The sequence below is a fragment of the Pelecanus crispus genome, chromosome 10 (genome assembly GCF_030463565.1).
Source record: "Pelecanus crispus isolate bPelCri1 chromosome 10, bPelCri1.pri, whole genome shotgun sequence".
NCBI classification, from domain to species: domain Eukaryota; kingdom Metazoa; phylum Chordata; class Aves; order Pelecaniformes; family Pelecanidae; genus Pelecanus; species Pelecanus crispus.
Genome location: NC_134652.1, coordinates 19208277 through 19280365, shown reverse-complemented (window position 1 = coordinate 19280365; position 72089 = coordinate 19208277). Strand labels below are relative to the sequence as shown.

General features: G+C 37.7%; 2 protein-coding genes and 1 non-coding gene across 5 annotated transcripts; 1 reads left to right on the top strand and 2 right to left on the bottom strand.

The window, feature by feature from the left end:
* The first annotated feature begins 12145 nt into the window (after nucleotides 1-12145).
* On the top strand, nucleotides 12146-41252 carry LOC104023884 (protein FRA10AC1). 2 transcript variants are annotated; one of them, XM_075717410.1, is made up of 14 exons: nucleotides 12146-12178; nucleotides 17241-17317; nucleotides 19318-19410; nucleotides 19494-19539; nucleotides 21470-21546; nucleotides 22230-22313; nucleotides 22804-22888; nucleotides 29327-29372; nucleotides 34005-34118; nucleotides 35128-35170; nucleotides 36699-36823; nucleotides 37430-37468; nucleotides 38808-38892; nucleotides 39362-41252. In XM_075717410.1, exons 1-14 carry the CDS (start codon nucleotides 12146-12148, stop codon nucleotides 39402-39404), a joined length of 990 nt encoding a protein of 329 aa, XP_075573525.1. In that variant the 3' UTR covers nucleotides 39405-41252. The 2 variants fall into 2 exon arrangements, with proteins under 2 accessions (XP_075573525.1, XP_075573524.1); XM_075717409.1 differs by lacking the exon at nucleotides 12146-12178 and adding an exon at nucleotides 12631-12747.
* On the bottom strand, nucleotides 30732-30805 carry TRNAI-AAU (transfer RNA isoleucine (anticodon AAU)). Its single transcript has one exon. It is a non-coding gene; the product is annotated as a tRNA-Ile (tRNA).
* Nucleotides 41253-42530: 1278 nt separating the features above from the next.
* PDE6C (phosphodiesterase 6C) lies at nucleotides 42531-71549 on the bottom strand. Of its 2 annotated transcripts, none has more exons than XM_009485271.2 (22): nucleotides 71070-71549; nucleotides 61376-61528; nucleotides 61173-61262; nucleotides 60806-60946; nucleotides 60153-60227; nucleotides 59999-60063; nucleotides 59821-59887; nucleotides 59028-59075; nucleotides 58677-58826; nucleotides 57859-58002; nucleotides 57707-57775; nucleotides 54451-54597; nucleotides 53959-54066; nucleotides 53742-53851; nucleotides 51589-51676; nucleotides 49785-49885; nucleotides 47997-48104; nucleotides 47654-47717; nucleotides 46874-46948; nucleotides 46649-46732; nucleotides 45439-45595; nucleotides 42531-42601 (listed from the first exon to the last, which is right to left on the bottom strand). In XM_009485271.2, the coding sequence occupies exons 1-22, from the start codon at nucleotides 71547-71549 to the stop codon at nucleotides 42531-42533; spliced, it is 2595 nt and encodes an 864-aa protein (XP_009483546.1). The 2 variants fall into 2 exon arrangements, with proteins under 2 accessions (XP_009483546.1, XP_075573708.1); XM_075717593.1 differs by having other exon boundaries at nucleotides 42531-42589.
* Between the last annotated feature and the right edge of the window lie 540 nt (nucleotides 71550-72089).

Below are 72089 nucleotides of genomic sequence, written 5' to 3'. Positions count from 1 at the left end.
TCACTCTGCCAGCCCCTTGCACTATTTATTAATTTAGTAGTTGTTCACAGCAGGTATCCTTCATGCCTACAGTAAAAATACAGAGGGATAGAAAATCCAGTCCAGTAAGAACCCTGTATCCGAAACAAAATGTCCCAGATTTTCTAGCATAAGCAAGTGCTTTCTACAGACCCAAAACAACATACCACTGTCACTGTAGCTAAATGCCATTTAATTGGCAGCTAGAAAAGTCTGTAATACATTTCTTCATGGAAAAATGTTTGAGCTCTTCCAGTTTGCCAAGATGCTAATTAAAAACAGACGGCATGTTATAAAATCCTTTCCTTGACCTGTGCTATCTTACATTGCCCTTCTGTACTTTTTTCATGGCATTGGCTCCCTGCAGAATTATTCTAATCTTTATAAACTTGTATTTAATTTTCCTTGTCATTTTGTGGACAGAAAAAAATAACTAAATGTTATTTATTTAAATGTACATAGGAAATTTATTTGTTACGTGGCAGAGATAACAGGCTTTTGAGGAGAGAATCTTTACTTATTAAAAACAGAAGGTTTCTACGTCCTGAATAATTCACAGTGAGAGAAACCTTAGTGCCACTGAAGTCACTGAAATAGTTCAAGTAAAAGGCTCGCTGGAGTGCCACTGACATAATGAGTTGCACAATGAGAAGGATGTGCCTCATCAAACGCATATTATTGTTTCATTATTGCTAATCAAAATGCTTTACAAAGCTGGGATTTAGCTCAGCACTGAAACATTTTAAGGGGTCGTTGGTGATAGCTCCACAAATGTATTTTACTGACATTTTTACTGTTCTTAATTTAAGAAATTTGGAAAAATACGTTATTTTGGTAAGAGTTAATCCCTTTTACCTCAAGCAAATACTAGTTCTGCCTGACACCCCGCCCTATGGTGGGCACATGGCCACTGCACAAAGGCTGGGTAAGATACCACACCAAGCTGAACTCCCTGGTCCCTTTCCCGTACAGACAACACCCCCCTGCAGAGGAGACTTCGGAGGGCTGAAGAAGTCCATCACATCTGTTTGCTCGTACGCCAACATGCTATTTACTCAGTACAGCTTTAAGAAAGGATTTGCTCTTTTGGCTGTTGGCTCTCTCCCTCTGCAGTGGGAGAGCAAAACCAACACAACATCGTTATCAAAGAACTGGCTGTAGTTTTAAATGTAATTTTCGTAGCAACAGCGAGATACATGTTTTAGTTATGATTGCTCAGCAGCGAAAGGATTTTGCCTACCTTGAGTATGATAACATTCACATTTTGAGCTTACAATGCTTCCTGTAGATCACTTTTCTAAGACAACAATCCAAATTCCATACAGCTGACTTTCTTTTAGACACCAATCACTTTTAGGCATCTGCAAGTTTCCACTGTTGCTGCCCTTGCGATTCAGGCAAAGAATCATTAAAACTGGAGGGCCTAATTCCCAGCCTCAATATAATACATCAGTAGGAAGCAATAAGCTCCTTTATGAAGCAATATAGCTCCCCAGCTAAATAAATGGCACACACTACTGATTAAACAAAGGCACATGTACCTTTTTTTCCTAAGCATTTTTTGAAGCAAACAGATGAATATATAAACGAGAAGGACAAGAAACCAGGAGCGGGAACTCAGAGAGTAGTAGGGACATCACAGAAACTGAGATCTTGGACCCCAGGCATTGGAAAGGGAGACCTGAGAAATGTCCCTGGAGAACTTCTTGGAGCAAGTATTGGCTGAAAAGTGCTTGGAGCTGCAAATAGTCTCCTGCTGTTCAATTTGCTCTTCACTCAGAGAAATGAATGCTATACGTTCTTTGCAAATAAAGACTGAATCAAAATTACCTGATTCCATTAACAATTTATTTTCCTAAACAGAATAATCTGAAGCAATGACTTTTTTGATAACTGCTCAGGTCAGAAGTAGTAATAATGCTCAACTCTGTTTCTGACACCTCTGCCTCCCCTCAGGAAGGCAGATCTCCCTTCATATACACATTATATATATTAAGATCTCTCTCTCTCAAAATCTATATATAGCTGCTATTCACAGGCAAGCACCACAACCACTTAATCATTCTTTTCATGCTTTACCTGCTGTTTTCAAGGCTGCCCTGATGCTAAAAATAGCTTCGCATATTAGAGGAGGGTTGCTATAGATTCAGCATGAATGATGTTAGGAAGACAGCTAAATCCCTCTTTGCTGAGGACATGGAGAATCTGCGTGGATGTGGCTGTTACCTGTGACCTGGGCTGTGGTACCCTTTCATAGACTCTCAGGCTCCAGCGTCGGGGTATTTGTGGTGTTCTAAGACTGCACTGAACTGCAAATCAATACAAATCATGAATGTCACCATAAGTTTAAGGCTTTGGTTTTCATACTGTAGTGTTAGATCACAGTACAACAGTACCTTCATATATTAATAGCACATTAGCTTCTTTTTAACTGGGAAAACAATTTAATATTCTGCTATATGGGCATATTTTTCTGCAGGCATTGATGTCTCCAAGTAAGGAAGTATCAAAATGCTTCGCTAGTTGTTCTTACTACAGAGTTGAAAGGATGACAATTCATCATCCATTTGATTACCTTCAAGACAGCAATGAAACCACATTAAAAAATGGTACTACATACCATTGTTTTGAACTTCTGGCAGAGTGTCCTCTGACAATGCTGACAAAGCTAATGCTAATTTTGGAAGTTACCTCCCCGTCTACAATTTAATGGATAGTGCAAATGAAAAACTGCTTATACATAACTTTCCAACTCATATACTGCATAAAACAGTGAAGTGTGCTATAGATAAGTGCCATTTGATTGTTAAGGTTACGAAACCTACATTTTCAAAATCTGTCTGAACAAAAAGTTTTGGAATTATAGGAAATACTTTATTTTGTCAAGCTTGAACATGTAAAATTTTGAGGATTGTCTTTAGAACATAGTTATCTCTATACTCTGCAATTAAAAGCATCTTAAAGAATTTTCCAGCTCTTAGAAATCACTTTTCGACATTAGGAGAATGTAACTGGTTGCATCCTTTCAGGATGATGAAGATCAGATTAATGGAGATAAGAAAGAGTCTGAATAAGACTTACTTTTCATTCATAATGTAGTAAAATCCTTCCAAGTGGTAACAAGTGATCTTGAATTTGAAGGCAAGATACATGAGATAAAGGGCAAGTTACAAGAAAGAATGGATGGCAAAATATTGGTCATTAAAGGAACTCCTACCTAGAAACATGGGAGTTTTATTCCACAGTATACATTAGCTCCCAAACATGTAACAAAACAGGTTTGTTTCTGTATACAGAATACCTTAAGCTTACTCAGCTACTTTAACTTTCTCCAAAATTAGGTGACTTTAGAAAATTACAATGAAAAGTTGAAGCTTGACAGAAAATTGTTTGTATGAGAAAGATTATGCTTCATGAGTCCTGTATTAGGAACTGAATTTAATGTTTCATGTCCAAATACAAATTTTCCTAGTTCTTAAAAGTTGTGGCTGGATTATGACCACATCTAAGATAAATGAGGTAGTCAGAAAAATATTTTCCTTTTGTTAACAGACTCAGATTATAGAAACCTGCCAGATACTGACTCTGTTAAGGCTGAGGTTCAAATAAAAGCTAGTTGTACAGTGAAAGAGTGACATGGATTGACTAAAACAAGATTATTAAAATATATTAAAACAGATTGTAATATAACTTTACATAATACAATCCATCTTTTAAGAACTATATATTTGAGGACAGTGTAATGCAAACTTGAGAGAAAATTACATGATATGCTGAAGGAAATGTTTTTTCACTCAAACCTCACTTCACTTCCTGACTCTTACCTTTCATGTGGTTAGATCTTATTTCCATTCAAGAAGGCAGTCATCTAGACGCGTAACTTAACATTTTAACGTATCGCTTGCAAATTGAATGTGGTTTCAGCAAGTAGCAGGAACTCCCCCAAGGTACAAGCTGGAACATTTCTTTTTACTTGTTGTAGATACTTTCCTCAGCAGTTTTTTGAGTCTGCTATTTTTACTGCTAAGAGTTGTAGATATTGCACAGCTCAGTGTTGCTGGCTATAAGTAACATAACTTACGCATGGCAAACTTTATATTTGAAACTAAGGTAGGCTAATTGTTCCTATTGAGGATAGTTATCCTTCCCATTCCACTTAGGTGCCATGGAATGAATAGTATCCTGGCAGTACGTTCAATAGGTGGATGTACTTTATGTCTGAATGATATTGGTGATTAAGTAACACAAAAATGTGTTTAATTTGAAATATAACCCCTATGATTTCCCAAATCTGGCAATCAGTCGTATACTTTTACCAATGAAAGGTCAGTTCTAGCAGAATGGCTAATGGTATTGTTAATTAAATGAGGTCTCACAGTAGTACTCTATAAGCGTGTTCATAAAAAAAGTGAAATAGGAATTTTTACTGATTCATCCTACTTCACTGCTCAGAGCAGCCTCTTTATATCTCTGTATCCTTCAGTTTCCACTGAATGATCCGCTTGATCACCTCAACCCAGACGCTATCAGCCTCTACATGCAGTTACTGTACCACTTTACTACGTTAAGTAATCCCACTGAAATCATAAGGTAGAACGAGGGTTGATTCTGTCATCATTATGCCCTATTATGCTCTTACACCTTCTTTTTTAAAATCTATCTGTGAGATGCCAAACACTTGACTATACCACTCTATATTGCAAATAATCTCTGCTATGAAATATTTTCTTAGCTTTAGGACAACCAGTGGAAAACACTGATGAACACGCCTGACCAGCTGCACAGTACAGTTTGCAGGACTGACCTTCTTGATTCCTGGATTAAGATCTCAACTTTTGGTTAAGCAACACATCTCTAAAACCAGAGGTGTTTTCTGGAATGTGCATGCAGAAATAAGACCTTATTTTTCTACTACATTATATCTTAGACTCTTAAACTCACCTTTCTCTTCCAGGTTTTCTATGCCAGGTACATAAGCAGTGCTTAACTGCTTCTATGACTCAAGACAGTGACTTGTCACTCACTTTTTAAATAAAAGACTTTAGATTCTGTACATTCAACTGTAAACGATTTGTACCTTGCCTCAATTCTCATCATAAGTGAATTATGATGAATATATATACATGGTAGACATTATGCACAAAAATGCATATCAGGAAACAAGGGAATGCATATCTTTTCCACTATGATTTAAAAGTGCAATGGACTATAATTTTGCTCACATATTCTTTTTATTTTCACAAAACAAATCCAGCGGGAAACAATATAATTTAAAGAAAACCAGTACATTGCTTGTCTGTTGGTTGGTTGGGTTTTTTTATTTCCACTTTACTGTATTTTCCTTGTCTCTTGCTTATTATTTTCTTTTATTTTTCCCTCATATAATAATTCTGATATGGAACTGGAAAAAACAGATTTCCTTTTTTCTTGGATTTATGTATTTGAATACCATCAGTCGCTTTTCACCATAACAGATCTAGACATAAAAGTAGGATTAAGCATTCTTTCCTCTCTTAGGAAAATGTTCATACTTTGGGGAATTTAAGCATAATGCGCTTCTAAAATCTCCTCAAATGAAAATTGGAACACACTGAAGGAGTTAGTTTCTGTATTCCATTTATTTCAATGCAGGTTGATAAAACTAAGTAGTATTTTGTGCATATTGATAATTACTTTTTAATTAAATTCTTGATAGTCTGAAGTCACTATACTTGTTTATGCATGCCTACATGCATGTGTAATCTTTTAGTAAGCTTTGTTCTCAGCAGAGCTGCCAGACTGTAAGCTCTGGAGACCAAAATTACCAGCCACACAACACAGATGACACTAGCAGTGACAATTAAAGGACAATAGACAGGAGTCTACATAATATATCTCTAGGGGATTTATTAGGTAAAATTCTTTACTTTTTGTCAAAAAAAAACCCCAAAATCCCCAACTGTAGATATAATATGGAAGATTGCTTCCATAAATTATTTTCTGATGCAAGTCTGCTTTATTATTTCCATAACTGAATTGGGTAGTCTTTATAGGGTCATACTGGCTTTATTTACAATACACATATTAACAAGGGCTTGCAGCTTAGTTTATTTTAATGATATTTTTTGAAGTTCACAGAAATTTTAGGAACAAAGTTGTCGCTATGAGTGTTCCCTTAATTGTAACAGAATGAATGAATGAAATAATAAACAATCTGGTTTTCAAGATATTATGGTAAGATTCTTACATAACTCTGTATTCATAGTCAAGAAAACTAAAATAGATGTTAGAAACTGAACAGTTATAAGTCTTCATTTATCTGTGATTCATTAGCATGTTAAGAGTGTAAGTGATATTACTATCAAATAAAGTGTTGAGCGTGACTTAAACTAGCTCAGTCCATGATAATGAAGCAATTTCCTCATATTTTTCTTCTTGGAGATTTTCACATCAACTGAAAGCTTCAACTCCATTTTTAATAAAATCTTTTTTTTTTTTTTTTTTTTAAACTTGGAATTTGAGATGTGTACCGTCCTCCTCTTGAGCTTTGGATTAGTGTTTATAAAACTAATTCCCAAACTTTGGTCTTAAAGTGCTAAGTAGATGGCCAACAGAACCACTGCCTTCAGACAAAAGTCTGACACTGCATTAAGCAATAAGTAGCTGTGGAGGTTTGGAGTGATTTGTTCACCCTAGAAGTAGAGCAGCCTAGAATAAGAAAGGTCCATGTGTCAAATTCTACTTCACGTGGCCTTCTAAAATTCCATCATCTGTCAGCTCTGCCTTTAGTTATACAGAATCAGGGCCAAATTTTCAAAAGAACCAAGTTTTCCAAATTGTTTATCATACTGGAAGCCTTAGTGTTCTAGAAATTCTGTCCCTACACAGTGTATTTGACATTGATTTCCAATGGTGTTAAACAGGAATAATTAAGAGGAAAAATTCCACCGATAATTGGAGTTTAGGAAATTCTATACTCTTATAATAGGATTAGATATCATATTATTATCTCTATTTTATCTTATTAACAAATACAATGCAATACAATGATTGCAGTTACTTATACATCTGGGATTTTGGAACACGGGAGGAAACTGATGAACAATCAGATGCTATTTTTTCAAAGGCACTTTTTAAACAATGATTACACACTGAAATGGTAATTACAACTCCAAAATAGCATAAACCAGCACAGCTGCTCTCAAAATAATGGACATAGCACAGGCTTGTCTATGCTACTTTTGTAGCTGACTCTATACTGGAAAAAAATTTAAATCCAGAAGTGCTTTTAATAAATTACCTTATCAGCCAAACAAATAAAACTGCATTTGCCTTTTAGCACAACAACATTGACATCTAGTGGCTAGTTAAACTCCACGTTTGATATGCTTTGTATGACAAAAAACGTGGAACATACCATTTACTAAATTTGACAAAATAAATATGCATTTCAACAGCCTGCTCTCTTTACATAACCTCTAGATGATCACAGAATGACAGTACTCTTTAATGACTAGTCTGGAGTGACCAGTCCCAGCGATGGGAACTGCTCAGCGTGAACCACTGCCCCTCGGCACAGCCCCACTGGTTTTCCCTGACTGTCAGGAAGTTTTAGGCTTGGGAGTCAGCTGCCTGACTTAAGTATATACCTTGTTCGGGGCTTGTTGGGAGGCATCGTGCATCCCTAAAGTTGTACGCAGGTACATCTAAAAGAAGAACTACACTTACTGAATGTGATGCTACTGGCATATGTGAACATCCATTTTTAGTTCTACTTGCTTTTCTACAAATTACTAGGGGACTTCAGAGAGAGGGAGATGAAAATCAGGAACACGACAGATGCCATGAGACTGTTCATATTATGAAGACAGGAAAATAAATGATTTGGCAACTTACTTCACAGACATGTAGAAGATAGGAAGGTGCCAATATCAAATAATGTTAGAAAGTCTAGTTTCCTCATTTTTCAACAAAATAACTGGCTTAACGGAGAAAGAGGAAAGATTACACAGGATAAATCTCAATTTTACTAGCATTCTTGATGGTGCCACATTACTTTCTCATAATCAAACTCAAATATAGTCATACACGTCCTCCGCAAACGGCTCTTAAAATGGATATGGTTGTCAGTGACCGCCTCGCCCTCGCTCTCCGTACCAGTGGTAGCCGCCTCTTCTGGCCTGCTGGCAAAGCCATCTGATTTGCTTCATTAAAAATTGGACCAATTTTTTAAAATTGGCTAACCAAACTAATTTTGACCAAACAAATCAGAGGCTCTTGAGTTTAAGCAACCTTACCAGAAGATCTTAGGGGGCAATAACCTCCTGCAGGAAGGTTGAAGTATTTTCTCCTAGCTAAATACTGATAAGGACTAAACAGCTATGCTTAGTGTTTCTTAGAAATATATAGAGAAATCAGTCTGAAGAAGAGCAATAAAACATTTAAGAGTTCTCAAAAATGTAACCTATATGGAAAGGTTGAAGTATTTACATTTTTTTAGCTTCAAAAAGGGAAGACTGTAGGCATATACATCTTTCAGTGTTTAAAGATTTGTTATTCAAATGATAATCAGTTCTTGCTTTCTGTACCAACTAGTGTAGGTCGTTAAGAAACTATCTCAAGTAGCAACAATGGAGATTTATCTTAGATATTAGGAAAAAACCCCTACATACCTACAAGGTTAATAGATTAAGCTATTTATGCTGTGAAATCTATACTGGAAGCTTTTAGGAACAGCTCAGTAAGTATGTCCGGTCTGATTCTTTGAATTCTGCATCTCCATGATTTATTACCTTCTTTGGGTACGTACACATTGATAAAAGTACCCCCTGTAAAAATATGGCCGAATTAAATAAATAAATGAACAGGTTACTTAAACATAATGCTACCCCCAAATAATAAGGTGGCCAGAGGTCTGTCCTGACATCCCAGATGTTAAAGTGCACCTTTTACTCCTTGGTACAAATTACATGAGTCAACATGTATTCATAAACCTCTTGATGTCAGCAACAGTTTTACCACCTGTTTAATGAATGTGGATGACTGAGAAGTGGCAAATTCAGTCAAATAACTTCTGTCTATTTTAATTTTTTGCATACTAAGGCTATCTCCATGGTCTACCTAATATGATCTGAGATTACGTAAGTGACTGGAAGAAAGACTGTATGAATGTAAATACAGAGAAGCTGATGAACTCTTGGGATTATCTCAGAATCATAGACATTGCCTTGTATTATTAAGAATATCCCTGGGAAGAATTTTTTGGGGAAAGAAATTCCCATTTCCTCTTCCCAAAACCTTCTATGGAATTGTTACACTGAGTCATCAGAAAAATGAGTGATTAAAGCTGAGTAAAGAAAACTTGAGAGAGAAAACATTTACTTGAAGGTTTTAAAAATCATGTCTGACTTCAGCTTTCTGGATACACAAGGTCTCATACTTAGCCCATTTCTAGATTTAGGGCAGAAGTCAAGTAAGAACTACAGTGATGTTATCTCCTTTGTGGACCACGAAGTTCAGGGCTACTGTAATTTAAGAGTATAGTTTCACATTACTGCTAAGCTGATCTAATTAGCTGCTGCTGAAAAGGCCACCCTTGTTTCTCACCTCCCCCACCCCTCCTGTCCCATCCCTCCATCCTTAACCTTTTTTCGCACCAGCACGGTTACTCATCAGACACCACAGCAGGATAGTCAGAGGAGCTAGACTGGCAGAAAATTAAATACTGCAGTTCAGCAGAAGTGGTCAGATGAGCACTAGTGCCAGTTCAACAAGAGGAATGCTCTCTTCAGCAGCAGCTAACCCATAGATTGATTTACCTCTAACAGAAAACTGTGCTCCTAAGGTTTGGTTATACAACCATTGAAATCCAACTTAAAACTGTAGTGCCTCCCGCCCTGCAAAGAGTTATGCCCACCTCTTCTTTTTGCTGTATCATTCAGTCCTGTGGGACTCTGATCAGAGAGAAGTCCTTTTTGGTGATAAAGCATATTGATGCTAGATTTAAACTATGGAGATACTCCCACAGGAACAAGCTATAATCCATATACCAAGGGCAAAGAACAAGTCCAGTTTCAACTTCGAATTTAATTAGGAGGCCATTTCTGATCCACTTCCCTAGCTATAGCTTACTGTAGCCCGCATATAAAAAGCAGCCAGGTGATGTTTGAAAGCAACTCAGTCAGACATCAGACAAGCATAACATAGTAAGATGAAATTAGCTAGCTGCTATTCTCAGAAAAGCTGTTTATGAAATAACTTCAGCATCTACAACAGTTGCTATAGCTGGACTCACTGCAGAATTTTCCTCTGTCCCAGAAACTTTATTTTTTCTATATGCAGGCTTTTGTGGCCACAGCACAATGCCAAGAGATTCAAGAATTGCAAATCTTCCCTCTACCTTTCCCACTTTTCTTCAAAGTGCATAATCAATGATATGTTGGCCCAGTTTCCAGAACCATGTCAGGATTCATTCACAATAAAGCAGTCTGTCATTTCCGTAAGAGAGGAACAAAAAGATGCCTGCTATTACAGCTTCGTGGATATACATTATTTATTTTGAGATATTTAAATTATTAATTAGGATAATTCCATTTTTGCAGCAGAGTCTCTGCCCTTTAGAGGAAACAGGCCACATTCAGTAGGACTTCAGCAGAATACTGCATACACTTAAATAAACATACTGCCACTCAGTTCCTTTCCACGGGACACTTCAGCATCACCTTTGCATCCATTCAGAGTGATAACAACATAATGAGTGACACCAATACTAGGTCAGGAGAAAAAATACTTTGCTTTTAAAACTCAGATTCAGTAGCCAAGGTAAGGGGGGTACACTGGCAACTATGGCGTGCGATTGCCTTACTGCATGACAGCAACTAGCTACAACTTGTATTTTACAACTCATATATTACAATGACAGTAGCAGTATTTCAATTTTGAAAATTTCCCTCTATTAAGTGTATCTGCGGTTTAAGACTCCAGGAATCAATAACACGGCTGGAAACTCTGATACAGTCCAGGAGAAAAAAATCTGTGATGGATTAAAGCATTTCAGACCTCGGCAGGCAAAATGCTGGTTCAGGTATTGTGCGCCCTAATGTTTGATGGGAAACAATTATCAACTCCTTGACAGCTACTTGCTGTATCTGATGACTTAATGCTGAAGATCGCTATTTCCCAGCTCGCTTATGAGAAAACAGCTTTAGTTCACAAAGCTCCTTTCTCTGAGGCAACCCACAGGCTCCCAAACCGGGTCGCCCAGTTGCCGTTGGTCCTCACAGAGAAACCGGGTCACATATTGCCTTTCCTCCTTCTGACCGCGAGATGCGATTGCAAACAAGAGAAACCGCTAAAACATGTGGAAATCAAGGTTGCGCATTACCTTGCCGAGGCTGCCAGGGCGTTAATACGGCTGCGAACGAGCTCTGTGCCGCGGCGAGGGCAGCGCGCACACCTACCGACGGAGCCCGGCCCCGGGGCCGTCTGGCAGCTCCTGCGCGCCCAGGAGCCCCCTCCAGGGCCCTTCCTCCCTGAGGGGCCTCCTCCAGAGCGACCCCCGCCTCCCCGCGCCCCCCCCCCCCCCGAGGGACTCTTTCCGCCGGGCCCCGCCGCCCGCAGCCGGGGCCGAGCCGCTGCGGCCCCCCCCGCTCGGCTCCCCCGGCGGGGATTCCCTCCCCGACAGCGCCGGGGGTGGGGCGGGGGCGCCGCGGGGGAGAGGGGCGCGCTACGGCCTCTCCGGGAACCACTGCGGCCGAGTCCTACCTTCCCAGAGGCGGAGACCGCCGCAGCCGGGGCCGCGCACCGGGTTCCCGGGCAGGGAGGCTCCCCTCGCCCCTAAACATGATGAGCGGCTTTCCCCTCCCCTCCCCTCCCCTGCCGGCGCGGCTCGCCCTCGCCCTCGCCCTCGCCCTCCCCCGCCCGCCGCGCTCCGCCGGCTCCCCGCGCCCCTCTGCCCTGCGCCGCGCCGCCCGCCCGCCGCGGAGGGAGGCAGCGCCGGCGCGGCCCTGCTCCGCCTCTGCCCCCGGTTTCCGGGAGGGGCCCGCGGCCGCAGCGCCGCGGCCGGCGAGCAGCGCCGGGCGGCGGAGGCGGCCCTCGCCCGCGTCGCCAGCCAGCTGCCCCCGCCGGGCGGGCGGGCCGCGCCGCCGCCATGGTGCCCAACCAGCTGCGCCTCTCCGCGGCCGTGAGTGGGGCCCGGGAGGGAGGGACGGAGGGAGGGGGCCCGGCGGCGGCGCGGCGGACAGGCCTCGGCCGCGGCCTCCATGGCGGCGGAAAGGGCCGAGCCGCGCTCCGCGGGCGGCGGGCGGGCGGGCAGCCGGGGGGCCGCGGCCTGTGCCCCGCGGGCCGCTGCGGTGGCGGCGGGACGGGGCTGGCGGGCCGCGCAGCCGGCCGGGGAGGGCTGGGCGGCTTGCGGGGCGTGAGAACGGCTCCGGAAGCCGTGTCGGGCCCACGCGGGCCGGTTTTCGGTGCGATTTTGCTCCGTGGAGCCCCACAAAGCTCTAATCCTCGCTGTCGTGGTCTGCTGTTACCTACCTTTTACTCCTGCTTCTCCTTTTACAGTTGCAGAACTTTAATAAAGGGCCAGTACTTTGTGGGTGTCTTTTCTCTTTGTTAGGGGTGTTCGCTGTACAGTGTATGCAAAGACTCCTCGTAATTGGTTTTACAAGGAAGAGTGGGTTTGAAGCTAATTGTACTTATTCTCAGGCTTTTTCCCCCGGGTGGGGGTTGCAAAGCCTCCAAGAGAGCGTCAAGGTGGGAAGAGCGTTTTGCAGTGAAGCTGCTGACCCCTGCGTGGCACACTTTTTGCAGCCGGGGGGCTCCTCAGGCCCCGTTCCAGGTCCCATGCTCCCCTCAGACTCTCCCGGAGTAGTTTGTTTGTACCAAAGTGAGCACTCGGGTCTGTTTTAGGCCACAGCTGGGCTGTGAGCAGAGATGAGCACAGACCTGTGTGCTGGGCAGATAAAGGGAAGCACGGGGTGACGCCTGTGAGGGGGGTAGCAAGGTTAGGGCTGAGGTTAGGAGCCACAAGTTGGGATTTTGTGTTTTGCCTTTTTTTTTTTTTTTCTGCCTTTTTCTGTTCAGCTGCATGTTGTGATCAGGAATCAACATGAACTATGATGTGTCCATTTCACTAGTGTGTGTTTACCCCCGTGGAGAGGGTTAAAGGAGATGCCTTTTCTGGATGCACATAGCTCCTGTAAATGCAGTGCTGGGGAGTCCACAGTGTTCTGTATTGACATCAACAGTTGACATCTCCTCTACCTGCTGTCAGTTGCGTACAGTGTTCATACATTTACTGTGTTTAAGTTGGTGGTTTTTGGGAGCCCTAAGTTTGTGGGCTTGGTTCTGTCTCCAGTTGCTTCGCTGTCAATTAATCCAAGATGTGGGACTAATCCAAGACAGTGGGGTTGAGCGCACCCTCAGCAAGTTTGCAAATGACACCAAGCTGAGTGGTACAGTTGACATGCCAGAAGGATGAGATGTCATCCAAAGGGACCTGGACAAGCTGGAGAGGTGGGCCTGGGTGAACATCGTGAGGTTCGACAAGGCCAAGCGCAAGGTCCTGCACCTGGGACGGGGCAACCCCCAATATCAATACAGGCTGGGGGATGAAGGGATTGAGAGCAGCCCTGCGGAGAAGGACTTGGGGGTACTGGTGGATGAAAAGCTGGACATGGGTGTCGTGGTTTAGCCCCAGCCAGCAACTAAGCACCATGCAGCCACTCGCTCACTCCCCCTACCCCGATGGGATGGGGGAGAGAATCGGAGGAGTAAGAGTGAGAAACACTCCTGGGTTGAGATAAGAACAGTTTAATAATTGAAATAAAATAAAGTAAAATAATAATAATAACAATATAATAATAATAGTAATAATAATATACAAAGCAAGTGATGCACAATGCAATTGCTCACCACCTGCTGATTGATACCCAGACAGTTCCCGAGCAGCGATCGCTGCTCCCCGGCCAACCCCCCCCCAGTTTCTATACTGAGCATGATGTCATATGGTATGGAATAGCCCTTTGGGCAGTTTGGGTCCGCTGTCCTGGCTGTGCCCACTCCCAGCTTCTTGTGCACCTGGCAGAGCATGGGAAGCTGAAAAGTCCTTGACCAGCATAAGCAGTACTTAGCAACAACTAAAACATCAGCGTGTTATCAGCATTATTCTCATACTAAATCCAAAGAACAGCACTATGCCAGCTACTAGGAAGAAAATTAACTCTATCCCAGCCAAAACCAGGACAATGGGCCAACAACGTGAGCTTACAGTGCAGAAAGCCAACTGAATCCTGGGCTGCATCAAAAGCAGCGTGGCCAGCAGGTCGAGGGAGGTGATTCTGCCCCTCTGCTCTGCTCTGGTGAGACCCCACCTGGAGCCCTGCGTCCAGCTCTGGAGCCATCAGCACAAGAAGGACATGGAACTGCTGGAGCGGGTCCAGAGGAGGGCCCCAAAAATGATCTGAGGGCTGGACCACCTCTCCTACGAGGCCAGGCTGAGCGAGTTGGGGTTGTTCAGCCTGGAGAAGAGGAGGCTGCGAGGAGACCTTATTGCGGCCTTTCAGTACTTAAAGGGGGCCTACAGGAAAGATGGGGACAATCTTTTTAGCAAGGCCTGTTGTGACAGGACAAGGAGTTACGGTTTTAAACTAAAGCAGGATAGATTTAGACTGGATATAAGGAAGAAATTTTTTACAATGAGGGTGGTGAAGCACTGGAACAGGTTGCCCAGAGCGGTAGTAGAGGCCCCATCCCTAGAAACATTCCAGGTCAGGTTGGACGGGGCTCTGAGCAACCTGATCTGGTTAAAGCTGTCCCTGCTCACTGCAGGGGGGTTGGGCTAGATGATCTCTACAGGTCCCTTCCAACCCAAAGCATTCTATGATTCTGTGTTAGGATTATTTAAATGTCAGTGATTTAAATGTATCTCAAAGCATATTGGTACTTGTTTTAGTTTTGTGGTTTCAGTTTGTTTTGTTGTTTGGGAAAAAAAAGTTCAACAGACAAAGCACAGTGTACCATTTACGTAGCTTTTAAGTTCACATTTTGATAAAACGTTTGGTATTTACCTTACTAGTTTACTAAAAGAATTCTGAGCTTCTGACAAATTCCATCAAAGCAAAGATTATATTAAAGGGCTTATCAAATAGTTAAAGTAGTAATTTTACATTGTCTTGTCAATTTTGCATGTCCATGTCTACAGGTTGACTTTCACGCACATTGTGTTGGCTTGCACTTTCTCCCCTTTCGAGTGTGAAGGAAGCTCTCGGTGTTCATCTGGGAAGCATTACTTTTGCCATTTAAACATTTCTGGATTGCCATGATATTTTTAGAATTTAGAGGCCAAGTATAAATATATTGGCTTCACGCTCATCATGTATTCAGCTTTTTTTAAAGACCACATAAGCTTCATTAATAAAAATAGTTGACAGGCTTGCTTTTAGAACCACCTCAGCTAGGAGACCTGCATCTGAACTGTGGATTATTGTGGGACTGTGCTGGGAGGACTTTGCACCGTTGCTGCTCTTTTGCCAGCGCATAAGGCCCACTTACACCAGATGCTGCAGGCATCTGCTGCACTTTTTTTTTGGTAACTGATAATTTTTGTGTCTCCTAGGAAATAGAAAACATAAAGGCAAATTAGAAAGTTCTGATTTGCTTTTGTTCAAATATATACGTATGTGAGAGCTATGTCTTCAGAAGAGTTCAAGAGTGGAAGGAACATTACAGTATTAAAGGAAAAAAGGCACGCTTGATTATTGTTAATAAAAATAATTTTAAAAAAATTTTAAAACCCAATCCTTCACCATCAGTGTGAGAAGATAGCGTTTTACATACTCTGCATGATACAGACCAGTTGTTGATGTCAGTAGAGGATAGGGTTGACTCTCCAGCATGACGTTTCTGGGAGGCATTTGCGTCCAGAGAAGGCACCTCATCAAAATCATCCTGAAGAGATGTGTCTTTTTTTGCAGATTTTGTTTTTCTCAGGTTTTTGTCTGAGGAGGAATATGATTGTAGGTAATGTTGGAATCAGCAACGCTGAATCAAATACACTGGTTTTCTAACCCAGTTTCTTTTCTCATCCACAGTCTGAATTACCAAGATACTTAGAAGTATGTGTCGAACCTTTCCCCATGCAGAACCTTTCCCCATCCCTCTTGTTTTTAGCTTAGTTGTGTAAATGCTTTTATTGGTGTCAGTGCTGGTTTACGCAGTTCCCAGCTCTGGCTGTTCCTTCCTGTGCTGCCCCTCCAGCTGGCTGGTGTAGCTGGTTGGGGGGCTCTGGATGAACTGTCAGGAAGCTTATCTGGGTGTCTTTTTTGGATAGAATCCTTTGTAACTTGGGTGAGTTGTTTGATCTGGTTCATGTGTAGTTTCACAACTGTAACTGAGCACTGGAAGGTACCAAAGTAGGAGTGAGGGAGAGAAGATGGGATCTACTTAAGCCATTACTTCTGCTGAAAGAATTGGACACGTAACTGTGCCTTGAAAAATTGAGGTCACAGATCTGGGCATCAGTCAGTGCTTGATCGTTTGATTAAGATTAAGGCATTAAGATACGGGATATTTTGGTTTTCTTATATGCATTAATTTGACATTGTAGTCCCAGAGTATGTGCAGAAAAGAAGATTTCATTTCATGGTAGGAATGTTGTGCTGATTAGATGGTACATTTTTGAAGACATATTGTTATTTTGTATTTTAGTTATCATTTCAATTAGTTTTCCAGCTACCAATGTAAGATCTAATGATCTAAAATGCTGTACCACAGCCCAAGAAACTTTTGTTCTCATCTTTGTTTGTTTGTAATGTGGGTACATCAGTTGCTGTCCTCCGGCCCTCTGAAAGCGTAGCTCCTGGGGAAAAGAATCACCTTTTTCTTCTATAAGGGAGATTGTTTGAAAGTAAAGACCAAAGATGTTTATCATACTTTTGGTTATCTGCATCTATGTGAAGATTAAATCTGGGAACATCTGCAGATAAATTATTTATAAAGTGATCTTTGACAGACTGACGATGTCTTTCTTTGCCCTGTGTTACTTGGAATATGCTCTGCATTGTCTGTTGAATTTGGTTTGGTTTAGACATATGTGAGAGTTTGCACTCGCTTGCTCTCTGTCTTTCTCTCTTTTACTTATGCATGATGGACAGTACTGATTTCTATTTATATTATTTTGTATTATAATGTAATATAACGTATATTACATTAGCAGGTATATTGACTATGTTGTCTATTACTTTCAGGCACATGGCCATGGAGGCTATGATTCTGATTTTAGTGATGAGGAGAATGGAGAGAAGCCTGTGCAAAAGACTAAGAGGTAATGTACAGAATTAACACTTTGCATTATGTATTTTGTGCAAATGGCCTAACTGTGTATGGAAGATTACGCTGTGCTATGTAAAGTCTGGTGTTGAAATGGTTTTTGAAAAATCGGTCTCTTTGATTCCTGCGTCTCCTCATGTCAGGCTTGCCTCATGTCATCTCCCAGGGGCAGCTGATGAAGATCCGTTCTGCCATGTCCATCTGGTGTCTATATGCCCCTCAGTTCTCGGAGCAGAGTGTTTAATTTTTCCAAATATTAGTATCAACTGCTGGGGTTTGGCTGTGGTGTTCACTTCACTGTGGTCCATCAGGACACGTGGAACTGTTAAGAGAACAAGGCAAAAAAGGCCAAGTGGCAGCAGGCTTTGTAGATATAAAACACCTGCTTGGAGGAAGTGAAGAATTGATGCTACTTCTTTATTATTTAATTTGCAAAGAGACCTGGGAATTGGTGAATTGTGTTGTACTCAATCCTTGAAATGTAACTGCACATCTCTTATTTGAGATCATCTTTGCCATTTCTTTCAGCAGTTCACACAGTTAAGTGACCTTGAATTTTGTAGTTTGATCCATTATATTATTAAGGTTTTTATTTATGTCTGTGTTTATTTTGCTTTGGCACCATAGTCCTTTGACACTTTCTGCACCACACTGAACATTTTGCCTATATAATGCATATATTTTTCTTACCTTTTCCTGTCTCTCCCTTGCTCTGTTGTTGGACTTTATTTAAGAAGGCTTTCTGGAAACTTTCTTAGGACTCTTGCATATTTTCCTTTGTAGTAAAATTGAAAGAATGGGTTTTGTAGTGTCTGACTGCATTCTGGGAAAAAAAATTCATGTTTTAATCATTGGAATAATAGCAGGCATTGTGCTGTTCCATTTATTTTATAAATGTAGCTGTTCTCCATTAAAACAGTGACTGATTTTGTTCAGTTTTTGTTTTCTTTAAAAGGCCATTACACATTATACCATTCCACTTTATAGGTGGAATATTAACTAACCATCAGGAGCCTTTCAAAAATATCATCATTACCCTTGTTCTGGCAGACTCCTGCTGATTCCCAGTAGGGCTTTTATGTGGGTTCACTGTATATGTATATATTCTTTTCTTGCTCTATGATGATATTTATTGTCACTTTAAGGAAAACAGTAGTCTTAAATTTTCTCCATATTGCTGTTTTATGGAGTCTCCTTACAGGAATTGTGTGCCTACAGGTCCTTTTGAGCAAATGATACCCTTAGTTTCTTGAGTTCTGTATTCCATAGCTTGAAGTATAAATTCCCTGGCTTGCTTTCTACAGGTTTCTGACTTCCATTCTTTCTGCCAGCTGATAATTATGGAAAAAATCTTTTCTTCACTTCTACTGAGGAATGAAACTAAATATACCTTTTACTAGCTAAAGTGTATCACTTAATATTGAACTTTGTATTACCTTGTTGAATTCTGCAAATATTTCTAGCTGCCCACTGACAGGTATGGTTCACAACACAGTACTTAAGTTTCAAATAAGTGATTCTTGTGATTACACTAAGAGAGGCAGAGCTGTTTAATGAGGTGTTGAGACGTTAGCATGAAAGGATGGCATAGGCAGTCACTCTTATTCAGTGAACCGACTGTCCTTCCTGCTCCTACTTGGCTGTGTAGCTGAGATTTATAGTGGGCTTTAAATGTAGAGTGAAGCTGAGGAATCTTCAGGATTTTTTCATTGTGGTTCTGTAATGATAATATTGATAAAAATAAATACTACAAATTGCTGGTTTAAGCTATTTTCTTTAAGTGCTAACTGTAAGCAAATGCCTTTCTGATTTTGTTCTGCAAATGAAGTAAAGTTTAAGCTGATGTTGGTTCTGAAGTTGGGTTTTGTTCATGTAGAAACTAGCAATATAACAGTTTTTGTTACTCAAGTTAGCGTGAAGTTTGGCTTATGGAAATTTTATTGCTTATGAAAAGTTCTTGACTAACTTTTCTTCCTTTTTCCTCCCTACCTTTAGTGTAAAGGAAGATGGCCTTCTGATAAAGCCATTCCAAAAAGCAAAACAAGGCAGTGTCGTTCACAGACAATTTGCAGCTGAAGAATGGGATAGGTATCTTTTATCTATTGCTTTTGTGAGGCATTTTTCCCTTAATGTAAAGAAAGCTTTCACTGAGACGTATTTGTTATTAACAGGGAAGAAGCAAGAAAAAGAAGATTTCACTTGATAGCAATGGATGCTGTATCCTTCATTTTTCTTCAAGTTTGAAGATGGGGCACAGGTGGTCCATTATGGTGAAATACTGGGATTTCTCCGTTATCACAGCACCAGATACTGAGTCGTTCTTCAAATTAGCTTCTTTTTGTTGCTGAGGTGTCTCTGAGGATGCCTTTACTCAGTAGAGGCTTTTCCAGATTCTTCCTATATGCTCCTTTGTTCTGTTTGGGACAAAATTACTATACAGTGAATTTTCTTTAGACTGGCACAAAGACACATTGCTCTTTCAGTTGAGTTTATACAGAACATAATTCTAGATAAGGCTGCTATTATCTGTGGACAAATACATTTCTACTGGAAATTTAAGAATGCATTAGTTAATTTAAAAGTCTATTCAAAACAGCCTTATCTCCAGTAATTTCTTCTACAGATGCTCTAATGTAAGCCTGTTTAATATCATGTGCAGTTTTATTTTAGGGTTTAATTTCAATCTCTTAATCATATTTCATGCATAATTTGTAACCATTTTTATAACTACTACCTTATTTACATTACAACCTTTCTCCTTTTATTTAGTTTTCACCTGGGGCAGTCATTACATGTTTTGACTGAGTGTATCTGAAATACCATCAGTTCCTTGTTTGTTTAAATAGCTGTTCTCCAGCAGTAACAGTTAATAAATAGGAAAGTAAAGACAAATTAAATATGGAAAGACTTACTTAAATCTGGAAACTCCAGTAAACAGAAAGTAACTTCTCCTAACCTGCTTAGAATTTGGCCAGACTCTACATAAACCATCGTATGCCTGTAAAGGGGGCATACAGTCCCTTAATCAGTCCCACTGACATTGTAGACTCTTACTAGTCACAGAAAAACCTGCATATTCTGGAATGACTACAAAACTCATTATGTAGAGACTTTTATGAGTTTCTGCTAATGTTTTTGAGTGGTTCCTATTTAAAACCTTCACTGTTATGCAATTTTATTGCCTAGTAACTCAAATGGCAGCACAAAATAGTATGTTGTGTTAAATGTGTTTAATCATGCCAGCTAAACCTTCTGGACTTGCTTCTCTGTTCCTTCTATTTGTTGTGGAAAGAAAAAAAAAAGACACATGCTGAGGTTAAATCAACTTTTTTGGGGGCCATTGGAGAATAAAATGTTTTCTCAATAAAATTCTAATGCATGTCAAAATAGTAGGTTGATACAAATTATTCAGACTGATGCAGTAGTTGCCAGGATATGTACCAGGAGATAATGTACTTCCTAATTTGCTGCTTCAGAAACACCATACAAGTTAATTGAAAATATTTTTAAGTAGCCATACATAATGTTTTTATTTGTGAAGACTGTTATTTTCTGAATAAGTAATTACGTATTTTTTTCTCAAATTATGGTACAAAATGTGTTTCAAATCATGTCTCTGAGGCCAAAGTGTTCTAAAAAAAGCACTGCGTTTTTTCCTGTGACTTTCATCTCCAAACTAAAGCAGATAACTTTTATTTGTATGTTGATGGTAAAATGTAATAAGTTGTTCCATTTTAGTAACCAGACTATTTTTATAATACAAAAGTACAACCTGTTATAAACCAAAACTGCAGTACTAAGAAGCTGTTTTCTAAACTACAGCTGAAAAAATGAACCCAGTTTCTATGTATATGTCTACAGAGCATCTTTGATAAAGACAGACAATTTTATGAAGGTCTGGCAGCTGAATGAGGTTTTAAAGATGAAATTGCCTTGAATTCCTATATGTGGAAAGTAGCTTTTGTGAAAGGTTATTAAGTAAAAATTGCTAATTAATTCCTTTCTTTCTGGAAATCACTGAACTGTTTTTGAGGAAAAAAGGTCTTTTGGTTCAGTATATAGAAAGTTTCTACCATTTTTTTGGTTTTAAACCATGGTAAAATAAAAGAAGGTAAGTTCTGAAACAATCCTTAATTGCTTTATTCAGTATGAAAGACATAAGAAGTTTGTGAAGGACTACATTTTATACTATGGTGGCAAAATAGAGGATTTCCGACGTTCTGGGTAAGAATTGTTAGCAATCTTTCTCTTCATGCCCCCAAAGCTCCCCTGTTATGTGAAGTTGTTTAAATACATATTGTAGCTTTGTGGGGAGAGGGGGATATGGCTATGTATCAAATTACTAATTCTTGTGATCACAAATAGTAGCTACAGCCATTGTAAATATCCAAAACACAGAATTGCCTTGTTTCATTTTGCACCGTTATTTTTATATAAGAACTTACCATGAGCTGAATTATTCTTGGTTTGTTATGTAAAAGGAAAGATGACAGGTGAGCATTAATTGAGGGTACATTGAGAAATATCTGGCAGTACCTTCAAAATAACAATCTGAAATACTTTTGAAATGTTCAGAATTGCTGTCCATTGTCCAGAATAATGATAGCCTTCTTTAAGCTATCTGTAACTGCCTTCTAACATTGCTGTCTTCAATACAAAGTGTAAAAACTATTTTCAGGATCAAGTCATCCACAGTTTCAGTGGCCGTTTTCCACTGTGGATTTTTCATTTGGGAAAAGGTATGCCAGGGAGTGAATTTTTTGATAGTTTTATTCCATAGCAATATATTCCTTTATGTGGTGAGGTGGAGATCACAACTGTGAAATACTGATGTTTACGAAATTATTATTTGGCTGACTTTTCATTTTAATGTTACATTGTACTAAAAACAATGTGTCTTTTTATAGAGCAAACGACAAGACGGATCTTGACGTTATTAGAGAAAACCATAGATTCCTGTGGAACGAAGATGATGAAGCAGACATGAATTGGTACCTGGAACTGTTACAGAACATGTTATTTTTAGATCACTTGTACTAAATTTGTGGTGTCCCCTACTAATTAAGAATTACTGTGCATACTTAGTGATCATTCTTTGATCTTTAATGCATTTAAAAATGAAAGACCTTTAGGAGGTCTTTCATATTGTAATACTGCTCAGTGGCAAAATGAATTGATGACAGAAAGAACTAAGAAATATTTGTGCATTCTCCGAGATCCAAATGACTGTTCTGAAAACGCTGAAGGAAGCCTAGTTTGAAAAAATACATTGATTTGTGCTGTAGATATATTTTAGATGTATTTTTCCAGTTTTATGGACATTACCTCTTAGCTCAATGACTGTATTTCTATTGCATTTCTAGCTCTGCAACTTATGTTCTTCATATGAAACAACATGTCTTTGTCTTGCTGATGTCATTACAATGTAAAATGAATTGTATCATGTTCTATATTTAATAAAAAGAATACCTTTTATTATAGGGAGAAGAGGCTTGCAAAGAAGTATTATGATAAATTGTTCAAAGAATACTGTATAGCAGATCTCAGTAGATACAAAGAGAATAAGGTACGTTTCATTATTATAAATCACGTTGGTTTTAAAGTATATCCTTTTTTAAAAATTGCCTTATGATTGTGGATATGTTGTGAAACCAGGACATTAGTACCCCTTCCCTAGAAAGAGAGTTGTGAGAACTTGTCAAATTATTTAATAAGCAGCAGCAGTTTGAATCCAAGCATTGTCACTGCCCCAAAAATGTGCTGCTGTGGGAATAGGAGCATTTCTGTCAGATGGTGTTTTATGAAGAGGTACATTGTATGTAAGAAAGGCAGAAAATGCAGAGGGGTTAAGGAGAGAAGGCTAGAGAGGTTTGCCTGGAGAGAAGCACTAGATGAAGCCTAAGAAAACCCTGGGAATGTTACTGTTTAAAAAAAAAAAAAGGGTCTAAAAAGAGACAGTTTTGTACTTCAATGCTGGCAGAAACAATTTTGGAAATGTCTGTTCTAAAGCAGAGTCTTTTGCTGGTTGTTCTTTTCTGTTTATGGAAACAGGATTTGTATGTTCCTTGTAAATAAATAGAATTTCTTAAGAGAAACAGCCCAATTCCAGCACCATTTTTTCTTCTTAACCAGAAGAGCCTTTGTCATTTCCAAGTTTTTGACTAACTAACGTCTTAGTCAAAAAGAATACGTGAATTTTCTGCTGTGATTTTGCAAAGAGTGTTGCCAAACTCAGATGCATCTTGGTGGTGTTAGTACATAGTAACAACCCAGCACTGCCAACAGTGTCTATATAAAGTTCTTTGAGACTATTTATAGTGTTGAAAATTACATTCACTGGTAAATATTTGCAAGGACTGGGCTTAAATTCTAATATTAGGCAGAAAAGATGACAGCCTTCTAAAGAAAACCGGAACAGAAAAATGCAAAAATTAAATGAAAATTAGCAAAAAGTAAAATGCTGAAGATGTCTTCCCTCCTTTTTCTTGAGTAAATTTGATTTTATTTTCCTATAGCTGTTTCATATCCCTCAAGCTCTGCCCCACCCCCCCAACTGATTTTCCCCTGAGCCTGCTTACAGATTTTGTTTCTTTCACTACTGTGCCAAGTTTCCATATGTTTGCTATCTTTTGTGGGAAACTGTTCTGCCCCAGTTTCCTTGGTTGAGTTTGCTTGTTGGTTTTTTTTTTTTTAATGTGTTGTGTGAACAGTGTTTCCCTGTCAGACTTCAAATGTGGCTGTCCTAACTTTGAGGTCACTCTGAATTCCTATGTATGTTCATAAGTCATTACCTGTATTTTTGGAACTGCCATGTCAGCATAACTCTGCTATATCATGTAATTTGTTCGCTTATATTAGGTTATGCTGTCTGTTCTCAAACATGTTCTGACCATGTGAGAGTCCTTTCTTAGAAATTCTTAGAAAAATAGAAAAAATGAGATTTTTCTCAATTACTGATTTATCCATGCCCATGTTTGATACAGAAGGATGTCAAAGCAGGTTTTTTTCTTGGAAGTCAGAAATAAGCTGCTGATCCCATTCACACCAATGGAATGCAATTTGTGCTTTCAGATTTTTCCTGCCTTGATTCTTTTTCTGCATTTCCAGAAACTGGAAGTTGGATATCTTTAGCCCCTTGTGCCTTCTGTTTTGCAGTGCTGGTGCTATGAGAGGTGCAGGGTGGGTAACAAGCTTCTCAGCTGGCCAACCTTTTGTATGATAGTTGTTGATGCTTTATATGATGGTGCTTCATCTTGATATAAGAAAGAACTTTTACAGTGAGAAGATTAATTCACTGGAACAACTTCACCAGTGACATTAGGTAGAGTCCCCATCAATGAAGATGCAATTGCACAAGGTGCTAGATAACCTCACCTAGGCTCCCTTTTCCACAAAAGGCTGCACCAGATGATCTTTCGAAGTCCCTTCCAACCTGGGCTGTTCTGTGATTCTATGATTCTGTATCCTGCTAGGTGGTGTCAAAGTAAAGTTGGAGATCAGTTTTCTGTGATGTTTTTTACTCTCTATATATATATTGCATAGATTGAGACTTGCACATACATACTCATCTATCTTTTCACAACTGTAATTTTAGTTTTGCTACTAGTCAAAATCTTCTAGCGAGCTAATTCTTCTCAAGACCTCTGCATAGAGATTGTAGCTCAGATCTTATTTAGAACTTTTCTCGGAAAAGCCACTCTTTTCCTAAGTACTGGATAATGATAAGGACCAGTTTCATGGGAGGGGCTCTCTTGAGGTCTGAAAAACAAGACTGAAGCTCAAAAGAAAACAGTAAGAAGCCCCAAGACACCTGAGCCCCCGAGGCCACAGCTGTGCTCCAGTTGCTGGTTCAGACTGTTCCACTCAACATGCGTGTATGCATACACACACACACACACACACACACACAGAGATGGCTGGGACTCCCCTGGTCCCGTAGCAGACCCCCCGTGCTCCATCCTTAGAGATACACAGGTACTCTCACACCCAGATCTGGCCAGTGGAGACCCGCTCACCCTCCTTGCTCCCAGGCAACTTCACCTAGCTGGTACCTAGTCTGGCTTGGTCTTCACTGGTGCTCGCACGCCTGCACTCACCTTGCTTGCTGGCACTGCAGGCAAATGGGACCCTGTGACCCACGATCCTTCTTTTCTTTGTGTAATTAGGACATATAATCTTTTCCTTCTCTTTTGAGAGAATGCCAAGGTGACCCTCTGGTGCGAGGCTGCTTAGAGACACTGGAAGAGTGTGCTCTGCCAGCTCTTGCTTGTGATGGGTCTATTACTCCTTACGTTTTCCCTAGATCAGAATTTTTTAGGTCAAGGTTGTCTTTGAATCTTCAGTGCATCTTGTCTGCAGGCTTTGAGGCTGATAAATGACCATCTGTATTGTCAGCTAGTTTAGTTCTATGTCAGTTTTGCAATGCAGTAAGGGAGAGTGCTCTGCATGTAAGTTTTACTTTGATATGCATTGGACTAGAAATGTTCTCTTTGTTGTCTTATTTTCCTAGAAAGGTTCTTATTTGCTGTCTCTGTGCTTTGTTTTGTAGCTTAACAGATTGGAAATGTCTCCTATTTGCTAAGAAGTGAAATCTGTCTGACACCTGGTCATTAAACAGAATACATTTTATTCTTTTGTCTTTATTTCCAGATCATTTTCAGATTTCTAGGCCAACTTGTCTTCTACTTGGTAGTGTTAATATGTTCGCTTTTGCATTGTTTTTCAGCATGGAGGCTTTCCTGTGAAAGTAAAAATATTTAAAATATCTATGGTATTTTTCCACAGTGTTGTCTAAATTCTAATTTCTTTTCTTCTGAAAGAGGTGACTGTGGACATACTGGTTGTTGCTGCAGCCAATGCATATTACACAAGCAGTCCATATTTAATTCGGGAATTTTATTTTTTATGGATATTAAATGGTCTTTCACTAACATTTCATATTAAATTAGCCATGTGATACTCTTGTAAAGCATCTGTTTTGGAGTTGTTCTACTTGGTCTTGGCCTACCTTGTAGAAATAGCTCATTTAGGATTTTGTTGAAGTCATTTAACAAAGAAGATGAAGCAGAATAAATGCTGTCTGCTGACAATGCTTTTGCATTCCTTAATGTTGCAGGCTGACTATTCAAAAACCTACCCTAATTTTTAATTTTCCTATATAGCTTAATCTGTTCCTGATATTTTAGCTTAGTTAGAGGAATTCAATTATATTTGCTTTTTATTTTATTGTTTCTTCTTAGCCTTGGTCTCTCTCTGTCATTTTCCACTAGTTGGTGGAAGAATGATTGGCAAAAATAAATGCACATGAGGACAACTTTTGTCTTAGAGGTACTACAGGTGGTTCTGGCTTCCTCCTTTCTTTTAGTTTGCTTATTTTCTTCATATCATTACAGAAATACTCTGTAAGGATATAATCTGATTTATATCTTACTGAGTCAAGTTCAGACTATGAGGGAAAATTTGTATAAAAGTCTACTTCAGTAGCAAAAGTGAGCATGGATAACTTGGTGATTGGTGAAGTAACAGATGGACTGTGAAAAAGCAAACAGGCAGATAAGGTTGAATTATTTTTTACTTTTTATTGCCAGCAGCAAACACATGCAAAATTGGTGCCGAGATACTGTTGACGTTTAATTGTATTGCACTATTTTTCAATTGCATCACAAGCTTTTCAGAATTAGAATACCCTGTAAAACAGCAAATATCCTTTAAAAGAGCAAAAACAATTACCATCACTCTTTGGATCAACTGGTTTCTATCATGAATTCTGCATTTACAGATGTATTTTACATTCTGTTTTCACTGAACTGTTCAGCACTGTTTGTGGTTTTTACAATTGATTAATTTTTGTTTGACTGAAGCATGAGTGGTGTAATGGTACCTTAGACCACGCTGCAGATTTGTAGAGTAGGCCAAGCACAACCTGATCCAACCTTAGCAAACTGTCATCATACACAATATGATAGCAGAACCTGATCTTATCCTGTGATATTTTTACCAGTGAAGCCAGTAGGTGGGAAAACATTGTTTATGTTATAATACCAATTTGAAAATTAGGGGGCTGTCATGGTTTAGCCCCAGCCAGCAACTAAGCACCACGCAGCCGCTCGCTCACTCCCCCTGCCCAGGTGGGATGGGGGAGCGAATCGGAGGAGTAAGAGTGAGAAACACTCCTGGGTTGAGATAAGAACAGTTTAATAATTGAAATAAAGTAAAATAGTAATGATAATAGTAACAATATACTACTACTACTACTACTACTAATATATAAAGCAAGTGATGCACAATGCAATTGCTCACCACCTGCTGACCGATACCCAGACAGTTCCCGAGCAGCGATCGCTGCTCCCCAGCCAACCCCCCCCCAGTTTCTATACTGAGCATGAGGTCATATGGTATGGGATAGTCCTTTGGGCAGTTTGGATCAACTATTCTGGCTGTGCCCCCTCCCAGTTTCTTGTGTACCTGGCAGAGCATGGGAAGCTGAAAAGTCCTTGACTAGCACAAGCAGTACTTGGCAACAACTAAAAACATCAGCGTGTTATCAGCATTATTCTCATTCTAAATCCAAAACACAGCACTATGCCTGCTACTAGGAAGAAAATTAACTCTATCCCAGCCGAAACCAGGACAGGGGCTGATTTAGAGGCAAGTGTTTTGTTGGTGTACAAATTTTTAGTTTTCTTAGGCATCTTCTATGTAATATATTGACTTGGGAAAAATCAGTGCCAGCAAAACATTTGGCTACTGATGTCTTTCTGCTCAGTTTTTTTCAGCTTTGTTATTAAGGTGCAAAGCATTTATATGAGAGTATGGCACATTCTTAAATGCCAAAACTTTTGTTTCCATGTTTTTTCTGATGTTCTTTGAACCACATACCACTTCATGCATGAGAACTCCATGCAGTTGCCCTTCAGATACATTCATAATAAAAGAATTATTGTGGTTTATTAAAAAAATCAACATTAAAGAGCACACACAGCAATAGATACCTATACTTCTGTACAGTGTTTAAAATTAGATTAAAAACATTGAAAATCAATCCATTGTATTACAGAATTTATACCACTGCATCTCAAAATGCACATTTGTGTGGGTTCAGTCTATGAGTGCACCAAAAGAAGGTTCATACTCCAAAGGATGCTTTGGAACTCAAGTGCCAAAGATGGGCTTTGTAGCCATTTTTGTACCTGTTTGATTTTGTAACGTTTCTTCCCCCTCTCCCCTCCCCATCTTTTAACATGAAGGTCAGAGTCTTCTGTGCTTTGCTTAAAGAGCAGTAATTTTATCTTGTTGTCATCCTCTGTTCATGAATTTTAAATGAAAATGTAAGATAGCCCTTTTTGGAGAAGTTGTATGCCTCTAAGTTTTATCCTCTCTTTCTACTTGTTAGTGAAAATAATTTTTTTTTCCCCTAGTCTGTTCTCACTCCCTTCTATCTTCAATCTTTTCACTAGGCTACTTGCCATTTTGAGAGGATGAAGCAGATTCTACTGGAAAACAAAAATAGTAGATGAGTTACCTACATGTGAAGTTTCTAGGCAATGTAAAAAGAAATACAACTTAGTTGTTGGTTTGGGGTTTTTTTTTTTGTCTTAGTCTTTAGGATGTAAGAGGTGATCCATTGATACATGCTAATATGACTTTTCAGTATTCCAGTGGTCTTCTCAGTTTTTAGTGTGGGCAAAATTGCAATGAAGTATCTAGTAAAGTCAGTCTATCCTAATTTCCTATTTGTTCTTTTGCCTGTGATGAAGCCTTTTAGAAAGTTGCTGTTCAGTACTGAACAGCATCTACTGGAATTTGAATTGCATGTGTAAATTGGAATTCTTCTGGCAAGCAGAGGCAGAGAGGTATTTTTAATTAACAGAGAAAGAAATTAAATGTTACTAGCCAGAATTGAATGGATGAACCACATTGCAGGACATCAATCAACTGAAATTAGTCTTTACATTACTGAATACGTTGACTATTCACAACTTCATTTTGGTTCTTATCTTAACAGTTTGGATTTAGATGGCGACACGAAAAAGAAGTAATTTCAGGAAAAGGTAATGCTGTCTTTCATTTTATATTACGTTTCTCCTTAATGCTTTTCTTGCTGCTTTAGATAGTATTTGACAATAGCAGTAAGTTTATCAGATAATAACAGACAATAAATTGACCTAGCTTCTAACTTTTCTGGTTTATGCCACCTAGCTCTAGAGTGCACGCTGATCTGCATATATTAAAATTAAGAGAACATATGGTTTATTTTTACAAGGTCAGATTTGTAATGAACACCAACATAATGCATTTGATAATGTAGAATTTTCATGGATATGTTTTCTTGCTGCTTTTCTCCAGTAGTTCCGTTGCCTCATTAGTCTTTGATACCTGTAAGTGAAGTCTCTCAATACTTTTCCTCAGGAAATAATTTTCTTAACAGTTTCTCCAATGCTGTTTTGCAAAATGTTAACTTTTTAATTAAAGGTCCATGTGTGATGTCTGTTTTAAGCTAAATTGGTTTTGAAAGCCTCAGTGGGAATCACTGGGAATGGTTGTCATGTCTCCCAATCCTGTTTCTAAATCAGTAGCTTATTCTGGCTGCTTCTGCGTGTGAGTTCTTACAGATGTGTTATTGGGACTTTGCCCAGAGGTCCCCGTTCCATGGCCTGGGCGCACGGACTTGTTTGAAGTAGCTGAACAAGCAAGAAAAGGATGTGAATGTGTTGCTGTTCCTGTGGGCAGATCTTCATGCACATGTACGGTTTTCAGAAGTCATGCATGCACATGCAAGGAAATCGCATGGAGTGATAGTATTGATCATAGCAGTTCTGTAAACAGCTCTATTTATTATAATATATTACAAGAAGCTGGAAGTACACTTGTTTTTAAAAAAAATTATATCATTTCACAGGAGGAAGTGCGAACATTAATGGTGGGGGTTTTTAAGCTATAAAGATTAAAGCTCTTAAAGGTAGTCGTAGTCATAAGTTGCATTCAGCGCTGCAGATTGTATTAACAGGTAGTCACATTTGATGTATGCTTTATGGAATGCTTTAGCAAGGTAATTCAAATGAAATGAGAAATGCATAATTTATGAACAATTATGTCTTCATGGGGAAAAAGAATTTAAAGCTGCATTGTCCTTTTAACGTCTGGTACTCCATATTTAAAAATGTGGGAGAAAGTGCGGAATGAGGCGTTTTGAGCTTCTGAACGCGACCCTAAGGCAGGCGTGCGGCTGGAGCAAGGCTGGAGCAGTAGTACCTCTCACCGCTAGGGGGCGGAGGACGCCAAGCGCGGTTTCAAATGCGCCTTGGAAAGCAGGCGTGAATCCTTAATTCATAGAATGCTTTGGGTTATTAGAATCATAGAATGCTTTGGGTTGGAAGGGACCTTGAGAGATCATCGAGCCCAACCCCCCCTGCAGGGAGCAGGGATTGAACCCGTGACCTTGGCGTTATTAGCGCCACGCTCTAACCAACTGAGCTAACCCGGCTGGTCAGTGCCTTTCTTGTGCTATTTTCAAGTATAAATCAGTAATATAAGTTGCTTTAATGAAGTGTAATAAAGCATTAATACCTACCTGTCTGATAATGCACCTTAAAAAAGGGAGAGCAGGCGCTTGTTGTAGCTGTGACAGTAATAGTGGTGACGAGAAGCACCGCTGGTGGACTGTACTGTGGTTTGGGGTGTGTTACGACGGGACCGTAGGGATGGGTTACCCACGTTTGATTGCTTTGTTTTCGATGTCTGTCTCTGTAAGGTCATGGAGAAGAGAAGGGTTAGGATGAGTGAAAGGAGAGGTGTCACTTGTATTACTAACTATAAATGCCAGATAATTTCTTTCTCTTCTTTCCCACTCCAGTCTTTTACCATAGGTGTTCTGAAAGGAGGTCATATTGGAGATTGCTCTTGTATCTCCTTAAAATTAAAATGTAGCCTTAATGACATAAAGTTGCCAGTTTGAATAAATGGTTCCACAAAATGGGCATTTTCTTAATTAAAATCTTAAGTTAAAGTAGAAACCCTATTTAAATTTTATACATCAGTGAATACTAGGCACATGAGTGAGTTGGTCTGAAAATAAATCCTTAAAATGAAAAGCTTTTAAGCTATTTAAAAACAGTATTTGACATGCCTTCCCAAGTACTTTTTCTCTACTTTCAAAGCATGAATAGTAAGGTATGGCATAAAATTTAAAAATACAAGGTATTTTAAGCAAAAGGCGGTAGTGGTAAAAGTTTTCTGTAGGAAAATAGGTAAAAAGTTCATTGGGTAGAGGTGAAATAGGACTTTCTTAGCAATATGCAGAAAGAGCAAAGCTGAACCTGTGGGTATATTTGCTGCCTTCTACTTACTTGTATTTGTAGATTAAGTAGTAAAATACTCAAACCAGACATATTATTTGGCAAAATAGGGTTTAATACCTACAAATAGATCTACTCTCCATTTTTTTTACTATTTCATTGAACTAACATTCCACTTTTAGTGTAGTAGTGTCTTTCTTAGTCTGTTTTATATGTGTATAAGTACACATATAATATGCTTTACCTTATTTAAACAAATGTTCTTCCAAACCTGTTTCCATTTATTTTTTCTCAGTAATTTCCTCCATGGAAAATAGGGTATGAATACCTGGATAGTGCACCATGTATCCATATACCAATCTGGTACATCTGAGTTCTGATCAAAATGCATTAAAATCAGTCTTTTGGCTCTCTCGATTTCCTTAGTATAGTTAATTTTCAGTACTTCATTTAGCTTGTAGTACTTACATTTTCCACCTATTCTGCTCTTCTGCAAGGAGCAGAAGGTGCTAATAGTTTTTAAAAGCACACATTTAACAGCCAGATTATAGGAGTTATAATTCTGAACATGAAGGCAGTAACTTCCCTGCAGCTCATAGCAAGGTGACAAAACTTCAGATGGAAGTGGAATTTTGGACATACATTTTTCTTGCTGCTTAAATTACGTAACTGTCCACTTGTCACACTGGTTTCTGTGTCTTCCTTTCTTGGACATCTAACTGTGGGAAAAGTCATGTTTCAAGCACTGAATAATCTGGTCCGTAGTTCCCTTTGATTTGGGTTCTCTATACACGTGATGGGCATTATAATGATCTCTTACTTTGCAAAAATACGTTTTTTAATGCTTTTATGACATTCAGATATACTAGAGTGATATATACTACTGAAAAAGCCTTCAGAAAGACTGGAATTCTGTATTCAAGCCAAAGTTTGAATGTGTGTTGTAGGGACTGCAGTGTGAAAGGAGGGTAAGAGAAACCTGACTGTTTATACACACGTATGGCATGGAGCAGGGATCTGGAAAAAAAAACCCACCATGACTTCAGATATTTAGATGATCATAAATGCAAGTACATGTGTAAGGGCACAGAATTATGGTGGTTTATATAGTCAAGTTCTGGTTTACCTAAGAATTCATTGCCTGCCTTAGTAATCTGAAGATATTGTTTCAACTGTATTCTTGTGAACATACCCAGTTTCACATCCAAAATGTAGAATATCCAGAATGGATTTTACATACTGTAAAAAGCAGCTAATCATAAATCTCTGCCTATTTTTCTGGGTTTGTTTTGGGATTTTTTTCAGAAGATACGAAGTAAATAGTCTGGTTAAGTTCCAAAAAGTTTTATATAATATAAATTTTTCCTTGTAGATTTTTGCTTCTTTATAACAGATACAAATTATTCCTGATGACACAGGATACTGATAACCATACCTTACATAGGGTTAAACATATTTAATGTATATTAATTTGAAACTCTTTTTATAATGGGAGTCCTGGGGTTTTTTTTGCTTCAAGTGTTAGCATTGCAAGTGTTTTTACATTGCAGAACTGAAATATCTGAGGACACTGCCAATCCATTAGTTAGCAGCTTAAAGCAGAATGTTTTGAGGTTAATCGTTCACCGACAGTCCTCCCTGTGAGCCTATTAATACACATCCTTACTGCCAGCTCTGCGTGCGAACCAGTCTTCTGCAAAGGGAATATATGTATCTTTATTACTGCAATATTGGGAACCCAGTGGTGTAAACAACACTGATTATGTGCAAAAAGTTTTAAAATTAGTGTGGTATTTAACATAAGAAACCCAAGGAAGCTTTTAAAGCTGCCGTATAGTTTCTCATAGAATTGGATTTCCTTTTCTTAAAAGAAGAGTAAAGTGTTTATGGAAAGTCATTAGAATACAAATTGTATGGTGAACTAATAAGGTAATAAGAACATGGGCATCTTAATTTTGTACATACATGATACTTTGAATAGTTTGATGTCATAAAGATGTATGTCTGAATCGCACCTCCTGATCCATCAGCCTCTGCTAAGTAAGTAATCGTTTAAGATATAGAATGTATCCTAGTGACGTTTATTTCTTCAGAGTTCAGTATTAGGCTTATTATTTCATAACATATGCCTTCATCTATACATTGTAGAACACAGTTCAAGTAATGTTCTTTCTTTTCAGATATGCAATATTAGACAGGTATGATTGATTGCTTTGTCATTATCTGTTATTGTTTCCTTAATCTAGATGTTACTTTTAGATTTGGGCTTTTTTATTTGAAAGAAATGGAAAACAAAAAGCAAAAACTGAGCAAAACTGGACATAACAACCCCAAACCTGTGCTTGTTAATCATTGAACCATGGTTTGCTGTTTTTGACCTCTTTAAAGGTCAGTTTTCCTGTGGAAATAAGCACTGTGATGAGAGAGAAGGCCTGAAGAGCTGGGAGGTGAATTTTGGTTACGTTGAACATGGTGAAAAGAGGAATGCACTTGTGAAATTGAGTAAGTCAGCCCTTCAAGGATATGTACACTTAAAAGAAGACAAATATCTTGTGCTTTAAAAGCTATCGAGTGAGACTTAAGGACAATTATATTAATTCATGCAAAATGGAAAATGATGAATAGGAGATAATTTTTGTAAATTAATTACAGGTAGTATGATGGTCTTGATTTAGAGAGAACGGCTATTAGCATGATATATGACAAAGTTGTTACAGGTTGAGCACCACTATAATTGGTGGTGTCATAAAATTAGAATCACTGATTATAAGCTGGTTTGTATACAAGCATGTCTGGCTTTAATGGACAATACTGCATTGCAAGGAGGGTTTTATCATTGTCATTGCTTAATCAGTTACATGGTTTAGGAGTCCTTAGGGCTTTGGACCAGACAACTTCTTGCACACCTTTAGCTCTACTAATTTTATTTTTAATACCTATGTTTTGTTCCAAAAATTCTAACTTCAATTAAATCACTTCCGTTTCCAGTCTTGTCTCTTGAGTGGGATTTTCTTATTCAGTATGGTGTACATTTTGATATATTCATCAGATAATTAAACTTACCACAGTTTACACAGTTACTTTGTGTAAAACAAGCTAATGGTGTTTTTTTCTTTTGTGCACAAGACACTCCATGTGGCAGCACTTTGTCTCTGGCAAAGCTCTAAGAGACTTACAGGTCTTCAGTATAATTGTAGAACAATTCGACCTGTCCACAAAGATCCATAAAATGGGATATCTGTACGTGATAAGCACTGACACTTTTTAATGAAAATTTGCCAGTGCTAAACCTGTCATCTTTCTCCAAGTTCAGTAAAATCTGGGTTTGTGCTGAAGACCTTTATCATGGTATTTTTCTCAAGCCTGGCTGCAATTACACTGTAACTTTTGTTTTGAAGGCAAAGCTACTGAAATTGGAAGATATTGCAAGTTTTGTATATGTATTAATAAGTTTTGTTAATTATGCTTATCACACACATGGGTGTAATGTTCTCATTCTCTTTTTTTTCAGGACTATGTCCAGAATGTTCCTACAAACTAAACTTTCATCACCGGTAATTAAATATTTTGAAAATATGGGGGCTGAATTATTGATAGATTACAGTTATGATGAACAACAAATAGGGAGAAAACTTCAGCTAGATGATCAGAAACTTCATTTATGCTGAAACAGATTCTGTTCTGGAGTTCTTATAAAGTCACTGGCTTGACACTGTTGAGAGTTAGATATTGTGCTAATGAAAGTACAAAACCCCTCAAACTGGAAGAATCCCATCCCCACCCCCATGAAAGTTTCCTTTGCTTAATTTCAGCCCAGTGATTGTTTTTCTTTTCTGAAAGTTTATGCAAAACAGTCTTTTTTATTTTCCCTCTTGCTGTGTGTAAGAGCTGGAATGCTTTTCCTTTTCTTAAAAACAGTGGTTTATGTGTGAATCAAGTGACTGTGCTTTGAAATTTTGAATTTGAGTATTCGTTCTTCTTTGAGAAAAACTTATTAATAGAGAAAAATAGTGATTTTTGAACCTATAAAATGTGTGCATTAAGATTTTATTTGTTTTTTATTATTATCTGTAATCTTACTGAATTCCACAACTATTGATACTCAGTTTTTATGATTTTCTGAATCTCGATGTGTCATTAATGGTTGGACTGGATGATCTTAAAGGTCTTTTCCAACCTAAACAATTCTATGATTAACTTAGTTGCATGGCTCAGTAATTAAGCTGTACAATTATCTGAAAAGCATATGAAAGGGAAACCTTCGAGCTAGGAAATTACGATTTCTGTTTTTAAAGTAACACAAATCAAAGGTGCATCTAGATGGATATATCCAAGATAGTTAATTAAAAATTAATTCATATTCAATTTCATTAAAGAACTGTGTTGGCACATATCAAGAAGGAGAATTAACTAGCTGAGATTAGTTTGATTTGTCTTGCTTCTTTTTGGAACTAAAATTGTACAACCACTTGAATTCAGAATAAGCATGGTCAAACATTTTCTCCTTGTCAGCTACAGAGTAATACTTTGAAAGAATTTTAATGACTTTTTTGTGCAAAGCAGCAGAAAAAAGTTAGCCTATGTTCACAAAAGAAGCCTATATAAGTAATACTGAAAATAAAATACACGGGTTGTTGGTCTGCAGCAGGTTCTTAGGCTTGAGATTCTTCTACCTCAGGTTTTGTTGCTTTCAAATATGAAAATATATTTTAAAACCTGTATTAACTGTTTTTCTCATTACATACATACAAGATTGCTAGAAGAAAAAATGAGATTTCAATATAAATAAGAATTTGGCATGTTACAAAATTATTTTCTGTATTTAATCTTTGATTGCCGGTTCACTGTTTTTGTTGCCTGCATCAGTGTCACTTTAGCAGCTTTAGCATTTCCTTTACCTCATCTTTAGCTATAGAGCTCTAGTGTTTCTGTAGCACTTTTCATTTTAACTATATTAATTTTTTTCAGTTTAACTAGTGATAGGTTTCAGAAAAAATGATAACTGTTTGAGGTAAATAATTGAGATTTACTGTTGCTTGAGGAGTACTTATAATAGAGAAGGTGTACATTCATTTTTTAAAGGCGGAAAGAAGTCAAAGCACACAAGAAAAGAGGCACAGCTGTACTGAACTCTAAAGAACCAAAAATTAAGAAGGCAAAGCTATCTTGTTCAGCAAAAAAGAAGTCCAAAAAAAAGACCCATAAAGGTAAATTTCAATTTTAGACCTTCAGTTTTTAAAATATTCAAATATGTTACTTGAATCTTAGTTTTGCTATACCTACATATGTACAGATATAGATAAATAATTATGTATAAATGTAGATATGGAACTTTCTTGACTGTGTAACACAGGTAGTCAAAAAGGTAAATTTCTTAGGTAAAATTTCCTAGGTGCACAACAAAGATAAATTTGGAGAAAAAAAGATAAATTTGTTATATTTTACAGAGAGGGAGAGCCTTCTGAAAAATATGCATTGCAAGGAAAATTTGTCCAAGGATTGGACACTGCATACCAGAAAGGCTTGTAAAGTGTTTAATTCCTTGAGGCTTTGGGGTTGAAAGCCTTTTGGAAATGTTAGGTAACCTTTTTATACCACAGATGGCAGGATAACATGTTTGTGCTCAAACTGATGCCCTTTGAACTCATGCAAGAAAAATCCTTTTGCTTCAGTGTTTGCTTGCTTTCTTTGAAAGTATGGTGTGTGCGTGCATGTGCACATGTTTATGTGATAGAAATATCCTTGTAAACAGTTTAAGATCACAGATAAAACCAAGATAAGCTTACTGGTTTTTAAACGGTGTTTCTTTCCAGATCAGGTTTCTTCAGAAGATTCAGATAATTCTGATAAAGGTAAAGTACTTGAATATGTTCTGCATTTTATGTTTTTGTAATAAATTGTATTATTTCATAGTTATTTGTCATTGGTCTTAGTTTTATTCGCTGGCAGTTTTAATATTTTATAAGATGATAAGAATGCTGCATGAAAACAAGCAGAGATATGAAGGGTCAAAATAATTACAAATTCTTGGAGAAAAACTGTAGGGAATTTTAAGGAGGAAATCTTTTAAGGAAGGAATAAAAATGTGGGCAGATAACAGAATGGAAATAATCAGAAAAATGAGAGGTCAGGTTGTTCCAGAAAAGAGTAGAGGGTGCAAAAATAGGTACGTTGTTAATAATTGCATGGGTCCAGGTATGCAAGTATGTGCTGCGTAATGTGTGCTGTGTAAAGTGCGTACTTCTCTGACATAACAACTACTACATTTCCTTTCAGGGAATGATACTAATATGTACTCTACTCGAAAAATTAATAGATTTTAAATAAATCCTAGGCTTTAACTGAAGTTTTTTTCCAGCTACCACCTGTAATACCTCAGAGACCTACTTGTTGTGGGTGGATGCACTCAGAGTCCCAGTGACTCTTTGGGCACTGGTTGTCTCTGTATCTCAGTAATTCCAGTCCCCAGTTTCCTTTTTGATGAAACAAGCCCCATCTCCTGGTCATGCCAGTTCTTGCTGCAGACTGTCTAGAAGGGATTGAGTGTTTCTACCGATTGTTCTGCTGTGCTATACGGTTTTAAGAATGTCCTCAGCACCTACGTTTTCCCACCTAGATACAGGAAGACCTGAAGCGGTTTACTTATGATTCAGACCATGCCCTAAGTCTCTGTTTTGTCAGGAAAGCTCTATTGGAAGATTGGGGTTTTTTAGGTCAGGGCATATTTCTGATAAGATTTTTGGTTTTGCTTTTCACTCCTTCTGTATACTTACACGAACGAAACAGTTATGCAGTAATCCATGTTTTCTGACAATTTCACTGATAAGTTACAATTGATAAAAGTTGTCATTCAAGTAGAAGTAATTGATTCATTTAATATCATGAGTCGAAACTGTATTGTAATTCTGGGTTTGTGATTATAAGCCCTTAATTTTAAGAACAAAGTGCTATGCTGCTGGTGTGTCAAGATCAGTGTTTTGACACGATTGTTGTTGTTATGTTTGGCCAAAATATTAGTATATTTAATCTAATCTAATATCTAAAAGTCTTTTTGATGCTGTATTGAATAATATTGGAAAATGTTTTGGTTTTACTTTATGCAAAATGAAGTTAAACCATCTAAATAATAATAATTAAAAAAGATAAATTCTGTTAAAATTTATTTCATAAGCGCTTTAAATTTTTTAACAGATTCAGGTAACAGTGATGCACAAGATGGTCCTTCAGATGCTGACTTTTGGAAAGGTCCTCTACAAGATACAGATGAAAAATCACGGTTAGTTTGATCTAGTGAACTTGTAGCTAGTAAAACGTACCATGTCCATTCAGAAATGAAAAGGCAGAGATTTTATCCTGCGTGTTTTAATGAATATTCTGACATTTAAAATTATGTCAGATCTCCTTCCATTTAGTGAACCTAAGTATGTTTTTTTTAAAGAGGAGACATACACAACACTGGAGGGAAAACTTTTGTCAAGCCACTACCATGCCACTGCTGTCTTACTCCCTACCATACTCTTAACTATCTTAGAACTAAATCCTAACAGTCAACTCACTGCTGTTGCACAGAAGGGGAAATGTGAAGGGTATAGGAATATATTGAATAAATCAAAATGGTCTATAGCAGCTACAAATTCTAATCAGAAGTCTGCTAAATAATCTTTTTCGTACAAAGATTATCTCCTAGGTACAGATCCAAAGCAGAACTTTGACTTTTTTTTTTTCTTTTTTTGTTTTTTTAACAGGGAGGAGGAGTTCGATGAGTATTTTCAAGACTTGTTTCTCTGAAAGTTGAAATTGATGTAGGCTGATTTTTCTTCATGAATTGTCACGATGAAAGTCTGGAATCCAGTCCTAATTAGGGACCAGAGACCTCTTTCTGCCAGCATACCTTTTCTACAGTCACTCATATGGACCATCTCAGTAGATTATTTTTGTAGAAGGCTTCAGGTCTAAAAACTTTCTTTTTATGGTGGTAGGCTGTATACTCATGAAATAAGAGAAATATTTTTTTTCAGTTCAGCACAAAAGATACATGGCACCCAAACTTAAAAGTAGGAAGGATGTAAACAAACAACAATATAGTTTATTGACATTACATTAAGGAAGTTGGCTGCTTTTTATTTTATCCCAAATTTCAGTTATTGTCAGATTTTTGTAAAGGGGCATTTTGGGAGATTCTGTTATTAGTTTAAAGCCATACACTTTAATATATTCATATTTCTAATTTATTAAACAAGAGTTAATAGCCTTAAATTTATTGGTCATGTAGACTTTAATATTCAGGTATTAGTCTCTGTAAATACTCTCAAATGCTATTGGAGAAGTTCAGTTTTTATCAAATGCATATTTTGCTTGAATTAAGGAAAACATATCTGAAATGTCTCCCCTACTCCTTAGAAAAGTTCAGTTCATGGTGACTTTGTTTTAAACTTTAGTTACAATATGATGTGACTGATAATTCCACTTACAAAAATCTGGTTGGTTGGAGAAATTTTTGATGTAAAAAATAGTGCGCGTTTCTACTGGAGATGTACATGTGACTTGTATGTTGTCTATGGTTTCTGACCTCCTTAACATTGATTGAATGTTAATCCTTCTTTAAAGTGTAATCCTAAATATACACGTAAAGAAGGTATATCGCTTGTGAAACTTACTGGATTCATCTTCGTCTTCAAATTGCAACACAACTTTAAACATTCTTTATTTTATGTTTCCAAAGAAAGAGTCTGCACGTGAGAGTTACAGTGGCTATTTTCTTTGTCCAATGAAAATTACTTTGGATATAAAGGATAAATGTTTTTTTAATAAAATGTTCATGTTAATCTGAGGAAAATTAATTTTGTATAAAACACATTTTTGATAAGTACTTCCCACTGTAGATACATTTATAGAAATTATTTATAATAAGTATTTGATGTGGAAAATGTAACAGTAGAGATGGTTGCAGTGTATTTATGAACATTTTACATGCACTTGTATGAATAAGTTGAGAACTCTATTTACAAGTATTACTTAACATAATTACAATTTAAACAGTTTGTACTTACATAATAGATGACAGTACAAGGACGTATTTAGGGTGCCCTTGAGTAAGAAATAAACGTAGCCTTGTGTGAAGGCTTCTTTAGGTAAGAAGGTGGATTTAAAGGTTAATTCTCTGTCATCTTGCAAGCTTGGTTGAGAGTCAAATCCAGTCTGCAGCAATCTGCTTACATGTATGCAACTTGCCCAAAGGGGCTTTTGTCAAGTGTGTTGCTATATTTGTTGCTTCAAGTATTGTATATTATGTGTTCTGGATAACTAACTCCTCGTTGGGTCTTCAAAATACAGTTATGAAATGGTACAGTATACATATTAAATACATCATTTAATACAGTTTGAATAAAATTACATGATTAAACAACCTTGAAATAGCTTTCTTAAGTATCTGCATTTAATACAGAAAATCATAACCTGATACCCAGTTTTATGTCATAACTAAGTTTGCATAAAATATTTGGCCCATTTATAAATAGGGATGTAGTAAGTGGGATTTTTTTGTGGATTCCTTTAATTTTGGGTGATAGTTGTACACAGTATCTATGTTCGTAGAGCATTCTTAGAAAGGTATATAATATGGCAAATCATTCTCCCTTCTCTGTGGCTGCTGAGGGCTCTTCAGAGAGAAAAAAAAGTATGGGTCTCCTTTCTTTAAAGGGGGAAGAGAAGTGGCAGGATTGAGTCTGCATGTCAGACTTGTTTGTTGCAGGAGTTGCATTTGACATCCATCTCAGATTTGGAACGGGTTCCAGTGAATACTCAGATCCATGCATAATATACTAGCCATTTTCCTTCCTTCATCTGCAGGAGGAGCCGGCTTCCTGAGACCTGAGTAGAAGGTATGGAGCGGACTCTGTCATTCTTGAAGAACAGAAGGTTTTGGTAGGGAGATCGTTGTTTATGAAGAGCTAATTTGTGTGCAGTCTGTCGTCTTGGTTGTAGAAAGGGAGGTAATGTGAATTCTGATGTGCTCTACTTCTGCTGTCCTCTCCCAAGATTCAGTTGGTGCCAGTTCACTGGTTTTCAAATACTTTTATTTACTGCATTTTAAAAAAGGTGCACTGAGTGTACATGAGCCTTTTAAAATGCCTCTGAATGTAGATCCTGCTGTAGATATACTGGTATAGGTATCTTAGTATTTTGCTCGTATGCAAAATACGATGTTTACGGTCTGCCTTTTTAGATTTTTACAATAAGAGATGGTCAGTTTAGGAACTGTGGGCAGAGCCATTTTCACATGGGCAAAAGAGTGGTTTTTCAGAGCTATGGCTATTACAGATTTATCCTTGGTAGTTTTCAAAAAATACTGTGTATCATGGACCTGCTTTTAATAGATATGAGCCAGGGAATTGTGTTGAGTATTCCTAAAGTGAAGGAGATGTTTACTCTAGAACTTTATATAGTATTGAGAATGAAGGAAAAGGACAATTCCAGGTTAAGGAAATAGACATAATATAAAAATCTTAAATATACAAGTTATGAAAATTGCAATTTTTTGTTTGAATTGTACATGTTAGATTTCATTCAGTAATTTCATATAAGATCTGTCAAAATTATTGATATTTTTTTCTGGACAGTGTGCAGAAGTTACATATTTTAATAAAAATACTGTATATAAATTGAGTGACATGAAAAAATACCTAGAGCGCACAGTGAACTCATTTTGCACCATTATTTTTTCTTTTAATTTTCCAGTTATTAATTGTAACTGTTTACTCCATTAAAAATCATTTCCAACAAATGGCAAGTGTTTAAGAGGATTGTTAAGAGGTTGATCTATACTATTCTATGCAAAGCAGAAATCCGCTGGGGCTCATTGAAGTTCTTTCTAGATGTCTTTTCTGTAGCAGAAACAGTGTCTGAGACAAAGAACTACAAAATTATACACGTTTTGGATTTTCCATCCTCTCCACTTCCGCCACCACCTCCAGCTGCATTTTCAGCTAAAAAACAGAGAAGCGAAGTGAGTATTTTCTGTTAATTTTAGCTGCTCTGATTTCTTAAAAAGGTATTGCTTTTGTGATATGCGTATTACGTGTGTTTGACCTTCTGAAAATTGAACGCGCTTTCACTACTTATCTGGGAAAATGGAATAAGAAACAGTAACACATGCTCTACATACGTATGTGTATATAGTGTAGCAGCTGATACCAACATTTCTCAAAGGACCAAACACACACTGAACCACTCTTACTGGAAAGTTTCAGTAGTTAAATATATATAACTCTGTCCCACACATACAAAACTGAGGTATGCAAGCCATGCAAAAGAAATAAACTCTTGGATCAATATAATCTGTGAATCTATTTTTGAAGCAGATGATACAAAAACTTTAATTTGACCTAATTGTATAAGCCTTTATCCAACCCTGCATGAATCCCTTTGTAATTCCCAATTAAGAGAGAGAGACACTTTTAATGTTTATCCATAGCTTCTGATTCTGTTACTGTCTCTCTCAAATGATTCCACAGATGTTCATTGGTCATAGTTAAGATTCTTTCGATGTAATAAACTGCGTTTCCAGGTTCATTTAAGGTAAGATACCAATATTAGAATTAAAACTTACATTTGAAAGCTGTGGATCACCATGTTACTAGGTCATTTTCGACCCTTTCCACCTGCATTGAAACATGTCACATAATCAGTGTCCTACCCTCTGTAATTTGTGGATATAATCAACACTATGTTACTAACTATGTATTTTATTTTATTAGTTTAACACTGTATTCTGTTTTAGTTTCTTTTCTGAACTTTCCACTGTAGTGGTTCAGCAAATATGTTTATTTTGTTTTCTGTCTGCTGAATGGCTAAGACTAGCCAGGTCAGTGTGATCTAGAGAAACCACCATGGTTCAGCATGTATCAAATTATTGTTTGTGTGAACTGACTTAACAAACCCATATATTTACATGGCCTTCATTTGACAGTGTCAGATCTGTTCTTCACAAATGTGTACAGCCTCATTGCAGTGCATATTTAAAAAGATGAAAAATAATTCACTTACATTTTGTGATACCAATTATGATACGCAAAGGTGAGATCCTTAGCTCCTGCAAATCAGTCTGTCCATGCTTGCCTGTGTAAGGTTCCTTGTGGGAAAATACTTCTTTCCTTAAGTCAGTGACTTAAGTGATTCCAAAATACCAATGATATAAGATGGTCCTAACTTCAAGTGGGAGTAGAAATATTTGAGTCCTCCTAAGTGTGTAATTTAATTTTTATTTAAGAACCTTATGCTTAAGGGCATAGGATCAGACTTCAGTAACTATACTCTTTGCCAAGAAAGCCAATGTATAAGGAGGTTTGTGTGTAGGTGCCGGGTTGTTTTGTTTTGTTTTCTGCTGGTATTTCTGTTAAGTTCAGATGCTTACATTCCAGTGTAAGGAAAGAGTACTTTGTTCATCTTCATAACTGGCTAGTTCTCAGCAATAAATTAATCTTAAATAAATAAGATCATATGATTAATTGCAAAAAAAGTGTCTTTAAAAATAACTTTGGGAGACAATGGGGTGGGCATAATTTCTGTGAAAGTGTGTGTAAGTGGTATCACAGTGTGAGCAGGCCAAAATATTTCTTGTAGTTTTATTACAGTAATAATATCTGACTCATTTTATTAAATGTCTTTCAACAATCTGCTGTGATTAAATCATGTAATTTATAGTACTCTCCTAACCACTTTGCAACAACTTTTTTTTTCTTTAATTTTAGCCTACTATCATGTATTTTGGGAGCCAATAACTCTCTAGTTCCACTTCACACTCTGACAGTAACTTGGTGGGTAGCCTTGAGTAGCCTCTCTTTTGTGTGAAATGTGAAGAACACTCACCTGTTTCCCACAGACACTGATTAACAAATAAATTATTCAGTACTGTTTTATGTTTTGAAGATGTGAAACACACACTTAGAGTAAACTAACTTTTCTTCTTCAAACTAGCTGACAATAAATCATTCTGTAGTAATCACACACACTTTTGATTTAATCTCTGAACCTTTTCAGTCATCTCAGCTGATTGGCAGAGCTGCTGACCTACTGTTCCACATGCAATACAGAATAAAAATAATTGACTCATTTCACTCTTACACTTGAGCGATAGGTTCTCAGTTTGTATAAAATCAGATTCTCTTCTAGGTTATCATACGCAGAACCATACTTTCAATTTTTGGACTTGGGCTGTCTTAGGAAGATTAGTCTTAAATTTGTAATATGAGAGAGTGTATTTCAGCCAAGAAACTGATGGTATGGAACTAGAGCCAAAAGCTTTATGTTAAACTTGGAAGAGAAGTGGGGATTTGCACTGCTTTTTTATGTTCCAAATGCACACTATCCATTCCCATCTCTTTTCCTTACGCTTTTCATTTTCTATTTAAACAAAGCACCTGAATACATGTGGGGCTGATGCCACACAAAATATTGATAACATCTCTAGTAATTTAGGTGATGGCAGCATTCACAGATAAATAAGTGTTTAATTACATTAATTTTTAAGTCTTAAGACAAAAGAACTTTTACATTCCCTTCACTTTGTGATGGTCATATTTTCTATAATTCTGCAGTTTAGAAAATGAGGTCAGCATACTGGACTTGTGTAATCTTTAAACGTTACTCCTCTTCCAAGTAAGGATAAAGCTAATTTGGCTAATCCAGAACTCGCATACCATTAGTATAAAGTTTACTAGAATATTGCACAAGTAAGTGCACTGCATGTGTGAATTTGAGTGAGAGAGAATATGTTGACTGCCTTACAAATATAGATAAATGAAAACCTTAGAAGTTACTTCACCTTTTTTGGCAGCTGCTGCTTCTTCTTCCTTTTTCTTTTGTTCCTCAATAACTTTCATCTTCTCTTCGTATTCATCAGCTCGTGTTTTCCATTCAACCCTGTTGTTTTGAAGACCATCAAACATAGGTGTAATTTCCTTGTGAAACCTCGAGAATTCCTATACAAACAATTTAAATTAGTAAATTAGAAATATATAAACACTGATGATTTGTCAAGTCTGAATTTGTGGAAATATTGCTGCTTTGCAGAGAAAACATTAGCTTTTATTTTTCTGTTAAATCTAATTCGGTATGTATGCTAGATTAATTGATTTTATTTGATTTCACATTTTTTCCAAGCACTTGTTCAATCTCTAGTAGTGGGGTTTCTGTAGAAGAGAAAAAAAAATTAAAAGAAATAGTGTGAGTGCCTGCTGGTGCACATTTGAAAGCATGTTCTTAGCCATGCAGTGGTGGCGTATTATTGGAAATAGCGTGTTGGGATAATAATGCCCTATTGTGCATAGTCAGTTAGAAAAGATCTGAATTATATACTGCACATTTTAGTATCTTCCCTAATCCCACATTTGCTAGTCTGATACATATAATACGATTATAACTATGATACATGATATTTTATCATATGATTATCAGTATCAGGATATAATAAAAAAGTCTAGTATCCTGTAGTATATTCCAAGCAGATGAGGATGTATCTGAAGATGTTAAAATAGTACATGTCACTTTGCTGCATGACATCGTGGGATAATATTAAAAGCTAGACAGGGATTAATAACGTTGGCATTTCAGTGCCTTGCAGAAGATACAGAATATCTATATTTCCAGAATATTGCAAGTTTCCTATTCCCTTTGCTGTGCCGTTAATTGCTTTCCGTAACCATCCACATGTTGCATACTTACATTAAATGGGACCGTGAAGAATCAGACTGGGCTTTCTAACTCAGTCTTTCAAGGTAGTAACAAAACCTCAGTGCCCTCAAGTTTCACTGAGATCTTCACTTTTTATGCATTTGCTTCACATCTCTTGAATTTGCTTTGTGGGACCAGTTCTTCTATGTAACAAAAGATTGAAAAATTGTGGTGGTTTTGATAGTTGTTCACCTTGTGACCAAGAGTCCTGCTGCTGTCTAGAATTTTTTAACTGCAACAGTTTGTCACTAATTGTGCCATCAGAACTGCTGCAGTGGGAAAACAAAAAAAATTATTCTTACCTTGTATACAAACGTACACACAAAATCTATGAAACCAACTTGGAGCTTAGGTAGTTCATCTCCTTTGTTTCTGTCCATCATAGGCTAGAACAGAATAGCAGTAATTTAGATTATGTAGATACAATGCTTTTGGTATAATGATCTAGTAAGCATCATGGACCATTATCTATTCACTGTTTTAATAAGTTAATATTGCTTAACACAGTTAAATTATTTAGTACTTACAATTGGTTGTTGCTGTAGCACAGTTCGTTCCAGGTCACCTTGCTCCCAGAATTCATTTGCAACCATGAGGGCAACCTGAATAATCACAATTCAGTGGAAGTGTCAGCAGAAAGCAGTAAATTTAAATAAATAAAGGCTTTTCAGAAAATGTGAAAATGTTGATTAACCAAGAACTGGCATATTACTGCTTAAATCAATGTATTCTCAATTTACTACTTAACTGTTCTTACTAACTTCCCTTCCATAAAGAGAGGACTTATTTCTTGCTAGCTGTGTTATCTCCGAGTAGTTTAAAAAGTTCTCCACAAAGAGGGAGTTTTGGTCAAACACAAGAGAATTCCACTCTTTAATCCCTGTAGAGATAGTCAAGCGCTTCTTTCAAAAATTACAGACACTCTTTGGTGTACTTAAGGCTTTTTCCAGCAAATTATCTCTACCAATAATATTCTGGTGCATGCTGAGTAAATGATAGATTATCTTCAACAGGAACAAGACAATATTAGCCACATAACACAATCTTCTAGTACCTGTAATGTGTATTACCTAGAAGGCTCCACAAGCATCTTGCACCTGTATTTTGGTTATGCATTGTTAAAATCTGTTCCTGTAAGGCTAAGTGACGAGCGTCAGCATGATGGTCAGTAAGTACTGAAGTACTGGAAACATATACTTAAATATCTATCAAATGATAGTAAGTAATTTTTTTTTTAAATGATCATGCACCAGATAGGCAGTAAACCAGATAGCAAATGCAGTATTGTCTGTTCGAAAAGCACCGACCTTACTTTGCACTTCCCAAGGCTTGGTTATAGCAGACAGGTCACATCCAGTCATCATCATAGCCCTTTGAAAACACAAAACAAAGCAGGAGTATAGTTAGGATGATGATAGGGGGAGGGGGAAAAAAAAAATCTGGATTTTTAAAGGAATTTAAATACCTAAGATGCAGATGGATGCACATTTTGAGAAGATTGTAGACATCTATTTCTAATTTAAAATCATGGTTATGCTCCTCATCGGACAATAACACCAAGTTTTAATTTACATGTTTAGGTGCCCAAATTCTTCTAAAATCTGGTTCTAGGTGACTGATTGAATGAAGAGTAAAATATTAACCACCTACATGATGACTTCTTTTTTGGTTGGGTCAATAGATATATATTTAATTGCCTCCTCTTCCGTTTCCATTTTTTCAATTGCATCCACAATCTTTTGAAACATAGTTCTTTTCCTGTTAAAACATTCCAATAAACCGTATATTAGTGAACAAAAGTTCCTGCATTAAAAATGAAAAAGCCATATTTCTGATATTTATGCTTTTTCAAAGTAGTATCTTAGTCATAATAGTATCAAAGCGACACCTTCTTCCCGTTGAACTCAAACTTTTCAGGTAATCTAGCACATTTAGCTTTTGCTGTATACTGCTGACATGTAACATACTATGTCAGAATTCCTGACAAATAACCAATTTCCTAACCTTTCATATTAAACTGTTTGGGGTGACATTCTTACTTCTTAAGTATTCATGTTTGTTGCTTCCTGTAACATCATGAATTGGGAAAAGTGGAGCAAATACAATTAAAGGTTCTTTCACTCCCTCCCCTCAAAAAACCAAAGAAGCACTAAGACCTGACTGAGAAGAATTTTGAAAAACATAAACATGTCTTGCTATTGCATAATATATCTTTTCATTTACATTCAGAATGAGTGAAATAATGGAATTACTGTTCATTAAAATTTAGTAACTGATGTTGAACAACTTACTGAATTGTTCCCTGTCTCCTGGCTTTAAATTGTCCCAGTCATAAGACATCTGGACCAAAACAGAAGGCTCCATATATCTTTAAGGAAAATACCTATTTGTCCTGGTTTCGTCTGGGATAGTTAATTTTCTTCCTAGTAGCTGGCATAGTGCTGTGTTTTGGATTTAGTAGGAGAAGAATGCTGATAACACACTGATGTTTTAGTTGTTGCTAAGTCCTGCTTATGCTGGTCAAGGACTTTTCAGCCTCCCATGCTCTGCCAGGTGCACAAGAAGCTGGGAGGGGGCACAGCCAGGACAGCTGACCCAAACTGCCCAAAGGGCTATTCCATACCATATGACCTCATGCTCAGTATAGAAACTGGGGGGAGTCGGCGGGGGGGCAGCGATCGCTGCTCGGGAACTGTCTGGGCATCGGTCAGCACGTGGTGAGCAATTGCATTGTGCATCACTTGCTTTGTATATTCTTTTATCATTGTTATTATTATTATTACTACTTTCTCTTCCTCTGCTGTCCTCTTAAGCTGCCTTTACCTCAACCCATGGGTTTTACTTTTTTTTCCCCGATTCTCTCCCCCATCCGGCCGCGGGGGGGGAGAGTGAGCGAGCGGCTGCGTGGTGCTTAGTTGCCAACTGGCGTTAAACCACACCACCATTCTAAAAGCACATTAAGTCAGTAACTTAGGAGCAGGATGGAAGATTTGATATTTGGAGTCTTTGGCATATTTAGCACTGGGTTCAGTTGATGTCTGCAGTTTTGTTTTTAAACCAGCATCTTAATTTCCATGTCATAAGCATACTCCTGTTTAGCATGAGTTAACTGTGGTATGGTATGCTAAATATCACTCATGCACACAACCTTATTATTAGGCTACAGAATCCACACTTCTGAAATACAGTGTTTGCTGTAACTAAAAGCATATTTGAATGACCTACTAAATGTGTATGAAGTATTATATACATTTATGTATTCTATAATGTGAAAGTTTATAATGAATCTAAGAACATCTTGGGTTTTTACAAGAATTAGACTTAATAATTTTAAATATAGCTCTGTACTCTGCATATAAACAACTAAAACCTACAGTTATAAATTGTATAGGATTGACATTTTTTTCAGTAGGAAGTTATCCAGAGTTTAGTACTTACTTGAAATACAAAGCCAAGTCAGTTGCTATTATTGCAACTTCGAATAAATGTAGAACAGTTTCAAACTGGCGCTTATTTAGGTTCTGGAAGATGTTTAAACTCTGCAAGATGGAAAGTTTACAAATTCAATTCCTTTTATAACACTGTCTTTGGTTTGTACTACACAGGTTGTCTCAGAACAGTATAACAAAATTGGCCAACTACAGTCCCTAAATTAAAATAATGCTACAAATGAAAAATTATTCAGTTGGTAAAGATGGCCCTTATTCATGGCTAATAAATGGCTAAATAACTGCGTGAATGATAGGTGGATCTAAGATGCTGCACCCAGAGGCTGCACAAGTAACTCAGTCCACAGTGACTCAAACAGTTGCAAGTCCTGCTATTGCCATATATAAATTAAAACCAAAGAAAGGCACCTGTATGCCACATAATTAGTAAAGAAGTGGCAGTTCTTCGTAATTTCTTTACAGTTGACATTCCATAAACCTAATTTTCCTAGACATTTTAGAGCTTCACAGTAGACACCTTTTCCTCCTGTTAACCTGGGTGACCGCAATTGCCCGCAGTGCTGTTGGGGACCTACTATAGCAAGTGCAATGGCCTTTTCCTCAGGCAAAGGGAGTGACAGCATCACGCTCAGCATTTTTCCAAGTGTCCTGGTTTTCTTTACCTCGTTAACTGAGGGGACAATACCTGTGAGAGCACGGGGCACAGCGATGCCGCTGTTGAGAGCCTCCAGAGATCTTGACAACTGCTCCAGCAAAGAGCAGGGGTTAGTCCCTGGCATCTCATATTTGAAAAAGTACATTGCCATCAATAAAGGTAAAGGTGGTTTCTGGGGGTTTTTTAAATCATAAATCTTCTGGGCTTTTTATGATCATAGTGCTACTCGTTAGTGTAGGGATCTATTCTCTGGCCTCATGAGGTCAGGAAATAGCATCGCCACAGGGAGAGGAAATGGAAAATGATGGTGGAAGTGATTGCTTGCCATCCTACTGCGAACAAGTGGGATGGAAGGGGCACATGTGTTCAAGCCTTGCCTGTTAAATCTCTTCTTCCCCTGCAAAATAGGTCGTAAAGAGTTGTAAATAATCTCTTTCCTTGTAGCCAGGACAGACCAGGCACCACTGAGGGAAGGATGGCTGACCCCTACCAGTGGAGCAGGGCTCTGTGGGGCAGAGGGCCCTGGCGGGCTGCACTGCCACCATTTTGTTGAGCCTGAGGAGACTGCGGTGGGTGGGGAGCCTCACCCCTGCAGCTGCTGGGGAAGGGCAGCTGAGGGCATCTGCCGAATTCAGGGCAGGTCAGTAATGGGACCTGCGGCAGAGCCTCATGATACGGCCTTCTCCCTTTTAGCAAGGTAAGGTGGGGGGGGGGGTCTGGCCTGGGGGTAAGGGGACCTCCATAAACAGCTCCATCCCTTTGCTCCTCAGCTGCCAGAGCCAGCAGCTGAACTCAGACCTCCTGAACCAAGGGCAGCAGTTTAATTACAACTTTTTGTATGTATGTATTGTATTTTCTGCTTTCAGCATCAGCTGTTTTGAGAAGGTGGAGAAAACCTGAGGAGTGTGAGGCCCAGAGGAAAAGCTTTTCTATCTTGAGTGAGTCTGTTTCTGGTGGAATTACTGATGTTTCTATAGAAGTGGACAATGCATAAGAATTTGGCTTACATTTCTGAATTTTAGCATAATTTCTTAATCTGGACGTAGAGGAATGAATGAGACAGTGAAATTTGGAACATCATAACTTAATTGCATCTTTTGCATTGATCAGTGTGAGCAAAAGGTTCATGCAGACATACCTCATCTTGCAGTAGGGTTTTACTGTACTCTAGGTGATGCCTTTCTAAAATGGAAGAGCCATGAAGTTTTGCCAGCGGAGCAGCTGACCTGTTGAAAAAGAAGCAATTATTTATAAGATTTTGGAGGCAATATTTTTGATTCAGGATTCAGATTTCTAGCATTAAAATGCTTCTGATCTGCATGTTCAATAGTTTAATCTATGTATCTTAACCATTGGTATGATGCGGAGCAAAAGAAATACTTGTTTACCTTCATTCTTGTGACTGAGTAATGATGGAAGTTGGAGAGCTCTGGGTGTTCAGTGCCCACTAAAGTCAAAGGTGTGATTAGATGCCTCAAAACTCTAAAACTGTTTTTTAAAACATGCCTCTATTTTGTCTTGCACATTCAGTTTTGCTGTCTGTTTAATCTGCACACCTTCTGTGTACCTTAAAAATAGTTTATGCATCTTTTACTATTTATTCTGTGGCACGGCTTTTGAACCTCTTGTCTGTCTGTAATGACTGTGGACCATGTCTCCTGTGATTCTAACTTACTGTAAGTTCAACCTAAAGCAACAGTATAATGGAGTTTAATTCCTCTAATGCCCTTGGGCTCCTCCCCTCCCTCAAAATCACTGTTTTATGGACTGAGTAAGTCCTGACAGCTCAGGTGTGTTCAGTGTTATCACAGAGCTCAAAGCATTCCTCTGACATTGGGCTAAGCTTCAAGCAGAGGAAATTCTGTATCAGACTATGGTAGCAAGAGGAAGGGAGAAGTGTCCTATCTACAAAGGCTCCAGGTGCTCCTGCATGTTTGGAAGTGTATTTTCCTCTTTTCTTCCCTTGGCTAATAACTCCGTTCCTCAGATAACCCAAGGTGTATTGCTACATGCTACCTATATTTTCTGACTTGTGATTAGGACTGTCATGGTAAAGCCTGGTAACTTATTTATAAATAGCTTTACTGCGTATGACCTCATGTAGAGGGCTTTCAGCTAGGGAAGAACACAGTAGGAAGATTTAAAATCTCCCTTAAACTTATTTGGATGAGAGGCAATCTGCTGAATAAGAATCAGCGTCTGTCATTCTCTCCTACGTCACCTGGAGAATCCCTGAGAATAATCAGAAAACCCCTTTGCGTCACTGCTCCAGCATGCAGGCTAAAACGCCTCTCCTGGGAGGACTGTAGCCAGGGTCAGAGGAGGATGAATCATTCTGGAGATACAGTTGGTGGGAAACTGTTCTCAGAAAATTATGGTTATAATCTTCTGGTACACATGACATTCTGAGAAACCTGCATTCTCTGGCTAGCATACAGAAACAAGCCCCAACAAGTCGCATAGAAGACTAAATGGTATATTGTTCACTCTTCAGAAGAGTAGCTCTCACCATGATATGTCATGTTGTAATAAAAAGGTAAGTTTAAACCAAAATGAATTAATATTGTTTTATAACAAGCATCTACTAATTAATATTGTTTTATAACAAAAAAGGGAAAAATCACAAATCCTTTAGAATATTTTCTCAGAACAAAAAGGAGCATGAATTGCAAAGCTTAATCTCATGATGTGTAACTTGCTGGCATGTGGACCCAGCGGCAGAACACAAGCTCTTTAGCTCAGAATCCTGTGTAACATGAGGAGATTACACCTCAGGAAATGACCTACATCAATCAGTAAACTGAGTGGGTGGGGAACAACTGAACTAGTGAAATCACACAGTAAAAAACAGAGAAAAAGAATGGATCTTAAATGCTGTCTCCCTCTAAACCAGCCCTTGTCTATGCCACATTCTGAATCCCGCTCCAGAAAAGTGCTTATGCCCTGGCTTGAAAAAAAGTAATCCAGTTAGGGATTTTAATTTACTTTTCTCATTTCTTTGTGGCCTCATGTGCATGAAGCTCTGCTACAATCCAAAGATGCAAGAGCTTAGTTGCTCTTAAAAATGAATTGCTGCTCCAGGAGATCCTTCTAAGATTCTGCTTTTGCATTTTGTCTTTGTGTTTCAGCTGTCATGACAAATGCTGAGGCAGAAATCTTCTGTAAGATAAATGTTCATTCAGGCCAGATGAATATGAAATATATACCTTATATTTTTGCAAGTTTTGACATTTTTTTTTCATTTGCCACTAAAAATGCTACACATCCATATATTTGAGCATTTGTACTTACTTCATCTGATACAAGTTATTGGTCCCTCTGTGATCAATGTCATGGCAGAAAGCAGCAGCAACCATGGCAAAGGCTTCTAGATCAGTATAGTATTTCTTTATTTTGCCTGTCTGTAAAAGAAAACAGACAATTCTGAGTGTGTATCTTCCTGAATTTTCCAGTTGGAATTGAAAGGAAAACTAAATAATGAATGTAAGGTTAATATTAGCAACATTACCATCAGCAGAGTAAACATTGTTTGTCCCACATTGAATCCATGTCGCCAGTTATGGTAAGTGATATCTCGATAACCCTTCCTGACTGTGTACATCCATCTTGTAAGGACCTATTATGAACAAAAGTGATTAATACTGTGCTGTTAATTGAAACAAAATGATGTAATTCCTATAAAATTACTGGAATATACTATGAAATTACTGTAATAATGTACAAGTTCTATGAAGATAATTGCTTTTCATTGAATTAAACATGGAACCAGCAAATTGTTCTTATGTAAATGCATGTTGGTTTAATTCCTTCTATAGCTCACACAATTTCAGGATTAGTTTTAAGTCTTCATGACAAATATGCAAATGTTTAATTTAGAATGGAAAACTGTTATCCATACCACTAATTTTTTAGTATTGCCTACTTCTATATTAAAGTACCTAGAGTCAGCTATTTTTATTCTATCTTAAAATAAATATAAACAAGACAAAATAAATCAGACCTCAGCTGGGACTTTGAACTTTTCAACAACATTTATCTCAAAGAACAGTCGTATTCCACAAGTTATCAGGCCATGCTCTGTAACAGGAAAGTCACTAAAGCGGAATTCGTACAGTTCTAAATCTTTTGGATCAGGTAATTCTTCTTTCTGTTAGGAAAAGTCAAAAACACAAGGGTTTTTCTGGCAAGAACAAAGCTGGAAAAACTTCTTAATTTTCTTTTCTGACTTCAGTAGAAACATTGCCTAAGGACAGTATGCTTACTAGATCTTCAAAGGCCTCAGGTTTCAGTACAAAGTAGTATGTATTAAGTTCTGAAACACAATCATGATACTGCTGGCTTTCTTCCCAAAGAGGATAGGTAAAAGTCTTGGCCAGATGGTGTTTCTTGCTACTGTGAATTCCAACACAATCTGTTGTGAACGTCTCAACATTTCCTTAGTTCAGAAATCTCAGGCCTTGGAATTTCTCCTTCCTGGTATAAAATCCTATGATTCTCCCACTTTTAGCCTAATCTCAAGGTTGCAGTTCATCTTTTTCACAACCAAAATTATTCTTGTTGAGTGTTGGTCTTCCCTTTTGGCTCTTACGATAGTGAAGAATACAGTGACCAAAACCAACCTGTCTAGAACAAAACATTTGTCATTTTTACAGTAGAATGAAGTATAACAATAATATTTTTTTTTAATAACAGAAGGCTTGCTTGCATGCCTACTTACCCATAGCCTTACCCTCTCTTGGAGACACTATAGGCAAGCAAAGATTCCTGTAATTTTTTAACCTCTGGAGTGCTGTTGGTGGGTTTGTTTCTGCTCCACAACCAACTCTCAAAATCAGTCTGTGTTACCCTGCCTCCTGTGACAGTCTCTCCTTGTCTGTGATAGCCTGTATACACTTAATAGACAAACCTGTAAGGTTGATGTGGCACATGGAAAGTGGGCTGGAAGATCCTACAAGGTCAGATGTAAAAATTCACAAATCTTATCTGTGTTCTTGTTTGTCTGCTTGCAGTAGATTATTGACTGCTTGGCTCTTGAATGATCTCAGTATATGCATAAAGTAAAAATTGTTACAATGCTTAAATGTACAAAGTATATAGTATTTATGGTTATTATGGCTTACTTCAAATCCCTTAGAGTAATTTCCTTTCTAGTGCTGTAGTTGGTGGTAATTCTGTCCTAGTCATTGCTTTTCTGTAGTTTACAACAGTCTGTTCTGAACAATCCTGACCACTGATGAAAATGAGGGATCGTTCTAGAAGTAGTGGACTGTATAAGTGCATAATCTTTTCCCCATGCACTAAATTTCATTAGAGGCTGTCTGGATGCCATTCAGAGGTTTTTCTCTTTCTGAAGGGCAGATACAGAGCTTAGGCCAGCTCTTCCTTGTGCTGAAGAACCTCCGTAAAACATATACTAAATTCTAAAATGCAGAGGACTTGAAAGTTAAGAATCCTGTATTAAATTTAAATTGCCTATTTTGTATACATTATATAGATTCACATTGAATAGCCTAACTGGTAATAGCGATATTAATGAACTGTTCTATAACACTTTTCGTCTGTATATCCCAAAGCCTCGGGAGAGCAGTATTATATTTTAAAGGATGTGCTCCAGTCCAAAGAAGAATTAATTCAGGGAAGTCTGATGCAACACAAAAAATAGATTATATGATCACAGCTACTCCCTTCCTCCACAGTAGTCTATAAATCATCTCCCTTTTACAGATAAGGAAAAAAGATGATGTATGCATATATTTCAACAAACAAGGCTGAACATCCATGCAAAGGTATTTCCTTCTCCCTGGGATTTTCCTTTATATCTACTCTGATCTGAGGTCAAGGACAAGGAAACCTGGAGCAGTGATGTTTTAAGACCCATTACTTTGTGAATCGTCAGATCTAGAAACACCTGCCTTATCCCATTAGCTATCTGGGATTCCAGGTCTTATAATAGGATAAAGCATTTGCATGTAGTCTTGGCAGCGCAGAAGACATTAGACCTTTGAATTTGTGACTCTACAACGTTGAAAGAACTCATTTTAATTGCTTTTTGGAGATTTAAAGATTCATACAAGTATTATGTTTTTACATTTGGAGCCTGTACCCTAATAATCACTTGTTGCTCTACCAGTAGAGAGTTTTTATAATGTTTATCTATTAATATTTGCAATTCTTCATGCAGCTAAATTAAATTTACTTCAAAAGGTATGTGAAGCTATATATGGTCTGTTGATGTTTTTTGTAAATTTGTAAGCTGTGTGAACATCTGTTTTGTGGGAGCCAGTAAAGCCTTAGCACCATTGCATTCTGGCATGCACATTTACATAACTAAAAATAGTTTAATGAGATCTTTTCCTAATGGGTATGTCTACATTAGCAAATGTGGTGTAATAGGAGGAAATATGTGAAGTGGTTGGTACTGGAAGTCAACAGATTTGTGTGTATTTGACTTTTTTTCTTCAGCCTAGCTCTGTTTTGATCCATTAACAGTGGGAGTTCATTCACTGTTTTCCTGGAGCACATCTCTTGTTTCAGATAAAGTAAGGCAGTGCATGTGCACCGGGACTGCTCCACAAGAAAAAATGAAGTGCACTAAGTGAGCACAAAAGGAGTTTTCCTCCAAAAAGGCACTCCCTTTCTAGATTGAAATACTAAGGCAGCCAGAGGACTGCACAGTCTGGAAAAGAAGGTGTCTCATTTTTGTTTTAGCAGTAGCAGAGTTTTAACTGATTAGGTCAAATCTGTTTCATCACTGTGAAGTCACTGATCACTGTCTTTGGACTTCTCTGCCTAAGGTAATGCAGGAAAATTAATCTGAAAGTAGGTTACTTCCACTGGACAATCCTACCTGTGTTCTCTTACTCAACAAAAGTGACCTTACATCAATGCCCCTTCTTTTCTTTTCAAAATTAAATAAATTCAATTATAGGTATAGCACTGTCCCCATGGAAATTTAAAGAAGTTAAACGCTTTAAATGTTAATTCATATAAACGTTTCTATATAACTCTGACTATCCAAGTCTGTTGACATATATTTGGGACAGAATGTTTCTCTGTAGGTAACAGTGGGGTCTGCACATAGAAGAACCAAAGAGGTTGAAGATGTATTATTAAATTAACTCCATCTATCTTGTGGAGCTGATAGCTAAAATCAATTGTATTAATCAGGATTTGGCTATACACAACTTTTTCTATAATGAAGACACATCACTATCCGATATAAACATGCTACCAGAATTTTCAGTTTAATGACTTACCAAAATCCTGATAAGATCCTTTTGATCACATTCTTCTATACTATTTACATTTAATTTCTCCTTGTATTTCTAAAAATGAAAATGAGTAAGAAATTCAGTTTTTGTGTAGCAAATTTCCTAGTTTAATTTTGTGACTGTGGACAGAAACTTACCAGTATAGATTCAACTTCAGAAGGGGTGGCCTTTGTCTGGTACATAAGCATTTCCTGAGCAATGTCTTTCCTGTTTTCAAGCTTGTTCATTTTGTCATAAGTGTCAGTATTTAAAACAGACCACCCCAGGAACTGTGTGAGAGTCTGGAACAAAGCCAAGCAAAGTGGAGATGACACCATGACAATAAAATTAAACTGACAACTTTTCTTAAACTCCAGTTTCTGGTAGTGCCCTTTGAAAAGCATTGTGTAACTCTACTTGTTAGAGGCCTTTACCTTCCATCAACAGGTTCTGTTAGCACCTCACAGCTTTTAATGGCGTTGTTTGTCTCAACCTAGTAATTAAGGGCCCATACTCCCATTTTGTATGCTGGACTTTGAGGCTTATGAAGCTGAAGTTAGCTGAGTGGACCTGGATACACTATGTAGCATCTTATCTTGCCCAGGTGTATGTGATCATGAACACTCTGGGAACTCCCATGACCACAGGCCCGATATCCATTGGCAGGCAGCACGCCATACCTGCTTACCCACAGCTAGTTAGGAGAAGCTGACCATCACTAAAAAGTCAAATGATTAAAATTATATCTGATGTTTGTTCGTTATTGGAATGTAAATGATCTCTCTCAAAATTTCAGGTTTATAAAGGGAAATAAAATTTATGGTTCGTAAGAAACTATAGTGAAGAGGACAGACCTTTGGTTAGATGTTAATATAGCCTATTTGAAAATTTTTAGACATTTTAAAATGACTCTTTACAATAATATTTTTATTAACATCATATGGTTCCTTAAAGCCTCTAATCCTGTTCAGCTTACTTCAATGATCTGTTCATCATACTCGTCAAAAGGTTTTCCATCTTTCCTATTGTAAAATGTTGCAACTCCCACAATTTCTTCTTTTTTGTTGACAATAGGCAATGACAGGACATTTTTGATAACCCATCCGGTCTCATCCACTGGTCCTTTCTGTAGGAAAGCCAAAGAACAGGAAATGTATATTTCTTTGAAAGTAGTGATACAGCTATTGATTGATATAGGTGAGGTAACACTAAGACCTGTGCATCACAAACAAAGGAGAAATTATTTATGTAACCAACTGTATAATTGGTGGAAAGCATTAGCATATTTTTCTACAATATCTGTAATTATTAACTTTACTGGAATTACCTGAAATGTGAAATACTCATCTGCGGGTGCATTCATCATGTTACAAATCTGCAGCATAAAGAAAAGGAGACATTGTTTAAATGGAATATAATGTGCACCAAGACTTGGTCTGATATTTTAAAAAGGCATGTTTATTTTCTAAGCTAACAACACTGAGCAGCCTAGCTAGCTACAGAAATTAAAACTTTTCCTATTAAATTAGATGTGTTTATTCTAACGGACGTCATTCTGGAGTGCTTGTAGCAAAGTCCCTAATGTATGATGTCTCACAGTGCATAAGCATAACGGTTAAGAAAATCACTTCCAGTTTAAAATGGCTTGGGGATTTATTGAAAGAAATAACTGAGTACTAAGGGGTCTGTCCTTACTGCTATTAAAAATGCCATAGGATTACTAATAACTGTCATACATCACAACTTTGAATTACGTATATTGTCTGCACAAGAAGAGATAAGAAAAGAAAATTTTAGAACTGTGTGTATGATGATTTTCTTTGACATTTTGTTGTGAGACTTAGTTAGCACACCTGGAAAGTGACATCAGACACACATTATTCCCCTGATGTCACCACAATCAGAGGGAAATTTTCCTCATGTTTTGGCCATTTGTGCTGAGGGCTTGTCTCCATCTAGACTGCTGATTCATGTGATTTCACTAGCAACCAGTGACACTGAAAGCAGCACGGTATTTGTGTGGAGGTTTTTGATTATGGGGAGATTTGGGGGTTTTTTTGTTCAATCAGAAGTACTGCATGAACTAAAACTTTTAGTTTTTACTTTTCCTATGAACTTACAAATCCATTTTCAGCAACATATGTTGGTAATCCACTGACAAGACACCAGTGATCTGCTGGAGGTGACCTTTAGAGAGAGAATGAAATTAAATGATTTCTACAACACAGACGTGTTATTATTCTATCCTAGCAATGTATCTAATTACCACACATTTGCAGGCTGCCAATGAATACTCACGGAATTACTTTGATTTCTTCTTTTCCATGTAAAATATAGTCAATAATCTTATAAAAGTTGACTTCCTAAATAAAAAGAGAAAACCCTGTAGGTGACCTGTACAACCTCAACGTCAAAATTAAGATTCATAAAAAGAAAAAATTAATATCCTCACTCGTCCATCAGGTGTCTTGGGGCCTTTGTAAGGCTCTGCCTCCCCCAGCCGGATTGGCCACTCATCGTAGAATTCCTGAGAAAATGATGCACAGAGTTTAGCAAATGGAGGGGAAAAAAAAAAAAATCAGCTCTGTGTTCATAGATATCATGATATTTGTGGATAGCAATTTTATTTTCCTTCTCCATATCTGTACTGTCACATTTTAGACAATATTAAGAAAACACTGTTAAATATATTCAAGGCAAGAAATGTTTACCAGTAAATTGCAGGCTAATCTGAAGCTCATCTCTGGATGATTGCACAGCTTAATTGTTGTTGTAGAAGGCAGGTATTTATAAAGCAATAATCAGACCTGCTCTTCCCTCTTCTACCCTTTCTCACATGGAATTATTAATATGAAAAATTATTTCAGAATTAGCCTGTATGTTTATCATGGTTGTATGCTTTGCCATGCTTACATTTTGCATATAATTTTTGTAATGTGGTTAGATTTTATATAAATTATCCCAAAGGATTAGAAAGCGTGGTAACTTTGTGTCTTGGAGAGACGTGCACTAGAAATATGCAGAACAAATGAATTAGAAGGATGGATTTTGTAACTTAAGGTTAGGAGTAGCACATTTCTAGCAAGTAGGTAAAATGATTGTTACCTTCTCTTTAGTCATGTCCAGCAGACCAACAGAGTATCTTTCACAATTCAAATGCATTCGAATAGTATACAGTGCTTTGTGAAACTGCCGTTCTATATCTGTTAGCTCTTCAAATACTTTGTTGGCAGACCACAAAAGCATCTGTTTACAACAAAAGAGAAAGAGGGTAAACATTCACAAAAGAAAACAAACACATATAAATCCTAGGCATTCCAGAATAAAATGATAAGGTGCATTACTATTATCAAATAAAAAAGTTAAATAGATGCTCTCCTTACTTCAATAAGCTTGCAAGAATATCAAATAGTGGGAATAATAATGGTTTCACACAAAAACAAAGTATTATCATTAATGAATTCTTCTATACCTGACTTCTTCGGGATTCAATATTGTAGAGATACGTCATATGATGATTTCTTAGGACAAAAGATATAAAATTGAGGTATTTTTTAAAGACCTAAAAATGACAAAGAGCAAAAAAAGACAAAAGTATCAAATCAAAAGGTAGATTCACTCAAACTACTTGTTGAACTAACAACTGTACTGTTGTGTGACAGTTGAGGTTATTACCTCTTCATCTTCTTTTGAGAACTCAGTGGCATTTAATTTGTTGAGTGCCATCACAACAGCAAGCACCTCTTTACCCTGCATAATTGGGGTTGCCAACATGTTGATTGTTGTATAACCAGTTTTTTTGTCCAGAAAGTCAGAAAAATGGTTGTTCTGAAAGAAAAAAAAAAAAAAAAAAAAAGCACAAATGAAACACATAACAATTAATTACCATGCCAAGAGCAAATGATAATTTCATTTGATAATTTATTTTTGCGATGCTATGAGCACAGTTTCACAGTGCTGTAGGTTATACTCACAAAAAACATTATTATTATTTAACCCAGTCTTGCAGAGTTATATGTACAAGCTTAACTTAGGCATTGGTTATGAATATAGCTTCTGAAACCAAGCTCTGTGCAGGTTTCTATGAGAATGATGAGGAATTTGAAGAATTAAAAATATGGGAAAATCTAGAATAGAGGAGAGAGTAATATGACTTTGTGGCTACCTGAGTGTCTAATACATATAGCTTGCATGTAAGAGAATTATTTCATAGCTATGTTAATATTTATTATTATTTAATTATTTCTATAGATAAAATTCACTATACTGTCCCATTACACAATGTTTAAAACTACTGTCTGTCCTGAATGTATATGGCTAAGAATGCTTCTGGCAGAGAGGCATCCCCAGCAGGTATGCATCTGGCTGAGCTGTTTCTTACTCCTTCCTATTTGACAGACTCCCATTCCTGCTTCTCCCAGCCCAACATGCTCTTCTGGTGAATGGGAGGGAGTAGGACCAGGGGGATACAGACACAGAGCTGCTTTTGTTGGGCGTGCGATCCTGTGGGAATGAGACCACGTGGCTAATGAATGAGCCACAACTAACTACCCCACCGACTTCATCCTTGAAACCTAGTGCTGAGGAGGGTTTAGTAAAAGCTATTCTCTTCATTCTTTTATGTCAAAAACACGAGGAAGCTAGTTCATGTTTCATGGAAAACTTTTGTTTCCTCATATCAAAGACATTCTTGGTGTCTTCTTTGAAACACTTTAGTGTTCTCTTTTATTTAAAAATGGATTTGAAATTTGTCAGGGAAATCTGTTTGTCAAGGCTTGTGTTTTGTTATGTTCTTACCATAATACATCTAAATGAGCTGAGTTATGAGTTGGGGGATTGAAATCTGTCAATATGTGCATACTGAGAAGTGACATGGTTCTACTAAGCAGCTCTCTTACTAAGGGCTCTCTTACACAGAATTGACTCTCTTAAGGACAGCCTGTGTTATCCCCATAAATCCCACTGAGAAGAATAAAAGTAACCAATGTGTTTTCTCTGTAGTTCAATGTATCGGGCTGTATTTAGGTCCCTGGAAAGTGTAGCCAGTTCCGACTTTTTCTGTTTTTCTCAGAGAAAGGTATAGGGGTACCTCACTTAACAGACATCCAGGGAAAACACCAGTCAATCTGTCTCTTCTACGTAAGAATCAAGTACTGTCCTGCAGTCTGCTAAACAAGTATGTTATTGCATGGAAATACTTGATTTTCTGTGAGATGTATTACCTACTGACATAACCATTCTGGTTTTGGATGTGGTTTTGGGCTTCAGTAACAATTTCTGAATCTCTCACTGTTTTAGCCATTCAAAATAAAGTAAATCAGGTAGAGAATTTGACCCTGTTTTGTAGTTCCTCTGCCTCACCAAGAGCATCTAGCATAATGGCGAAGCCCAAGTTCCTGGGTTTAGAGTGCTGTATGCTGCTGTGAGGGAATAAATAAAAATTGCAGACACTCCTGGATTTCTGAATACTTAAAAGGGACCTGCATACACCAAGTAAGCTGAATCAGCAAGACACAGCTGCTGAGTCTTAATTTGTTTAGTAACTCCAGACTGAAGGTACAAGCAGTGGTGTTCAGAACTGTTCAGAAGCACTTTGGTCACATAATTTTTTGCAGAGGATAGGAAAATTTTAAAGAATGCCAGTTTGTGTTAATAAACAAAAAGTTCAGTAACCACAAGCCATCCTGAGTTGTGCCTAGATAGTGCAATGCAGAAAGATATGTATACCTTGTAACGCATTGGCAGCATTCCCATAGCATATACAGACTCCTATTGCACATGATTTGCATATACAAGCAAAAAATTGTGCTTAGATTTAGGCTTTTCATTATTAAATATTTTGCACATAATTGCTAGGAGTTTTGAAGCCTTTATTTCCAATCAAGGTTTTAAAATATTTTGCCTTGAGAACATAAGCTCCTTTTGTTTTCAAAGAAAATCACTTTTCACAATGTCTGGAAAATCATATTCATAGACAAATAAGCCAGAAATGTGCTCTGCAGTACCAGAGCCAGAAGAGCATCTTGGTGCTCCCTTGAATATATGAATGTGGACACTTAGTCTATTTGAGCCTGAACTTATGAATCCAACCATCTTTTAGAGCAATGTTGTACACTTTCAGCTCTCAGTTAAATCATAAAATAGGCTTTTAAAAAAATGAGGAGAAGGCAATCTGTTGATAATTCCCTAGCTGTAGTACATTTGCAAGCATTTTCTACTAGCTCCATTTAAAGCCAAGATACCTAGCCATTTACTGTACAATGCAGGTATATCCTAAGATGTGCAACATGTCCTGGACTTGCACTAAGCTAGCACCAGCATACAGGAGTGGAAAATCAGGATGCTTCTTTGTGTTCATCTGTCTGTTATAGATGATAGAAGGTAACTGGAGAGGGGTTTGGCAGGCTACTATGTATGTAGCCTATACACTTGAAATTAGTAGTTAATCCATTTCTAAAAATAATTTTTATTTTCCTCATATGGCAGTTACAAATAAACTTGCTTACTGAGACTATACCACATCTGACTCTGAATTGTAGCTAAACAACTGTAAGTTCATGTCTGTAATAAGGTAAAATAAATATAAATGAGAAAAACTCACTTCCCTGGGAGCTACAGGCATTTTGAGAAGAAAGTTAATTTTAAAAGACTGTATGAGCAGATAATACTTAATGATTAGGTAGTTTGGGTTTTAAAAAAAAGAAACAACCAGTGTTACTTTATTGTTTCTGGAAAGTTCTTATTGACGGACTGCCCAGAAGGAACCATCTTGTGTCTCTCATTTCATGGCTCTCCCTGCAGATCTCATTTCCTTTCTTGGGAGTGATATGTTCTTCTATGTTTCCTTTTACCAGTTTTTAAAGACCTTATTTCTTTCATGATGAGTTCTCCTTCATTGGCTGGTTTTAGATATCCCACAATTCTTTAAGCAAACTATGAAAAAGAGCTCTGCAAAAATTTCTGGCCTTTCACAGACTTTATTCTATGCCAAGCTTGAAAGATGATGAAGACCATCATTCCAGTGTTCATTGAACCATCCTACAATATTTAATAAATGAAGCACATCTCCCAATTCGTAACATTGTCTTAGGATTTGCTACACTGTGCTCCAGAACACCAAGCTAAGCCTTGAGCATTTCTGATTGGATTAATGACAAAATGCAGCCTGAGGCAAGTGAGTTTGATGCTATTGGAAACTCCAGGTCAAAGTCTGCAGTGTAAATTATTTGTTGAGTGTAAATTTGATCAAAAAATGCAAACACTGTTGTAAGTAATGAGACAGTGTAACCCTTGTTAATTTTGTTTCCATTGCACAGGTAGAAGTATGTAATTTATACAAATGCAGGAAAGAGAAATGGAGAAGTGTGAAAAGCAACTCAAACCAAAAGTGTAAGGGAACAAGGATCCCTCTTCCCTGTTCACCTAGTCAGGGTGAAGATTCACTGCTCTGGTTGATTTGAAGTAATAGGAACAGCAGCTCAAAGTTTTTAGTACCGACGCTTCTCACACCTCCAGTATACTTGCTTATTCCCAATTGCTTTTGATTTGGCACACCATCAGCATCTTCATTACACATGTGGTTTGAAATTTTGGGAAATGAGACTTTCCTACAAACCTTTGCTTCCTTGACTGGGGGTCTTGCTAGGAAGCAGCATGATGTCATTTTGTTCATGTCCCACAGATGACATTTACACCTTGGTTTTCATATCACCATCACCATTACTCCCATTCAAAAAACTTACTGTTCCTTCCTTCTTGTGTCAACTCCAAGTGACATGTCAGTATCTGCTGTGCAGCCCACCTCTCCATGTTGAGTTTGGCAAAGTGCATCAAATAACACAGTTGAGGAGAAGTGATAAGACTTAATCCTGCAGCTGAGGTGGTAGTGCCAAAGAGAGCAGATGCCTATTTTCCTCCACCTCTTTCCTCTTACAAAGCACAGAGGAAGAATGGCTTTCTGGGACCTCTTGCAGTTATGACTACTTTGCTCATGTTGGGCTGGAGGTTCCGGGTTGGATAGACGAGCTCAGACAGATTAAAATTCATCATGCTTTGGATGTGTGATGACCAGGAGTGGGTCTGGAGTGCTACTGGAACAGGAACCACAGGAACCTCTGACATCAGGATCTGGTGGCACACTCTTATCATTATCACACATTTATTTGCACCATCTTTATATGTTTGTGTTTTTCTTTCTGGTAGCCCTGCAGTATTTTCTCCTCTTCCTGACATTTTGTTCTCCCACTGATTGTCCTGTATTGGCTCAGATTTCTCAAACAAAAATTTTACCACTGAGTAGGTGGTATTGGTGTGCTGTATTGTTTTATCTCTTATTTCTGCTTATCCTAATTTCAACTCACAAATGTTTTTGTTTCAAAATGGTATAATTGAGTATGAATGGAAAATAAAAAGTACCTACCATCAGCTATGAAAATGTCATCAGTCTGATTCAAAACCAAAACCAATTAACTAAATGAGTTGGCCATTCATTAGGCCATACTCAAAAAATCATGTATTGTCCAGGATATAAGGCAACTACATTTTGACATGTAACTTATTAGCATTACAGAACAAATTGACTTTGGTATCTTCAAGATCACTAGAGTTTTGAAACTGAATCAAGCAGAAATTAACATATATTTAACAGCATTTAATGCCACTGAAATGTCTGCTTGTTATTTGCCATATGTAGTGGCTATTTTGCAACTTTTTGAAATTGAATCTGTATTATATTGGTTTAAGTATTTTTTTCACATAAAACAAGAAAATTAGGCTAAAAGGGAGCTTTTAATTTTAATTTTTAATGTTCATTCTTTTCTTCAATTTTGGGACCTTTCCTGTTTTAACACATGTTAATTCAAGGAAAGAATTAAAGGTTTGGGTTTTTATTCTGGAAGGCACGATTAACAGAAACTTGTTCTGGTGTTAAAATATTTTCTTGTAAGTTGACTGAATCTTTGTCTTTATAACAGATTGGAACATGTTTCCATTTTTCCAGTTAATAATTACTATACTGAGTGTAAGTTTATGACAATCTGTTTTTTATTATCAAGATGATAAGATGAAATTGAGGAGCAGACATTAACATTTACAATGCAAGTTCTTCCCAGTTAAAAGTCTACCTTTCCATTTTTCCCCCATTTTCAGTTTATCTTGGGATTGTTTCTTTCAATTCGCGTTACTTTCCAGACATTCAGGAAGGCAGTACTTCTGTAGTATTGTGTATCTTTGCTCTCATTTCTTCTCATCTTAACAACTCTGAGTTTGTTTCTCAAGAACTTCCCTCTGACATTAATTTAACAATCTTCCTCTGGCCTTTGAAGCTTTTTTAAACATACTCTGCCTTGTCAATATGTTGGATATTTGGATTTCTTCTCCAAGATCACATTGTGAGGGGACTAGCAGAACGTGAGTTGGGAACTGAGACATCTTATTAGCAAGTGACTGCCCTGCTACCAGCTCCACCATAAAGTGACTCCATTCTTTCAGTTTTCAGGGCAACTAATTGTGTCATTGACCATCTTGCTCTCTCCTGTACTTTCCCACTGCTTCATATTTTTGACACTGATGCATCCGATTCCAGCAATGTCTTCTTGCCCTAGGAGGGAGTCTAAGACCAACACCTGGTCCCAGGACCACTGCTGTGTGTTACCAGAGCAACTGTTGACACACAGCAGCTGGATGACAGGTCCATGTCCAGGTCTCCTCACTACCACATGGGAGTTTGAACCACTGAGCTGCAAACCCATGCTTCCCTTTACCCTTTTCTCTCCCCTCTGCGAATAATCTTTAATTTATTTTACAGTTTGGTGTAGATTCAAGAAGAGGGATGGAGCATCTCTTCTTCCTCATTCCAGGCTCAGACAGCCCGGAGTCTGGGGACCAGCACATTCCCACAAATCTGAAACTCCTGTCACTTCAGACAGGCCTGGAATTAAAGTCTCTCCCACCCTTGCATTAAAGAGAAGTAAAGCTCCCAGAAAAAAAAAAGACTCGTGCAAACTGAAGCTGGCTCAGTTTACAAAGGGATAAGTGCTTGCAACTGAATGGTATATTTGTTTTGTATCATAAGTTTCCAGTGGTTAAATTAGGTGCCACAACGATCACTGCTCTGGCTGCTTAATCTGAGTTGGAAGCACCAGAATCTCTCCACACTGTTGCTTCTTCACTGGGTATTGTGGATTCCAGTGCAGGACCTCTAAAAATGAGGGCATGTCATTTCAGCATCAGAACATTTGAGTCTCTTTATGGATCTAATCCAAAAGCCTTCACTTCTTTTGAAGCATTTTTTCACCATTTATATAATTTTATACTCTACTATAACCAGGAATATTATTTTTTGAGTTTCCAATCCTCAGTTAAATCTTTGTCTTCAAATATCTCTGAATTAAGAGGAATAATGCAATAATTTAAATACATGATGGATTAAAGCAAGTATATATAGTCTTTATTATTGGTTCTTACAGGCTGAGAATGTGAGATTTTGATTCCCCAGAAGACATGCTCCTTATTTAACTATTTCTTAGTTCTTAGTTTTATTTGGAAATAATGCCTTGGCAAAAGATGTAAGGTAATTGTACTCTTTATCATGTTGTCTGTGTTATCAGTTAATATTTAAAGAATACTAATAGACATATCAAATTTTATGCAGTCTATTGTTTTACTTTGGAATATTTGAGTCACATCCTTTGCCAGACCCTCGGAATAATGTGAGGGAAATTATTAGGGTAGTGGTCCTGCCTGGCCTGCTGTTTCTCACTACTGCTAAATCCTGGATTAAACACTATGAGCTCTCACAGTCAACAGGTCCATAATCTTGGGCGGGGGGGGACTGTTCTGGCTGCTAAGTTAATTACGGAAGGTCTGTATCTTTTCCTCTGCTTTGCTTTTCTGAAGCATTAGTCAGGATGAGGAGCTTCGTCACATTTATTGGTGCCTTTCCAGGTTGAAGGAGATAATCCCTAAAGAACTGGCTACCAAGCACTAAAAGTGGAGTCTTAGGTCTTTTTCAATGATTTATTGCTGTTGTGATCTTCCATTGCATTCACTCTTGTTATAAAGGGGTGGTGATTGAAGCATGAAAATGTCTCACTATGGGTTTGTCAATGTTGTCATGTACTTAAGACTTAAAAAACACTATGCTGTTTGGATATGGATTGTGTCAACAATAGAAAGTGGTTAGACATGACATCTTTAAAGTGCTATAGCCATCTAGAATTATTCCTTGTGCATTTTGTATTCTGACAAGGCAGTACAGGAAAAATTCCTCTCTTGCTTAATGCTGCTTGTCATTTTTTGCTCAGGATTTGGGTAGCAGACAATATAGTTTGACTGAAGTGCATACAAAATGATCTGAAAAATAATTATCGTTTCGAAAATGTGATAAAGGCTTCAGTGGCTGCTTATTTCTGCTGCAATGGACTAATTATATTCCTTAAATGTTACTGACTAAGATGCAGTTCTGGGTTCCTTATGGAGATAAAGATTCTGGTGACATTAGTGGGAGCTTTGCCTGTGTGAGGAGTGTGGATTTGGACACTTGGCTTTTTTTTACAAATAGAATGGAAATGGTGACAATTTTGAGTCCTTCAGGGTTGTTTTTAAATAACAAATCTTGGTGCCAGAGAAGTCTCTGGGAGTTTTGCAATTAACTTATAAAATGTCAATGTTTTGATGGCATTTAGTTACCACATGTGGATTAATGGCAGCATGGTTTAACTGCATTTTTAAGTGTGGGCCTACTGGCATAGACCTCAGTAATCCTAAGAGAGTAAATGGATGCCTAAGTAAAGATTACCTTTGAATGACTGAATAATAGCTGGACAGATATTCAGCCAACGTGAATTAATTTATGAGTGCAAAATGTATACCTAGCAGGACTAGATGGACAGAAAGGTTCTCTTATTTAAGCATATTCAAATTACATTTGTCACAACATTTTGAACAAATCCTATTGCAAATGCAGAAATATTTGGGCAGCCCTGCTCTGGGCACCTCTCACATAATGATATTAAGGAGCAGTGCAGTGTCTGATAGAAGGCACATCTTTCTTGATCCTCCTGATCTTTTCTCATGTAATCATCCTTATGAATTTAGAAGGATTATCCTCCAATCTCCCCATGTGGTGGTAAGAGGCAGTAAGTCAGATGCTTCTTGTCAGAACAGCAGCCATTGAAGAAAGCATCTTAGTGGTCAGTTAAAAATCAACTGATTTGTTTTCTCAAATCAGTCATTCTTCTGTTTGCTCCTGTGATTCCTACTTACATCTGAGGTAGTTTACTATATATTGGAATGTTCTTTTCACATATATATACATTTGTTTCTGAGCTTTAAAAGTAGTCCTTTATTTCTTTACACGTGCCAACTTTTAACATGATAAAATACGTTACTTTATTTTACCTCCTGGAAAACACAGATAATTGCAGTGTTTAAAGATTTTTATTAGTTACATTGACATTAGGACACTGAGGTGGTTTCCATCTCTAAAATGGCCTGGAATTTTAAATTGTCTGTATAGGAAATACCGCGAAGCCAGACTGTCATCTTGTATAATTATCTTGGCACCATTTGATTATGCTGAGCTTTTCCACATAAGACTAAAAAGAAATGACCATGTCACCATTTGATAATATAAGGTTAGCTATTTTTAAACACATCTACAACAAAGCACATTTATGTTTTCCCATGTATTTCAGAGCAGTTTCTGAAGCAGTTCTCATTCATGCATGTGTAATTTCCGTTAGGTCACTCATCATTTTAATTAACATTTGTAATAACCCTTATCAGCACCATAACTAAAGAAAGTGATTCTGTGCAAATTCAACAGCAACTTTGAAAATGTCAGAGCACACGGATCTGGACACACTCAAAACTTGTAGCCATTTTAAATTCAAAGACAGGCTTGAAGCTGAACATATATGTTGACATCATCTTCATCTGGCTTCATTCACCTACTTATAAGGAAGCATCCTCATTACCAAAGCTGCAAACTAATTGTATTTAGAGGTGCATGTATGGCAGCATGGAATGAAAAGGGTGAACACTTGCAAGCCCATACTGGAAAACAGAATAGGAGCCTGCCTTGTTCAACAGAAACACAAGTACTTATTGGTCTCTATTAATCTAATATTCTCCTCCCTTATTATAGTAAATTACATTACAGCTATTGTGCAAGGATACTGGAAATACCTCACTAGGCTACATGATGTGGTTCTACTCGATTTTAAGCTAACTCTGCTGCTGCTTTTCTCATGCTTTTGGTCTGTATTTCTGTCTCTGGAATGTTTTTGAAGAATGACTCTGTACAAGCTCTGCACAGGAAGCTGAGTAAGCAAATGCATAGAAACACATTCCCCAAGAGATCACTTACCTTTTTCACATCAGGTATATTAAAAAACTTCTTGGTATGAGCAACCCATCCTGCTATCCCGATGTCCAGAGGAAAAACAGTCTCATTGTCTGGATTCACCAAATTCTCCTCAAAGCTGGAAGTTGGAGTGACATTGAGAAGCCTGGTGGCTACTTCTGGAATACCATTTCGGGAACGACAAACAAACATACTACACCGATCAGCTGCCAGCAGCTGTGCCAGCCTCTGCAGGGCCTTGTGCACTGTCTTTTCCATAGGGCCTCCTTCATCCTGGATTTCTATTAGCAGCTCAAAAAGTATGTTACACTCCTCCAGCCGGGACATGTCTTTGAAGCTGACTCCTTCCTTCACATCTCCAGGGCTGACTTTAAAGATACTTCCCAGCACTTCTGCCCTCATTTTTCGGTCAAAATAGTCCTTGGCAAACTGGGGGTTGTTCTCCAAGTATTTTTCAACGGCATCTTTATTGACCTCACCCATTTTTGCTGGATTGTTCTTAAGATTTCTTTTAGAACTGCATCACCATCAAAGCAGCAGTGGTAGCAAGAAGTCCTAACTTGATACTAGTAAGAAAATGGTACTTTGTACATATTGTATAGCTCACAGGCATAGTACATTCACCTTCCCCTGTGGCTTCCAAGCCTTCTGAAACTCTTGAGGTATGACAGAAGGCACTGGCTTAGCATCTTCTTAGTGTGAGATCTTGGAGACTGCTAATTAAAGAGATGTCAGGACACTAAACCCCTGAGCATTCTTAGCTCATAAATCCTAAGGGAATAATTTTAGCATTTTAAACTTACCAATTAATTCTTAGACCTTACAACATTGTCTGGTGTGTAGATATGTACACCTGTATGTTATCTCCTTCATTCACAATATATATAGTACTATACACACAAAAGTTTCCATTGAAACTTAATATGAGGAATTCCACTTAGATACTTAACCCACATTATACATGTGTACAGACGTACACATGTGTATTTGTGAGAGGTACTTAAGGGGAGAAAAACAGAATGT

Coding starts and splice junctions, on each gene's coding strand:
- PDE6C (XM_009485271.2), bottom strand. CDS start 71,549: ATGGGTGAGGTCAATAAAGATGCCGTTGAAAAATACTTGGAGAACAAC. Junction 57,776..57,858: donor CTGAAGTTGAATCTATACTG/GTAAGTTTCTGT, acceptor TTTCATTTTTAG/AAATACAAGGAGAAATTAAA. Junction 46,949..47,653: donor CTTGGGAAGTGCAAAGTAAG/GTCGGTGCTTTT, acceptor GTGATTATTCAG/GTTGCCCTCATGGTTGCAAA.
- LOC104023884 (XM_075717409.1), top strand. CDS start 12,631: ATGCAAAGACTCCTCGTAATTGGTTTTACAAGGAAGAGTGGGTTTGAA. Junction 19,540..21,469: donor ACTTGATAGCAATGGATGCT/GTATCCTTCATT, acceptor TGCTTTATTCAG/TATGAAAGACATAAGAAGTT. Junction 38,893..39,361: donor GATACAGATGAAAAATCACG/GTTAGTTTGATC, acceptor TTTTTTTAACAG/GGAGGAGGAGTTCGATGAGT.